We start from the raw sequence: 72089 nt of genomic DNA, 5'->3' as shown, positions 1-72089 counted from the left end.
AGTGCTTTACAAGCATTATACCACATAAATCACCGTGTGTAGATTAACCACCTTGCAACAAGCATCTTTTGAGACATGTAGCACATGGCTAATACAAAGGCTTTCACAGCCTGTCCTCTGTTTTCATTATATTTTGGGCAAACTGTCTCCAAAAGGAGCTTCAAGCATTGTTGTTTCGACTCACTTTTTTTTTTTTTTTTTTTTCTGTGAAAGGCAGAAATAATCTGTGTGAGATGGTCATGCCTAGATATTTCTGCTCTTTGAAGAGGGCAAATGCAGGAAGCCCCCAGGGTTGAGTCCTGACTCCTTCGACTAAGCCTCCTGCTGCAGCCAGAGAAGAGGGACCACAAACCCATCCTGAGCCACTGCTTCTCTGTCAGGTATGTCACAGAACTGTTGAATGGGTAGACTGATATTTTCCGGTCCTTACAGATGCCAAACACTGGAAGAAATTCAGCTCATAGAATATACTAGTGCTAGTTAGACTTTGTAAAAGGAGAAGTTCTATTACGGACTCCTGTATAATTCCGGGCAGCCCACTGCCATTTCTGGTGCCTCTCCTACCATTGTTATTTCCAACAAGTAAAAGCAGCAACACCTCCAAACCAGAGAACCCTGAAGGTCCCAAACCCAACATATTTTTGTGTCATTATTTCACTGAAATATGTAAAATTGTCGCATCTCAATGTGTCTCCAGATACTCTTCCTTTACTTCTCTTTAAATGGATGGGAAATTGCCCCTTCGATTCCCTTTAAATCCACAGCAGAGTGAATGCACCTATTGCATGCACTAGGAATTTTAACATCAGGTACCATCTTGCTTTTTTTTTAAGTAAGAAAATATTGATCTGTCTTGTGACCAGGCTTCATACTGGTCCCCAAACTTGCAAATACTGTCAAGATCCCTGAGTTAATGCAACAATGCCACATTTCTCATTTCTCTGTATCTTACATAGTTTAATGTCACCTGAGATGAAAAATACAATTATTTATTATTATCTGTATAAGGGTGCCATTTGGAGGTCATGAGCATCTCATCTTGTGTTATGCCATTCGACGGACGTGCTGCACTAGCAATGTATACAATACATGGTACCAGCTATCCTATATAGCTGGGCACTGCATATACTGTCACATTCAGCCCTGGCCACGACTTGGTTCCACTCTGAAGGTGCCTTCCTGGCCCTCACCAAAGCTGGAGTTGCTGCGCTCTCATTAGCACTGACAACCAAAGCTTCCATAGGGAGACACCTCTTATTCCTCCTTGCATCATATGGCATGGGCTGAGCAATCCCTGCTTTGTTTCTGGGGCGTGCTGGGAGCAACCAGCATTTTACAGGATCGGTAATGATAAAAGCAAAGCTACAAAACAGGTTATTTTACTCCAAGTCTCATGTGGCAACCACAAGATATTTTATTCCTGATATTAGCTTTTATTTATATGCCAATCTAGTCTTACTCACACAGGAATCTGCTCAGCTTGTACAAACACTTTTTTTTTTTTCTCTTTGAGTGACAAATACAGGCATTTTGTGAGTGTAATTTAAGGAATAATGTTGAAAACAGAGACATAAATATCTATGACAGTGGTTTTTTAAGTAAAATTTATTGAATCTTTGGGGTTTTTTTGTCATGTAGTTGACTTAAAGTCAGAGTAGCTCATCTGATTTGGGCTAACTTATTGGATACTACTATGACTAAGTGGATTCAAAGAACCTTTTTTTTCCCCTTTCTTACATTACAAGACCTTGATGATGAACTCCCATCACCTATAGCAAATCAATAAATATCTAAAATACGAAATCTAAATTTATAAACTTCATACAAGGCTCCTTGAAGTTTGTATCTAAGTAGCTGAATACTAGCACTACTCAGAGGAGAAATTACAGCTGCTTCACCTAGAAGCAGATAAATCAATTTCAGGATTTTCAGCAGCTTCAGAGAAAAACAGATGGATAGCAATAGCTTTCAAATAATTGTCTAGCTGGGAGGAGAACAAATACAGATCAGAGAGGAGCAATGTTAGAGGGGGACTATTTGGTTAGTAAAAGAGAACTGTAACAGTTTTTATAGCCCTTTTAATTTCAGACATAGCTTTGTTCTCCTGACTTGCCACCACAGTGGCAAGTTACCCTGTCCTGCTCCTCCCTGTACAAACTTTGGATCACTGGTCTTGTGGTTATACTTTTAATTGGCACAGCAAAGAGTTTATGAAGAGCCTGCTGTCTGTAAGGCTGGTATCAGAGCATTTCCCTCCTCCTGACTTTCATCTGGTAATTTAATTTTTCTACTTAGGTGTTCATGCTGTGCTTTTGTTCTCAGAAAAGCTAATGAAATTAAGTGTACTCTTAGAAATGCTTCAGTGTCTCCCAGAATAAGATTAAATGAAGGGAAGAATAGGGATAATGGCTCGGGAAGAGGGGCAGACCCTCCAGGTGTTGAGAGAGCATAGGCAGGAGAAGAGCCCTGATCACTCACTCATCAAGCTTGTGAGCTCATGAGCAGGGGCCTGTAAGAGCATCTAGCTATTTACCTGTCCATCTGTTAGTCACCCAGGTGAGCAATCCCTTGCTTAGGAAGATGCACAAACTCCAGACCCTGCAAATGGACCTTCCAGACACATAGAGCCAAGAGAAGATGTTCAGAGTACAGTTAAAGTGGCTTCTGCCAACATAAAAATAAATAAAAAGAAAAGAAAGAGAGAACTTGGGAGTGACCAGGATGTTTAGGATATTAGGGTATTTTGTTCTGGGACAGCAGCACAGATCCCTGCCTTATCACATGCAGGCACCCAAATATCACCCACCTGAGGCTCTAACAACTGCTGGCTGTGCAAGCGTTTCACATGCCTGGACAAGAGAAAATTTTTATACTTGTAACTCAGGGGAAGAAATAGAGGAAACTAAGCATGTTGCCCTAAGGCAGCATTTGAAGTTAGTTTGAAAAGTCTGCATTATCAGCATTGTTACTTTTTGTACTTGCATTCTGTATTGCTTGTTCCAGTTTTAGACTTCTGTCTTTCCAATGACCCCAGAACTGTTGTTTCAGATATATAACACAAAGAATAATTGAAAGCAAAATTTGTAAGTCCAAACATGCTTCCTCTAGTACCAGTTAATTACTTAGCTAACTTTGATGAATAGGAAGCTGGAGCTGTAATATCGCCACTTTCATTTAAAAATAAATAAATAAAAGAATAGTTTGATAAGGATTCATTTTGCAGAAAAGTGTGATGGCTTTGCTTTAATTCCAGCTATAACTTTGAATTTTGATTTTTTTTTTCTTCTAAGGCTGTCTCTCTGGCATTTGTACAAAGCATATATCAAGGCTGAAAATCAAACTCCTAGGGAACTGGCCTTCATTGGATTATTACTCTTCTCTACAAAAGTACAAAGGTACAATTTAGATCTTCTATGTGTATTTAATACCATTACCTTTGTGGCTGGTTTGACCTGAGAAATTCTGTGTTAATCTGTTTAACTTGGCATGGTTGATGGATTGAGGCAATCTTCTTTCTGATAGACTATCAAATAACCACAAAGTGGCAATACTGAAGACTTTGGTCACTACTGAAATTGATGCATAATAACTCTTCTGTCATTGTTAACCAATTTACACAGCTTAAAAGCAGTTACTTCAGTTTGAGAGTCAAAAGAATATTGGATCAAATCCTTCCTTGTGATATTATTTGTTGAGGAGTTTGCATCCATTACCCTCCAGTGTGTCCAAAAGCTTAAAGATTGACTAGATAGTACTCTCAGATGCTTTCTTCTTTCCAAATCTCAAGTACTTCACAGTTCATGTGACCATAACCAGGGCCATGAATTTCCACTTGTACTGATATTCAGGATCAGAAACCATGAAAGCTGGCATCTTCTGCATGTATGCAAGTATATATATAATTATGAGAATGCAACAGACAGAAAGAGCTACGTCACAGAAAATGGTGGACTACTGGATCCATGAAAAATCAGACCTGAAGTGGGGATGAGTTTGTTGTTGCAGAGGGTTAAAATCTGGCACCAACTGAACTCGTCAGTTATGAAAGAACTTGAAATGGAGATTATCAACCAAACCGCAAGCATATTTTCAGTAGCTCTTCTACTAGTAATGAGAAACAGCTTGCAAACAGAATCATTTTACACATTTCCAAATTGTAAACACAGCTTAAGAAAACTGTCTTCCAGACTGACCAGTAGGAATAAATCAGTCAGCTCACGATGACCTTTCCTTAAAGCGAGAGCTCTGGTTCTTCCCTTCTCTCCACTGGATGGATCCTTGGTGCCCGTGAAACCACGCAGGCATAAAATTATATGAGAAATGACTCATCCCAAGCAAGCAGATTTGGGCCTGGCATCCTGGAACTGCTAAAACAATTGTATCACCAGTCCCTTGAGAGATGTTATATATCCTGCAATGGTCATATGTTCATTGTTCAATCAATCAATCAATGTTGGATTGATTAACCACAAATTTTAAGGAAATAAAATATTTTTATAGCATCTTTCCTTCAAAGAGTCCTCAGTGGCCTGGCACATTGAGAAATGATGTTGTGGACTGCTGGGGAGAGATGCCATCAGAGACACCAACACAAATCCAGCCCTACAAGTGCTGCCCGTGCCTCTCTCACCGAGGCTAGCCCTCAGCACACTTTGGGTGATTTTTTAAATCACAGTAAGATTTTCCAAGTTATAAAAAAATGGCAAATGGGGAGGGGAAAAATCTAAGATTCAAACTATTCATACAGACAAAATAAGGGAGCTGTAATCAGAACATAACTTAAATATGCCTACTTTAAGTGATACATTACCCTTTCTGTGTTGCCAAACCCAACATAGGATGGGATGTTGGATAGGAGTCTTGCCTGTCATCAGCATGAACAGAGGCTGAGGTAAACCCGCAAAAGGTTTTGAGCTGTTATCTTCTTATCTTGCTGCTCTGGTTTATGCTTCAATAGACCTTTGAGGTTTCAAACCTCAAAGGTGCAACATATCAGAAACTTTTAAGTTTGACCAACTCTGACCTGAAAACTAGTCAAATAAGACAATAGCAAAGAAGCACTGGATTTAGACAAATACACATAAGATTGGCTGAGAAAGCATTTGGACAGATGCACAATAAAATAAGAAGACAAGCCTTAATTATCCCTGCTCTGGGCCCTCTGTTTGAAACCTGAGGAGACACCATCAAGAAGCACCTAAAGAATAAAAGAATTGTAATTTGTAAGTGGACTGAAACATGGTTACATAATATAGCATGGATTAATACCGCTTGCTTTAGGATAAGCATGTACAGAACTAAAAATCTCCAATTTCTACAGGGAGATAAGCATTTCTAGTGAAGAGTTATTTGCCTCTCTACTTGGCGAAATTATGCATTAATATTCCTGACTGGAGTAAGGGGATGACAAGGGATCTGATGTTAATGTCAGTGGAGAACTCTCCACACATATTTTAAAGTACTTGTTCAGCATTCTTCAGGATCAGATCCAAACTATTTAGTCTTTCAGCCAAAAAAAAAAAAAAGTGCAAATTGTACTTGCCATTAGCACACCTGAGTTTTTGGTGAAAGAAACCTCTTTGGCCAAAAACACTAAAGACATACAAAAGGGCCAAACTTGATACCTTTAGTATTGTCAGACTCAACTCCCTCAGGGTTGAGGGATTGGGAATCCACTTTTTATTTTATTTTTTTCAGAGCTTTGAATGTGAATGAATTGTGCAAAGAGGGATGAACAGTTGTTATTTCTTCACTCTTGGTTGGTGATAGGCATTGCATTCCATTGCAGGGTTGAGATGAAAAGCTAATCTTCCCAGAATATATGTTTCTAGGCTGGCTTGCGTGGAAGTATACTCAGGAGTTGATATGTTATCAGAATGATTCTATTTCAGGGCTGATGTCATGGCATTTTACGTTACCACTCTCTGAATCATTAGCTACGGTTCGGTTCTCTTCACACATTTCATAGATTTCCTTTAATTCTGAAGAAGCCATGGCACTGCTGTTAGTCCCTCGGGAACAAAAGAAGATTCAACCATTCTTTCAGATGCTAATATTACCAAAAAATAAAAAAAAAAATCTCTGAATTATAATGAACTTTCTTTCCTTAGACTGGTTTAAGTTTTCCTCAGCTCAGAATCTATTACTGACTATAAAGAGAGAGAGGAAAAAAAAAAAAAAAAGACTTCTAAAGAGATGTAAACACCCTTTGGGAATACTTCATCTGACACACATAACTAGATGTGCTGCAGTAGCTGCGCTGCGTTCCCTGGGTAAAAGGCAGCCCTGTGTGAGATATGCCTTGTGCTTTGGTTTTGCCTCCCCTTCTCACTGTCTCCTCTGCAACTCGCTTTACAGGCTTCAGAAATGAAGCCCCCTTGGAGATTTGGCTCTGCTATCGTCACTTCTATTATTTTGCAGGAGGAGACTGATCTTTTCACTTGATCACTTGGTGAGGGAGGTCCTGATTTTCATTTATGCTAAGGCCACTTTGGAGTGCTCTGGTAGTGTATTGTGGTGTTAAAATCAGCCTAGATAACATTTGTACTATCTTTAAAGTACTTCTCTGTCAGAACAGTGTAAAATAGCTGTCAAGTATGTGGAGATCAGGCTTAGCATGTTCTTGTTATGTATTGTGTTCTGATTAACTAACAACAATATATTGTGAAAAGGACATCAATATTATGTAGATAACATCAGTATTGGGAAGATATAACAGGGTAGTCCATAGATATGCATATGAGTATCTATCTATCTATACACACACCCATGCAACACTCAAAAGTGGATCATCTGATATAGGTCCAATAGCAGTCACAGTTATGTCAGAAATTATGTCAAGAGTTAGGCCTAAAGGGGCACTTAGAGTGTGAATTATAGGGAAATAAAAAGCTGTGATATAAGAATTTATCATCAATTATTATAGAGAATGTGTTGGCCTCTTAATTATGTGACTGTATCAATAAAAGGGAGGAAAGGTACTAAGCAGTTGAAGCCAGACTGTGCAATTTAGAGGCCAAATTCAGGTTGTCAGTTGCCCATGGAAAACAAAAGCAAATTCATGTAATCTGAGCAGATGATTATATCAGTAAATGGCATAGTATGCATAAATGTGTAATATCAATTCCCTATCAATAAAAAATAGGGTTTGTGAGCTGAGTATCGAAGATCTCACTATAGACAAGTAAAAGCTCAGTTCAGTTGTTTCTAGTGCCATTTGAGATGCCTTTACATATCCCTTTACTACTTGGAAAGTCTAAAGATTTCCCATAGACTCCTATCTATCATCCCTGAATGATGTCTCAGATACCCTATGACATCTACAATTCAGTGCATGCCTCTGTGGGCAACTGTCAAAGTTTATGGATTAATCTGGTTTTACCAATCCTTATACAAACCAGAGATTACTTTATTTGTAAAGAACCAGAACTCATTGATCTCTCTCTCTATATATATCTTTAAGAAAACAAGTTTTTGATGTATATATATCTATATCTATATGTCTATCCATCTATCTATATATCTTTAAGAAAACAAGTTTTTGATATCTATCTATCTATCTATATATATTATATATCTTTAAGAAAACAAGTTTTTGTAGTTTTGGTACTCATGGAGCTACTTTTTTTTTCTTTTTTTTTTTTTTTTTTTTTTTTACCATGACTGTTGTACAGATTTTACCAGCTTTAAAATCAAGAGCAACTTTCTCAGGTGGTTTTGTATTACAGGATTTGCTGTTGGCTGTTCATGCATCCTTATTCCCAGAAGCAGCAGCAGGGCCTGTACATGAGAAGATAGCCCTGTCAATCCTTAGAGATTATCCCTGTATATGGTACTTTATGCGCTCAACTCCAGATATGCCCTAAACAAAGAGCTGACTTCTTATAAACATTAAAAGGATTCTACAGTAAATGTTAACTAATAGCAGGCAGAGCCGATCCATCCCAGTGTTTAATATCATAGATAAGAATAGCATGGGGTCCAAGCGAATTTCTGAATACTATACAAATGACATTTAGAGAAATGAATTGCCTGCTATTCTGTAGGACTCGCATTAAAGAAGCTGCATCTCATGAGGTTACTCTGTGGCAAAGTTCCTAAAAGGATTGGTAGGAAGCATGGAGAGAGTGAATGAACTTTGCAGGAACTACTTTTAGTAATGACTGCAGGTAATTAAAAAGGCTAGAGGTATCTAGTATTCTCTAGGTCTAACAGTATTTTAAAAGCATGGAGTCAATTGAGCTTAAAAATAATTTAAGATACTAGCTGACCCTTGGATTATCAAATAGCTTTTATGTAATGGAGGAAGTAAAAGTTAACTGTCATCTCAATAAGTCCTTAAAGACCTTTCCTATTTGCAAAGTTAGCCTTATTAAATAGTAATGGTTATGATAAATATAACACAGAAGCCTCTACAGTATCTGAAAATGTACCCTTGCAAACTCATTAGGTTTCAGCCACTGTGTTCATGGAAACGTGCAAGACCAAATAGCTGCTGAACTCAGTACTGCAGGGAGAGCTCAAACACAGGCTCCAGCACTGCAGGTCCAGTGCAGGGAGCAGTCACTGCGCACGGCCGTCTGCTGTGAGCTCTGAAAAATGAGGAGAAACACAGCATCTGTGAGGAAAGGACAGACAGTCCGAACAGCAACGGGCTTATTTTTATCCAGGCTCTTACTAGAACTTTCTTTTTCTGCATATAAATGTTGAAAGTGCAGGTTTCAGCTTGGAAGTATCCGATTTTTGTAAAAATCTAGCACAGGACTTAGGTCACTTAACTGAAGTGAAGACTTAACTGTCTACATCTTAGGGGTTAATGAAACAGCCTTTTCTATGTAAGTCCCTAAATTCCCTGGCTATTCCAAGGAGAGAGATAAATGGTTTGAAGGCCATCAGAGGCGGCCCTGCACCCCAGACTGAAGTACTTAACCTTAGGTGAATAAGAACTCCCTCTGGAGGATTTCACAGTTGCTTACGTCTTTCCACCGAGGACAAAGTGAATTTAGGCACTTCATAAAGACTACTTAATTAGAGGCTTAAATTGTAGGTAGGGCTACTGCTGCATTGGGGCGCACTGCATCCAACAAGCACTTTGATATACAAATTGCAGTGCATTGGTGAGCACAAAAAGAACAGCTACAGTTACTCTGACAATAAAGAGAAAGGAAGAAGTACAGAGAAAATATACACATAGTATTTTAAAATCCTCTCTTTGGCAATAGTTTTATTCCATAACAAATTGAATAAGAACGTTTACCTTCTACATTGTGATTGGGAAATCCACAAATGGTGGGATTATTTCTATTTCTTCATAGACATGTTAAAGAAGAAAAGACATAGCCAAGGCAAACAGACAACCTCCCCTTCACAGATTTGAAGTGAGAATCACTGTTGGCAGACCTTCTAGTAAAGGAAAGATCAAGAAGGTGCTTGATTATTCCACTACCTGCAGACTCTGAGCTGGTACAATGGTTTGCAAGAGCCATTAAAATAATAACAATAATATGCACTTTCCCATACTTTTCTGTATTCTAAGATGAAAAAGCAAATAATGCCACTAAAGCCACATTGTCTTATGGAAAGCTCTTTATCAGCAAGGACAGAACTGGGCCATGGAGGCCTAAATGGACTAAACATCAGACTGTGTCTCCTCCAAGTGTTCTTTCCAGGCCAGAACCTTGAAGATAGGCATTTGCATCCAGACCACCCTCTAGACCTTCAAACTACTACTCTGGGTTCAAAAGCGAAGTGTGTATCCAGTTGAGTACAGCTGCATTCAACAAATATTTCAAATGACTTTATAAGGACTTTCTCATGCCTCTTGCCATTTGAAGGATCTGCAGGCTTTATCCACTCACTGTTCTTCCACCTTTTTTCAAATCTTCCCTGGAAAGACCTTGTTTCTCTTCCACCCTTTAATGCTCTCACTGTACCATTCAGCTTTATAAAATGTTTTGAGGTACCGTCTGCATAAAAGACTCTGTCCTGCTGTTTGCAGAGAAAACAAGGAGGAGGAAGAGCAATGGAAGAAGGAGTTAATTACTTGGGAGCTGTGGAGCTTCCCATGACCACGGCCTCTGCATGTGGTACTGACGCAGCAACTGAGGATGACGGGGACAGGCAGCATCTTGCTGACAGCTCCCCGAGTGCTGCTTTAACCAATGTCACAGAGAGGCTTACAGAGAGCAGCAGGACATCAGTGATGTAACCCAAGCTGAAAAATATCAACCAACGTCAGTGACCTCTGAGAAACACAAAAGACCTTCTACCCCATCCTCCTTTGCTGGGCAAACTCTTGCCCTCTTCCAGTCGCACTGCTCACCTCCCCTTGACAGGCAGTTTAGTCAGGGAAAGAGTGAAAAATCACAGCACAGCTGCAAAACGATGTATTCTCATTCATTGCTTCAGTGCTGATATCCTTCCTTAGCCACACGCACTAGGATGCTAATGCCTAACCTACGTTACTTGGGTTTATATTTTGGAACTTACTGAATTTTGGAGATATTTAACAAAACTTAGATCAGTATCTGAGGTTCTCCCAGAGTCCAGAGTCACTAGTGGTCATGACTTTGGGGTAAACATATTAGGCAGTAGGGAGCAGTCAGGATTTTCCTCCTTCCTCAGGGGATTAGGGCTTGAACTAAAACACATTAAAGTGAGAAAATTCCAAAGGATTACAATTTGTTTTCTTTAGGATGTGCTGATGTGATGCAGAAGGCACTGTGTTTTTGCCAGGGCTGGCTACTGCGTGCCAGGCTCAGCAGCCGCTTCGTTTCTGTTGCATTCACCTTCTTTCCTCTTCTTCCTTTCCAACCTCAGGGGAAAATTCTTCCTGCCTGTCCCAGCCAGCAATTACACGATTCGAATAACTGAGCTGCAGTCAGAAAAAAAAAAAAAAAAAGAAAAAGAAAAGAAAAAAGCCTTTCTCTTGCCTTCCAAATTTCTAGAGCTTTTGCTTTTGTTTTTCAAACATGAGGAAATTTCTCCCATCTCCATAGTTTTGTGTCTGGAACCCTGTTTATATGAGAAAATCAATAAACTTCAATCCATCATCTGTCTGGGTCTATATCCAGTGGTAACCTGATCACAATACTGGCACCAAAGAGCCCACTGGCCACGGTATCCAAATAGGCAGGAGTATAGCAAGCTCTCACTATTTTTGCTAAAATGGCTGCAGCAGGATTACTTTGCCCTCTGTCATCTAATCCTTGCTAGCAGTGCACTAGGCATGTAAGCTATTATTTTTCCTTATAGTTTCAACACGCTTTGTGAATTATTGCCACAGTAGCTCCCACATTCACTAATGTGCCCTTTCTGAAGTGGCTGCAAGTTAAACGGACCTAGTGGTCTGCTTTAAGATTAAGGATGTTACAACACTCAGAGATATTCTAGTCTTTCTGTGTTCGTAGACCACAGACATGACTTGGTCCCCTGAGCATCCAAAACCAAAAAAAAACCCAAAAAACAAACAAACAACCCCAAAAAACAACAACAACCCACAAATTACTTTTTTTCAGAGATGAAATGTGGAAAGGGCATTTTCACCTCTTGAAAGCCAAATCCATCTCTTTTATATGCCATTGAATTCATGGGTTAATATGAAGGAAAAATTTTGTTCATCCTTTCGGAATGATTTTCTCTACAAGATTTGTGTTTTATTTACTTATTTATACTGCTTGTTCCTCCAAACCCAGCTTTGTTTCATGGCATCCCAAGTTGCTCTTCGACTGAAATTGCGTGGACTATATCAAAGAAAGCACATCGTGTAGAAGTGCCTCCACAGCACATTACAAACTGTGCAGCTCCCAAAGAGCAATTTAAAATGAAGAACAACCTTTTCCAACATCCTTTTCAGAGCTGCACATGGACATTAGCCAGACACAAGATCGAGCTGCAGAGGGGGGCATTAAACTCCCCATCTGCTCTTCACACTGCTCATCACTGATTTATAACACACGTTAAAGTAAATTGGCCAAAAAATCATACTGCTTGAGACAAGGGCACCGGAGACCATCTAAGTCTTTTCTCTTGCAGTGTTCAGAGAAACAAATGTGTCCCATCCAGGCAGTGCTTTCCCAAGATTTGATTGCAGAGTACCTGCCGAGATGTCACTCACCAAACGACTGAACAGCGCCTGATTTTCCCCTCAGTTATTCTGCTGGAGAGACATTATCTCGGTTGGTCTGGGTACAGCTATTAATTTGCCCCTGCATGAAGGATGTCAAAGCATCATCCCTCAGGGACTCGACAGCTGTCCTGAAAACCTGGACCAGGAAAACCAGGAGGACGTTTCCAAAGGACACGTTTCCTCCAGCGCTTGCTGCGGCTGCCAGGCCCAGGGCCCAAGGGGTCCCGGGGGCAGCTGGAAAGCACAGGGCGCAGGAGAACCACCCGTTCCCCGCCGCAAGCTCTTTTGGGACAGGGGCACGAGTGACAGTACAAGCGAGGTGCCCACGCGGGGCCCCGCCGGCGCCGCTGCCCTTTGCCCCCCGCGCACCACGGTCAGAGCCGGGGGGGCTCGGACGCCCTTGGCGAGGCGGCCCGCGCGGGGCGCCCACGCGAGCGGCTCCCGCGCGCCCTCCGCGGGCCGCGGCGACCCCCGCCGACCGGAGCGGAGCGGGCGGGCGGGCCGGGGCGGGCCGGGGGCGGCGCTGCCTCCCTGGCAGCCCCGCACGGCGGCGGCGGCCGGTGCAGAGGCGGCGGCGGCGGCGGTAAGAGCGGGCGCGGGGCCGCCGCTGGGGAAGGGGCCGGCGGCGGGACGGGGATGGGGCAGGCCTTGTTCTTCCCTCGTTTGCGTTTCTTTTCTTCTTTTATTCTTATTCATATATATATTCTCCTTTTTTTTTTTCATTTTAGTTTATTTCATTTTTATGTTTGGAGGGAGCGCTTCGCGCTTCGGGCGCAGTTCCCCCGCGCCCTTCGGCAGCGCTTTCCCCGGGCGCCGGGGAGGTTCCCCCCGGCGCTCTCTCCGTGCCCTCCGGCCCTTGCTGCCTGCGGCCGATGCTCGGGCCGCCCCGAGCCGCTCGCTCTGCCCCCTGCTCTGCCCGGGGCTTGCGGGCTTGGAAGCCGCTGCTCCCGGCGCCCGCGCTGCGGAGGATGCACCTGGTGGTGCTGCCCAGCCAGAGTCTTCCGAGCGTTTCGCTTTTCGTGTATAATCAAGAGCACTTTGTTTTCACGTGCATTTAATATAGGTGTGTGTTAGTCCTGTGTTTGATTGTTCCCGAAGGTATTTTGGAAATAATCCGTTTTTGTCCGTGTTGACTTCTTGGATTGACAAAGTGCATGAATCGAACACTTCCTCGCTTTGGAGAAATTGCTTTTGCTGGCAGCAGAGCACGGAGTGCAGGGACAGTGTCGGTGACGGCGCAGTTGGCCGCAGGCAGGGATGCTGAGAAGTGAGATGCAGGTTGTTTTCTCTTCCCAAAAGAGATGCTGCAGAACGGGAGTGGGATAGTGCTGAGCCTATTGCCACCCGTGTGCCTTTTCACCTCGTTCATAGCAAGATGACAGGATAGGAATTGTTTCCACTGCAAATAATTTATAAAATGTCTATCCTGTGTACTGGGAATATGACTGAACTTGGACATGACAATATGGGAAAAATAAAACTGGGTGAATGTATAGGAATTTGCCCTTTCCAAACGCATTGTCTCTAGCTAAAAGCTCCAGTTTGTACAATATAATCTTTGTAGAGGTAATGAAGTTTGGTACAGAAAGCAAGGAAAGCAAACTCTCCCAACCCTTGCAAATGCACAACAGCAGTGGGAGGGAGATTATGAAAATAGTGGTAAAAGGCTGAGCATTTGCCAAATTGCTTGACATTTATATCAGCAAAGAAAATTAGAAATACATAGTAAACATTATTAAATATAATTTGGAAGTAATTGTAGCACAAGGAGAGAAAGATGCATAAAAGCAACACGTAAAATCTAGAGCATACAACATACAAGGTGCTGGCCGTTTTATTCTATTGAGGGATGACTTGACTTGAAGGTGGATTTTTTAGTTCCTTTGCTTTTACTTTTTGCATTTCAACCCTTAGTCCTCAGTGCCTGAGCAGACAGAAATGAAGGAGAGCTTGAAGTGCCACGGTCTCTTCTCTGCTGTCATAGAGCTCGTCCTCATTAGGGATGGTGGCTGTTGCTTGTGGCTGGGGACCTGCTGTCTGCATTCCCCAGCTCTTTCTTGGGATGGGTTGTGCCTATGACCAGGGTGAGGGAAGAGGCAGGATTATCACGCTCACCTCCCTCATGCTTCCCAGTCTTTCCTCTCTCTGCTCCATATGGGCAGGCTTGCCTGCCTGCCCGCTGCTGCTGGCTTTACCATACCCAGCGCGTGAGCATCACAGTCAACAGGAGAAATCCTGTAGGATCTTGAACTGGTGAGAGTGGAGTCCTGGACTGTTTCACCATCCCAGTCTGCCCTAGTACTGTATCACCAAGCAGGTGAGTATAAATGTAAGAATATACTTGGATAAGAAAGTTATTGCCACTTGCATATTGTTAACCTTTTCAGATGAAAATGGTTGTCTGAGATGATAGTTTGTACCTGAATGCCTTGGTTCATAATTAGGTTTTACTGGTGCAGTGCAAATAATAAATTATATTATGTGTGGATTTCCAGCAAAGGCAGAGAGGAATGCACTTTTTGTCCTGACACCTTGCAGGAGACAAAAGAGGAATTAGCTCGACTGCAGACTACATCTAGATGATCCTGGAAAATCTGACATTTCTGATGGGGTTGGGACTTGGAATTTAAATACTAAAGTCTCAGGAAATTTTCACCTTTACCTCTAATGCTGCCTTGCAAGCACTGCCTTTCTGTCTTCATGACTGCAGCCACCTTGTTTTCCTGGTTTGCACAAAGGAAATCCTGCTAAGGCATAGCTGATCCACAGTACTGCTGCTGCAAAAAACCCCTTTTTAGCAACTTTGTCAGTCCTCTACTGTCCCCTCTTCTCCACTGCATCAGGCACTTCGTATCTGCAGCATTCCCTGTAATGTTACATACCTCGTCCCCTTCTTCTTCAAGACCTGCTCTCCTCGCTTTGATCAGCCCATGCCCCCAGCACACTCTCCCTCAAGCTGTCCCTTACCTTTCCCTGAGCTTCTCTTGCACCCTCATGAGGCTCTGTATAGGTGCCCGAGCCACCATTTGTTTCCTTGGTGCATCCCAGCATGTTCCCTTTTCCTGTGATACCTTTTGTGGCCATTTCATCCTCGCCCGTGCTGCCACATGTTCCCTGTCACCGGAGCAAATGCGATTCCGAATCTGAGCACACTGGTGTCCTCTAAGGCCAGGATGCCATTAAGGTAATGCAGTACGGACAACTCTATCCACCACCAGCAGCTGTCCTTTTGTAGCCTGTGACTGGAGTGGATGATCCTTATTTGTTTCTTTTTTTTTTTTGGTATTTCAGGTGCAATCCTGCCCCCTTATGCTTACATGTGACAGCATGGTTCACCACAGCTGCCTTTGCCTTCATACTGTTAACTTTTTGTTTATTATTACACATAGTGGAAGTATGTAGTAATGTGCACATGTATATAGGTGTGGTAATGCAGTCTCCTTGTCAAAGGAGAGCAGGCAGCCTGCACTGGTGAAACAAGGAATGTTGTCAGGATGGAGATGCCTTTCTGATATTTCATTGAGGAGAAAAAAAGAGGATCTAAGGAAAAGGCCTTTTCTTTATGCCTCTTGGCAAAGCAGGCTGAGGCACCTGGACTGGGAAGCAGCATTACTGCGATGTTGCATCTGTGACTGAAATTCCCTTGATGTTTAAATTTGCAACCACAGTACGTAGTTGGTACTGAATCTGCTTTACCAGGGAGGATAATTTCTGAAACAAAATGATGAATTAACAGAGGTTTCTGTTAACTAAACTGTACAGATTTTATATGTGCCAGGATTTTAAGGAGATTAAAATGAAATCTGCTTGACATTTTAGGGTTTGTTATGGGCCATATATTCTTTTACTTATATTCTGATTCCTCTTAGCTCCAATTACTAGGTCACGACTTCATTAGTTGAGGACTAATGACTGAGCAGCAAAGTCAAGAGTCATTTCTTGTTCAGCAGAGCCCCTTATTTATGTCATGGCTCCCAAAGCCTACAGAGAAGATGAGGCCACAGCAGGGTGGTTGTGGCCCCATGTGACCACCTCATCTGGCGCTGGGGAGAATGCGCTGCCTCAGGCCCAGCTGGGGTCGTGGAGACCTTAAATCTCTTCACTTTTGGAAATACTGAGTCTATATTCTTGGTAAATGAAATTCTTGGTGCCTGATGCTTCTAATTCTTTTTTTTTTTTTTTTTTTTTTTTTTTTTTTTGTCCTTCAGGAATTTCACCTATAGGATTAACAAACCTCAGTGTCCAAGTGTCACTAGTGTAGTGTGATAAAAGACCCCCATGTCTATAGGACATCAAAGTGGCCAAGCAGTGGGCAGAGCTCCCAGGCTTATGGTGCACGTGGGGAGCCCATTGCAGGAGCCAGGCAGAAGCTACCAGACCTGATCCCACTTCTGCTTGTGCTGAGGTTAGCAACGTCACCCACGCACATGGTGGATGGTGGCTTCTCCCCAGAGCCCTACCAATGTCAGGGGGATCCTCCACAGAGCCAGCAGTGCCTCTGCAAGGAGGGCCAGCAGCAACAGGTCACAAAAGGAGATGGCAGGACGAAATCAACTGAATTATTTTCAGGTGCTCCTTCCACTGCTAAACTTGGGTTTTAACTGAAAGTTATTGCTTCATCCTTTTTTTTCGTTTCCTTTTGTGAAAATGCTCATTTTTTAGGTAAGCAGCTACATTTTATACTACACTAAATACTATACTAAATTTTCTATTGAAACAAAACTTTTCATTTTGGTGGCTGCGATAAAGCAAACAAAAAGTCATTCTACAGACAGTGAAAATATGGAAGCTAGATACTCTGCAGGGGCTGATTTTGAAGAAGAATTTCTTTTCAACTGCCATCTCTCTGGGCACCTGGAGTCTGCTCCTTCACGTTATTTTGGTGGTGACATCCTCTAGCTGCTGTGCTTGACTGCAGAGGCCAACTGTCATATCCAAAGCTGTTAGGGGGAACCAAATGAGTGGCTGAACTGTCCCTACTCTTTAATCATCTTCTCCTGTTAACCTTGAGGCATTTGATCGCCTGGGGTGGAATTTGGCTGAAAATGGGCAATAGATGTAAAAGTGATGGCGTAAAGCTAGGACTGGACACCAAATAATCAAACATGACTGTTTGCTATGGTAAAACAGACTTAAGAGTGACCTTTTGAGTTTCTTTTTAATTTTTTTTAAAGTAACCTTAAGTTTTTTTACATGAAATTTCCAACAACAGTGGGAAATAAATATTTGTAGCAAACATATAGGGAGGAGATTAATTTCCCCGACAAGTCTGTTTCCTCTGGATGGCATTCAGACATACAGGCCTGTGTGGCTCAGAAACCAGGGAGGCCCCATTTGCGGTCCCAGGTGTGCAGTGATGGGACTTTTTACCCCACTCACATCCTGAGGGATCATGGGGACAGACAGGGCCTTGCTCCTGCTCCTTGCTCCTCTTTGGTGATGAGGATAAATACAGCAGGTTTGTTCGGGCTGAGTTTTGTGGCATTAAAGCATGGTCAGCACAAGCCTTGCCTATGGGCTAATGTTGTAACTGAGACCATGAGACTAGCCATGAAGGTGTTAGACAGAGTAGGGACAAAGACGGATCCTGAGATAGAGCTGCCTGTGCAAAAGGATCTCCTATAGATAATGCGTCTCAATCTTTTAAGTATTTCTGTGTCTAAGGCTTTCTGTGTCCACAAAGGTAGTTAGGAGCTCAGACCTCTCCAGTTCCCCACATTCCATTGCCATTCGAATGTGAACGCACACATTTAAAGAGCCTTGAGGGTGTGTTATGTTTTGCACTGCAAATCTGGCATGTTTAATTAGCTCGAGATTTTGTGGGCTCTGTTCCCTTAACCTTGTCAGGGATCGCGGCGTCATATCTAGTGAAGGGCAAAATGGGCAGGAGCAGTGCTCGGAGTATGAGGGGGAGATGTGTTGAAGAAGACCCTGCAGAGATAGAGGAGATCTGGAAAAGAAGCACAGTCACTTACATTTGTTCTATCTGAAGCTGAAGTCCCTGTTGCAGAATTTCACACCTTTTCCCTTTAGAGAGCCTTTCTTAAAGAAATAACAGGCCACCTCGGGGGCTCAGCAGCGGCCACAAACCTGTCCTGCTACATGGCAAGGTCCTCAGAGCACCGTCTGACTCCTTCTGGGTGGAACATGAGAATTATCAGCGTAATCCAAACATTTGGGTTTCACCAGTTTATGACTTTAAAAGCGGTACCGGATAATTTTCTTTGTTGAACTTGTACGGGCTTGAACGTAAGTGATTCAGTGATAGAAGGGATGAAAGCATCATAACAGTGCATTTACATTCATCCCCAGAGAACAGTTTCTCTAATGCAGTTCAGACCAAATGTGCTGAAAGGGTAGAGCTTTGAGGGGGATAATGATTGTGTGTGAGCATCCTTTTATTTTCCTTTTTTTTTTTTTTTCTCCTGGAGTGGAGAATCTTTTTGAAAGTGGCCCTACTATTGTCTTATTCTGCATTGCCTGGGATTGTTCTTCCTACACAATCAATTAAATTTGCTTTATTAAAGACAGTGCAAGGCCTGGATTCTTATTTTAGGTATTTGATGAATTTAGCCCACAAAGATCTGCTCGCTGCCCTTGTGCGTAGACTGTATTCAATTTGGGGTTTTCAGGTAAGTGAATTTAAACTGCAGATTGTCTGAGATAAAGAGAATATATATAAAAGAGTGTGTAATCCTGAAAGAGCTGATTCCCAGCAGGAGTCTTTAGGTGATAACGTGAAGTGAACTAGAATACAGATATACATCTCTCATGCTGAAAGCAGTGCCAGAGGACAGCAGGCCGTCAAGACCCTGGAACACTTTGCACAAGAAGAGGAGATGGGTATTATAAATGCATAGTTGTAAAGCAGGAATCAAGAGAATTGCATGATTTTTTCATTAGAGATGCAATGCTGTAACTGGACTGTAGAAGGACACGGCTAGCAGAAATAAATAACACACTGGGCACTAGGATTCCATTGGATTTGTCTTTCACTGAAATTTCTGGTGCTGGAAAACATAGAAATTCAGCACTTTTCCTATGTTTCTTCCTTCCTTTTTTTTTTTTTTTTTTTTTTTAATCAAGTCATTACTAAACTCCTTGGCTTCGATCTGCTTTTTTTAGGGGCTTTTCTCAGCTTACTGTCCCTTCAGACCTGAATGTGATAAGAAACTATACAGCTTGTGCATTGGGTATTTATTTCCATCTCTACACCTTCCAGCTTGTAAGTATTTTATTCCTTTAATTTTGGAAAGTCTCTTTTTGTTGTTGTGAGGGTATTTTGCTTCCTTTTCTCTAACTTTTAAGAAACAATTCAACTGACAGTTTACAGATCTGATCCCAGGTCAATGTATATTTACTTTACACTGATGTAAATGACTGTATAGTGTGCAGATCGTTTTTGTGCAAATGATAGGTACATTTGAGCCTATCTGAGTTAAGCTACATATATGTACAGCTCTGGAAGTTTCCTTTTCTCAATCCCTACATAAAACCCCAAACAAAATATATCTCTATTTTAACCTGCAATAAAGCCATGTGAGCACTTGTCTTGTTGGATTTTAAAAGCCATAAATTGAAATCATTAGATCATAATAAAAAATGAAATTAGATCATAAATTAAAAGGCATTCTTTGCTTGTGGCAGGAAATAGTTTTTTCTTTTCCTTGTATGCACTTTTTTATTGAGTCGGTAGGTAACTGACCTTGGTCCCCAGGCGTAGTTGGTAAAGGGATTCTGTGTTCCTGGAGGATCCATCTATATGAAGATTAAAATAAGGTATCCTAATTACTCTGGTCATTCAATTGCCAGAGGCATTCATGCAAGAATAAGAAGTAATAAGCATCATATTCTTGTTAAATTCCAAGAGAGCGATCATTCTTTGCCTTTCCTACCTAATCATTTTACATTTTCTACTGGCATAAAATGTTACCAAATTATTTTCTGTTCAGAGCTATTGTCTCATTTAGTTGTATGATGTTAAACTGCTACATTTTTCCAGGTTAGTGAATTGCCTTTCAAGGTTGAAGGGTTCCTGGTGTGTAAAGTTCATTCAATCTTTCAGCATGAGCATGTAAAATGATTTTAATAGCATTAAATGCTTTTGTGTAAAGTTATCCAGAAAGATGATATGTGACAATATAGTCTGTATACTGCAGGAAACAAATGTAGAAAAAAAAAGATGGGGGTGAGGAAGATGGAAGAATTAAACTGGAAGCTTGCTAGCCTTGGAACATGCATAGAATTAGCAAAGCTCGTAAGAGACCTTAATCTTTTTAACACACGTAATGAAAACTTGATGCCAGCTTTTGGAAGTAATTGCTCTGATAAGAGTTCTGGTCAGGGGGAACCTTTGACAATCAAGAGATTTCCTCTTGGAATTGGCACTGCTCTTCGCTTGGGCTCTCTTCTGGGAATCTGCCCAATTATCCTCCTCTTCTTTCCGTCCTGATGCTGCATGAAGGAGCGGGGTTTTTCTCAGGTCACGACGGGGTGATAGCATTATCTGCTCACTCCTGACTGAAATTTCCAAAAGGGCAAAAGAGAGCGGAGAACACGCTTGTGAGTTCTTTAATAGAGGTGATCAGTGTCAGCTCTAATGAGTGTCCTCTGCCTCTCCTCTGCCTTTGGAAACAAAGATTTGCCTGCCTAGTGCTGAGGAAAGAGTTGCTGCACTGATCCAAGGTACTGGCTTGCAACCAACCTTCCTTTCCTAGCTCCTTCCTGTCCGGATTATTGGACAGCAACTTTGATTGCCATTTGCTATCCACCCAGACCCCTCACCATCAGGAGGACATTCCCAAGTCAGCCTTGGGGGTGTTCTGCATCAAGATTGGGAAGTCTGTCTTGCGAATGTCCTTAGCATGCTATTGATACCCTGACCTCTATGGAGTCAGCAATTTTCAAGTAGATTGAAGAAGCCTTATCTCTTTGAGACGTTCACCCCCTGCCTTTGTGTTTACACTTGGCTGAAATCAGCCGAGAGCAATTCAACTTACTAAGAAAGGAAGGCAGATGGGCACTACCAGCCCGCTGGTGTGTGAAGTGACAAGGGACTTCACTGTTGTAACTATTTTAAAAACAAATTAACCAATCTTTTAATGTTTACAATGTTACATGTTTACAAAAAAAAACAGGGGGGGGGGTACTTTTTGGAATACCTTTTACCAGTAAAGAAAGAGTTGCTGGGAGATTGTAACAAATTTATTAGCTTATCTAGAACAAAAACAATGATTTTCTTTGATGTCAGTCTGCTCTCTGCTGAAAGACTTTGAAGCCTTTGAAATAGCCAAAATATTTCTCAGCTTGTCATCACAAAAGTCAGCAAGAACTAAAAAAACAAAGTGCTTATCTGTGTCTGATAAATTCTAAAAAAAAAAAAAAAAGAATCTGCTAGACTCTTCGTTGTTCCTGCTCCTCAATTTTTAGAGCCTCGGTAAGAGTTGTTACATCAAGATATACAGGGAAATACAATACAGGCAACTGGATTGTAAGGGATTTATGACACCAAGACTCTCTGAAAAAGCTGTTTACTGCATGTCATCTTCGAGAGTGCTGCAGTCACATTTAAAATTCACATTAGACTGAACAGGGAGACAACTTCTGTCTCAGTGATGCTCAATATAAAATTACACATATTACATATATTTTTGTGCCCAGGGCATATACTAACGGATGAGGCCTCCACTCCTGAACATAATTCAATTTTCTGAAAAAATACGGTTTATGTCTTGTGCCATCAAGGGAAAGGTGCGAACAGTTGGTAAGTTTTGGCATAGCTACTCAGACATGATACTGCATGGCAAATGAGGGTTTGCGGGGGTTTAGTCCTTGTATAGAAGTGATTTACTTTATCCCTTACCTCCCCAGTTTGCCCTGCTTTCAGTGGAGGCCGGTTTTCCTACCTCCCACTTATCAGGGGATAAAAGAAAAGATGACAGACTCCAGCTGAGCCTGCCTATGGTGCCTGTCATTAGTCCTGGAATAAGAGCAGTTATCCTCACCTGTGAGAAATGAGTTACAGTGTGGAAATGAATGGACGAACCATGCTCATTTGGAGAATAATACTTCAGTAGTGGTTCTGTTGAAAAAGGGCAGCATGCAAAAAACCACCATGTGTGCTGGCTGTCTTGTCTGGATCTGAAGTGACGGGATAAGGTCTTGCTCCCTTTTATGTCTAAAAGACAGCAGAGTGTGAAGGTAGAGTCTGTCTTTTCTTGATTCTCTGAGCAGTTTTGTTGAGCTGACTTCTGAAATTAGTAAATTTATACAAGCCGATTGCCCATTAGAGCAGCAGGGTTGTGCAACAACCTTTCAGCCTGTGTAACAGAGTGAAAATTCGCAGGGAGTGTATGAAAGGGAGCAGATGATTCCATGCTTTGCAGAGCAATGGGGATGGACTCCACTCAAGAAGTCTCTTCAAGTTGCATGTTCCTTCACTGGGATTACGTAGTTGCCTCTGGGAAGGTAATGCAGATCTAGCCGCATCACAAAAATATGAGGTCTCCAAGGTAGAGTTCTCCTGTGTAAGGAATTTTCCAAACTGGTTATTCAGAAGCTGAACAAAGGAAAAGAGAGGTAAGGCGTTCTTCTGTCAGAGTAGGAGATCCTCTTCATCTCTAGTTATTCAGGAAGAGCCTTTCATCAATCTCTTCTTATGAATTATGCACTTTAAGTTCACACTTTAAAACAAAAAAAAAATTTCCAACCAGAAAAGAGAGACCATTACAGAATTTGAAAACTTGGACTCCTTAGCTCTGATTTCTTTGATGAGTTTAAGGTTCTTTCTCAAAAAGACTGGGTGTTTTTTAAACACCTAGTTTAGGGTTCTTTCTCAAAAAGACTAGATGTTTTTAAACCCAGTCAATTTCAATTTTGTCATAATATTTTGAAATCAGTGACAAAATCCCCAATGATTTTACAGGGACAAAGTTTGAATTCGATGTTTTGGTGTTTCTGATGTTCCATTCATTTTTTTTTAGTAATGCACAAACTTATTCCCAAAAAATGAAGAAGAAGACATGTGGATTTACTGGGGGGTATTTGTTTGGGAGGGATAGACCCCATAAGAGCAGTCAGGTGGCTACCATTGCCACCACATGCCGTTAATCACCTCTTGCGTCAGAAGCTGCAGAGACTTGATCTAAACCAGTGGCTGTACTGTACTCACTAGGTCTGCTCCCTTAGCAAGGGCTGGGAGGTGTCTTCTGCCTCCAGGTAGAGGTTCGTGCCCCACTAGGGCTGCCTGGCTACTTTTCCCCATCCCAGATTGCTTTTCCATCCTTCACACTACAATACCACACCTCACTAGCTGAGCATATTTGGCTGTTTTCCATTTATTTTTGCAAATGCTGGGATAGCACCCGGGAACAGGGATGTGGGTAGGATTCATCTGATTTCTATACCTGTTTTATACTCTTCCTATCAATACTACTTAAATGTTATGACTGAACATGTTCATCCCATATGACTTTACTGTTAACTTCAACAGGATACAGATGATTTGTAAAGATCCTTTAGGCAGAGTATGACATTACATTTTAGGCCCATATTTTAAAAATTTGTGATACAAAAGAGAATTTTTATTTAAAAAAATCCTACGCAAAGAGTTATTTTAGCTGGATACATTTTATGGTAATACTTGGGGTGAGTGAGGCAAGTGGGATTTGGCCATAGTCACTTGGAATCAGAGTTTATGATGTCTCTGATCTCACTGCAACATATGCGATTTAAAAATAACCCAGTTAACATAGGAAGACCTATAAAGGCTATGATCTAACACAGCACTTATATCTCTGCTTAACTTTAAGCTCATGATTAGTCCTATTTACAACCATAAATTTTCCACTAGCTTCAAAGAAAGTCCTATGACAAAGTTCTTCCTTGTACTGAGGCCAAAATTCTTAGTAGTAAAAGTAGTATGTAGCAGATTACAAGTTCATGAAAATTTTTGAAGTGTTTTAACTTCTGCCATGTTAAAGAATCTATGTGAATTAATTTCTTAAGTTATTGTAGAGAAAATCAATTAATAATGGATCTGCTTTTCATTATGATGAGTAATCAAGGATAAACATCTTTGATATCAAAGCCTATCTTTTAAAAAGGATAAATTAGCTATATGACGCTTAACTACTTCCAGAACATGAAATGAACACATATTGTTCCATTAGTTAATGCTGGATCACTAAATTAAAGATAGTTCAAAAGGAGTATAATCTCATAAGGATCTGTCTTCGTTCAGTCTGTTGTGACTCATTTAACAATGTACCATACATGCAGTTTCTTGGGGGATAAATAATATTAAGGGTATAAAATGGTTTTGATTGAGCATATTTTATGCAACACTAAGAAGATTTTTATCTGATATTTGCATATGCAGTTTTATAGTCCTGAATATTTTTGTTCTCCTTGGATGTTTAATTAAGACTACCAAAAGCTCTGCAATAAAACAATATCCAGAGTATAACTTTTTGTCCTTCAAAACATTATGGACATGTGTATACTAGTATACTAATACAAGTCAGGTCATCGGCCTTCCATCATCTCTCCAGCTGAATTATTACCATGCTTCTTGGCATGATTCTGGCCGGCTAGCCAAGCAATGTCTAGACATTAGGTTTGGATTAGAGCTAGTCTAGGATTAGGTTAGGGTTTAGACTGGCCATCATTCATTCCCAAAGACAGTTGTTATGTGGCCATCCTATCCTTGAGGATAAAAGGGAATTTAGCCATTCTAATGGAAAATGTGCCTTATGTGTTGTTCCTGAGACTGAAGAATAATAGCCTTGTCCTGTCATACAGTAGTGCAAATATAGCTCTGCACTGTAGAAAACAAATTAGGGTTTAAAACATAGGATTATGCCTGCTGCTTAAAGTAGTTCTTGTTATTCAGGCACTTAGGGCTTTTTGGCATATAGCATAACATACTAAAATTATTTTTAAATGCAAAAAAGTGGGTAACTCAATGCAAATAATTTCAATGATTTCTTAGCATTTTCAGTGGGTGTCTCCCTAGGCTTTCATGTTCTGACAGAGAAGAAACAACACGAGCTGAACAGTGTCTTATCCTTCCTAAGGATCATTAGTTGACAGTGGGGACTTTTTGGTCACAGCTAGCATCAAAAAGTGTCAACTTCTTGCAGAAAAAGATCCTTTGCCAAGTTAGTAGTAGTAATATGTTTAAAGGAAAAATTATGAGGCAGAGCATTGCAGGGAAGAGTGTTGAAAGGCTCCTGGGAACTGAGGGAGGTGCGTCATCAGTTGTGTGATGTACAAGGGACTTGCAAATGATCGTGTTGTTATTTGAAGGGTCTGATTCTGTCTTTTTGACTTATATTGACAGTGTTTGTTCTCTCTTCCACAATGAAAATCAGTGGGGTTTTCAGAAGAGCAAGATATTGCTTATTGTGAGTTAGATGAGAAGAATTTAATTAACCATAAGAATATCAGCAAAGAAATAGAGGAGACTGCACTGAAGAGTGCAGTGTCATCTACAATGGCACCTGGAATTGGTGATAAGATCTAGCTAGTCCAGGAACAACTTATTTCAAATGGATAACATTATTTCTTCCTGCACTGGATACTGGATAGTTTTCCCCTCCCTCCCTCCCTCCCTCCCTCCCTCCCTCCCTCCCTCCCTCCCTCCCTTCCTTCCTTCCTTCCTTCCTTCCTTCCTTCCTTCCTTCCTTCCTTCCTTCCTTCCTTCCTTCCTTCCTTCCTTCCTTCCTTCCTTCCTTCCTTCCTTCCTTCCTTCCTTCCTTCCTTCCTTCCTTCCTTCCTTCCTTCCTTCCTTCCTTCCTTCCTTCCTTCCTTCCTTCCTTCCTTCCTTCCTTCCTTCCTTCCTTCCTCTCTCTCTCTCTCTCTCTCTCTCTCTTTCTCTCTTTCTCTCTTTCTCTCTTTCTCTCTTTCTCTAAGACTGTGGAGACAAAGTTTGTTAAGGACAAAAATCCATATTTCTTTTCTTAGGCCTGATGGATGGATTGTGAACTGGATGTGTATGAGGAGGCTTAAGATTGAATTAGGCACGGTGGCCCCAGGGAAGTAGAGGAGTGGAAGTTCTGTAGCACCTTTGGGGTCTATGTCTTCTGGGTCATTTAGGTCAATCAAGGGCTCCCAGGTTTCATGGTTCTCTAGGAAACCTCACACTGGTGACAACATTAGACTTGAGCATCTTTCAACTCTTACAGTTTTACTAAAATTCTTCTGAAGAACATATACTGGTTGATAGACCAAATTGTGTTCTCCTTCCTTCTTTCTTATGTGCTTTTGCAGAACATCCACATAAAGATAGTAGTTAGCTAATGCTTTATGAACTGCAGCTTAATGCTAACAAATAATAATTTGTAACTGTTAAGAATGGAATTGTCCCAGACAATTGACACAATTAAATCACATTTTCTGTTAGTAAGTTAATCTTACTTTTTTTTTTTTTTTCAGTTCGGAAGGATACAATTTTACCCTACCCTGAGTTTGAGCAGTAAGGGATAAATCTGATCACCAGCTGACTCATCTATCTTCACTATGATGGAAAAGTGGTTGTCCAAAATAACCCCTTTGTTATGCTGCTAAAACTGCCTTTAAATCCAAGATCTGTGTTGATTTTAAAAAAACAAAACCAAAAATGTCAGAACCTGACCCTTCATCTGGATTTTTAGGAAACATGGAAAATGGGACTTTTCTGGAGCTGTATCCCACATCCCTTTCAACTTCGGTGGATTCATCTTCAGAACGTTTATCCAATGTCTACGTATATGTTTCTATATTCCTTAGTCTCTTAGCTTTTCTGCTTTTGCTATTGATCATTGCACTTCAGAGGCTTAAAAACATAATTTCTTCCAGTTCCTCCTACCCAGAATATAATAGTGATGCTGGAAGTTCTTTCACTAATTTAGAAGTCTGTAGCATTTCTTCCCAAAGATCTGCTTTCTCAAACCTTTCTTCCTGAAAAATCCATGAGAGGGAGGACACAGAGAATGGAACGGCTTTGTCAAGCTTCATGGGGAGGTTCTGCATGCAACACTTGCCTTAGAAGACTATCACAAAGAGATGGCTTTTAAAGTTTCCTTATCTTTTTCTTTCCATTTTTAACCTTCATTTTCCCTTTTACTAAAGTTAATGCTTCATTCTGCAAAAAGGGAAATGGTACTCAGTCATTGTTTCATGCCTGTAATGGTGGTGTTGTCTTTTTCCTATAGATTTATGTGCGCTCTTGACAAATTGTAATATGGTTTTAACTGGATGTGTCATTTTTCTGCTGTAGTTGTGACTCCTTTTCTGGTGTACTGCTGCCTTCTTTCCTTTTTTTTTTTTTTTTTTTTTCTTTTATTTAAAGAAGGTAAGGAGTTGATGAAACTCATACTGAAAAATTTAGCTTAAATTATAAATGGAGTGCAAGGACAACTTAAAGTTTTTGGTGTTGTTTCTTTTAAAATTTTTATTATTATTTTCAGTATTTATTGATTTTTATAAAACAAAATGGAAACCTATTTCTTGAATAATATTACCTTTGTTTATTTGTACTACCACATCTCTCTGTATAAAGTCTCTATATTTCAGTTTTTGACTCTCTGAAATTTTTGGTTAGCTTAGTAAAGCAATTACACTAAATATGTTCACTGGGAAATGTATAGAGATATTTTTGGACCACATTACATATAATTCACCCGATGGCTTGCTTCTCTGAGGGGGCAAGGATTTTTGCTGCTGAATCATAAATATCACACAACTCCTTTTCATCCTTCACTGATGCTGCAGCTTGTTCTTAATGGATGCCAGTACAAAAAGATGATTTTTCAGATCTGCCTACTATCACCATGGCTGGTAACTATGTACTGTATAGCTCCTATAACTGTCCTTCCTTCTAGGCACAAGATGTTTATACATGTATAAGTAGGTCCAGTAGGGAATGAAATTACTTCCACTGGGAGGAACTTCCTGGGCCAAATCCTGCTCTGTAATTTCACAGGTGCACCCCGGTGTGGAGCGGGGACATGAGCATACCTGCAAAGTGCGCCTGCAGAGAGCAGAAAAGATGGGAAGGAAAAAGGCCAGTGGCTCTGCCCTTCTCCCACATCAGCCTCAGGAGAGGCTGGAGATGCTGGAATGAGGAACGGATGATCTTGCACATCCCACTGCCTCTTGCTATGCCATAGCCTGGCTTATGACTCCACCTGCCCCAGATGTAACCCAGCATTCAATTTCTGCTGTAAAATACCTAGCAGTATTGCGTACAAGATCCTGTGGTTAGCTGTGAATTAATTAAAATCAAATATGTGGATTAATTAAAATTGAATGGTCACAGACATGATTCAGAATGCAAAGTGTGACCTACCAGGCTGACAGACTGCAGCCCCGTACTGTGCTGTGCTATTCTGCGCTATCGCAGAACGTGAGCAGAGCCCAGTCCTGCTTCCACTTGAGTCCCTACAAATTTTGCTATATTGGCAGTATCCAAGTCACTTGGGAGACCAGGGGAAGGGTGTATGGAAATGTCACTGCTGTTTCTGTTGCTGGCATAGCAGCACTCGTAACTGTGAGTGATGGGGAGGTCTCAGAAGAAGAAAAGTGCATGGTCTCCTTGCCAACTGCTGCGGCCCTTGCAAAACTCTTCCAGGGACAGACCAGCTCCTCTCATTGCCCAGCAGCCTTAAGGGTTATAGATAGTCACTACAGGAAAGTCAAAAAGTGTTAAGGCCATAGTCAATGCAGCCAAGCTGTGTGCTGCTTCACAGTTAGATTTTTACAAATATCGTCCCTCCAAGATATCAACTGTTTATTAGAAGGATGTGTTCTGCCATTAACTATACAGTTTTCAACAGAAAAGTTTGAAAAGTCCAGAAACACAGCTCTTCAGAGCCAAACAACATGCAGATTATGCTGGAGTTGGTGTTTTCAATTTTTAAAAGTGAACCTATGGCGTGATAAGCACTACTGGATTTTGATGTTGGCTAACTACTTGTGAAGGCCAAAGTGCTTGTTGACTAAAGAAGAACTTAAGCTTATAGGATCTCTGAGCCAAATTGTCTTTATGAATATATTTCTTCTCTTGAATACTTTATTCATTTAGAGAAAATTTTCCGATACTATGTTCAGTCATTTTTTCACTGGTAATTGATGATAGGCCTTGAAAAGAACAGCAAACTGTTTAAAAGGCATCAAGAAATATTATCTCCTTTTTGAAAGCTGTTTAAGATCACAGATCTGTAACATAATGTGTTTGTGTGTTGACTTGTAAATAAAAATAAATAAACTTGGAATCAAGATAGAGTGACTTTTCTGCTATCTTCTCTTATCTATAAAGTTATAAATTCCTTGTTTTCATTGCTGCAAATATGAGAAACTAATCCAAAACAGAGATAAGACCACAGTTTGAGATGGGTATTTATTCCCAGGCGTGTGAGATTTCCTATTACTCCTTTAAGCATGTAGATTGACCTTTAGTATTAAATACAGAATGCTGAAAAACCATTGATGTTCAGTTTTTGTCAGCCTTCACAAGGGCAAAAAATATTTTTTACCATGTAAAAGTAGCAAAGGTGATTGGAACCAGGTAGTTTATGTTGTCTTTTTAGCTTTCTAGATGCTATTACAACACTGCTTCCACTCAGCAGGGACATATGGGACTATATACACTTGCACCTGTTCTTCCTGAGACAGATCTGAGTTGTAATAAGTTGATTCCAACACCAGAGTCTCTGGAGAAACCACAACAAAAGGCATCCTGGCATTTGCCAGGATTAATAAGCATGAGCAATCCTAGTTTGAGTTAACTTGAGTTAGTGCTTCAGGAATTTTCCACTATGGCAAAATGAAAAACAAATTCTTCATATGCATCAGATTTCTCTGTTTTCCACCTCTCTCTCTCTCTTCCTGTCACACATATGCATGCATGCACAGGTTTGTGGTATCCTGAATGTAAGGAAAAATAAAGTTTCAATGCAAACTTATCAATGAGTTCCTCAAATAACATGTATTTTCTTAGCAGAATAGGAATTAAATAAATTTTTATCAATATGCTGTGTCCAATATGCACCTGCACAAAATCAGCACAAAATCTGCTTCTGAACCATGGGTGGGATGGCCCCAGTTACCCAACAAGAGGTAACCCGTACACACACCTACATACCACAGAATCACAGAATCACAGAAGGGTCGAGGTTGGCCGGGACCTCTAGAGATCATCTAGTCCAAACCCCTGCTCCAGCAGGGACACCCGGAGCACATGGGCAGGGACACTGTGTCTCAGGGACTGTGTGAGCCCAGGTCAGCTCTGCTCCCCACATAGGCTTCTCAGGTATCCCAAGCGAGGCCCCGTGTCTGGCAGCTCCTTCCAAAGCTGCCTCTCGTGAGCACGCAATGATTTAGGACAAGGGGTTAAGGCTGTTCTTTGGAAACCTCTACGGTCAGCAACAGCATATCCCAAACAGCAGGAAATACAGTCATGGTGAAAGTCAGTGCATGGCTTTATTATTGACCAGCATGTCCAAGGGTGATATCCATTTCTGTCTTTTTAGGGAGACTGTAATACTCTACGAAAAGCAGTGGATTTCCTCCAGTTGTGCTGCCAGAAATACAGTACTTAGAGGGCCAAGCTGTGATTTTGATAAACTTCTGAGAAAATGAGAGCATGGCTTTGTAACTCTGAAAGATAAATTACTATTGGATCAGTTCTTCAAATTCTCTTCAGCTACCCCACCAGCAACTTTAAAATATGATTCATTACCTTTAGCTGGCTGTATAGACCTCTCAGCAAACTGTCACCGTCATACTGTGACACATACATACTGTAAGGAGTCCATTTTTCAGGTGACTTGATGAGCATCAGTGATATGAGTTTGATGTTTAAATTCATTTATATGCTTCCAACAGGCAAATGTGAATTCATGGCCTTGTCTCCATCTGACAAACCCAACCACCAGCAGCCCAAACAAGCAGACACAGTGAGGGAAATGTCTTAAATGGCATCTTTGCAGATCAGGCCTTACTAAATTTTACTGAGGCATATTTCACAGAATGGTTGAGGTTGGCAGGGACCTCTAGAGATCATCTAGTCCAACTCCCCTGCTCCAATAGGGGCACCTAGAGCATGTGGCACAGGGTGGCATCCAGGCGGGTTTGGAAGATCTCCAGAGAAGGAGACTCCACAACTTCTCTGGGCAGCCTGTTCCAGGGCTCTGTCACCCTCACAGGAAAGTTGTTCTTCCTCACATGGAGATGGAACTTCCTGTGTTTTAATTTATATCCATTACCCCTTGTCCTGTCATTGGCCACCACCAAGAAGAGTTTGGCCCCATCCTGCCTACATTCACCCCTCAGGTACTTATACATATTGATCAGATCTCTTCTCTGTCTTCTCTTTTCTGGGATAAACAGGCCCAGCTCACTTCATCTTTCCTCATAAGATAGATGCTCCAGTCCCTTAATCATTTTCATTGCTCTACACTAGACCCTCTCTAGAAGCTCCATGTCCCTGGAGCCCAGAACTGCACCCAATACTCCAGGTGTGGCCTCACCTACCAAATTTATCACTTATGTGCAACAAAAAGTTAGAGATGGATCAGCTGATTTTTCTTTTTGAAACTCTTTTTAATTAATGACAAATTTTCATAGCAATTAGCTGCTACTCTCAACAAATACCATCTTTTAGCTGATGTATTTTATCTGAAAGTCTTCTGTGAGCTAGAAGATTTTGATTGCTTGGAGTCATTTATACACATACATGACAGGTTTACAAAGAAAAAGTTAGGCCACCCGACCCAATGGCAGTGCAGCGCCTTGGTAGCCTCTGACTTGCTGTCTTTTCAAATGTAACTTCTCTTCTCCGCAGCTAAGAAAACTGCATCTCCATTGGGAGGTTATTTGTTCAATAACATGTTACTGGAGAGCTGCCAGGTTGCTTCAAAGTCTGCCCCTCCTGCCCACAGCCTCCCACTGTCTACATCAGCTTTCAACATCCCTTCTGTGGAGTGGGCTTCACATCTCACAGCAAGCTTTTGCTCTGACCCTCTCTCTTTTTTTTTCTTTCTTTTTTTTTCCTTATTTTCTAAACTAAGTTACTGTTGTAGCAAAGACCCATCTGATTGCACCAGAGCTGCCATTAGCTTCACTAGTACATGACTTCTTGACTTTAGATATTTCAAAGTATATCTTGAAAGCTCTATAAAGAAAAAATCCAATACAACAGGGATGGGAAAACAACAGAAGTAGCTTCTGGATCACACAGAAAAGATATTTTGCTTTAGGTTAGCAAAGATGTTCCATTTACAAGTATTTCATCAAATACTACCCGCTGAAGGTTGTGTAGAAGCTTCTGTGTCTCAGATGAGACCCTTCTGTGCTGCTGGCTCCACTGGCCCCAGTGCAAGCTTAACCCATGACAGTCACTTGATTTTGCTGAATTCTTCATATGTCTTTTGTAAAACAAAGTCATATACTTTACTTAGCAACTCCTCACCTATGTAGAGAGTTTATTTTGCTGAATAAATCTCTCCTTTTAGCCCTTCTGTGTCTGCCAGCTCACCTGAACATTTTTAATCTGTGAGCTTGAACTCTTGGCTGTTTTCCACACACATGCCCTTGAACTTGGGAACGGTTCTTATTCTTCTACCACACAGGCAGCCTGTCCTGTCCTCCCTACTCATTCACTGTCTAGTCCACAGGTACTCTTGTGGAGACCAAATCCCATGGAGCATTGTACTCTGCTGTAAGTGACCTTTTTCTTTCAGATTTTTTTTTATTATTATTTCCAATGAGATTACTGGGAAAGGCATCTGCGTGGGAAGGTTATTTACGAGGCCTGTATACCTCCCATTTTTCTTGACAGCAGATTTTTGCTGCATCTGTTGTGGTTGTCTAAGGAAACATTGAGAGTTATAGCCCAGCTGCTTCCTGGACTGAATGGCCTTTTCAAGTCTGCAGCCCCTCTGATGCTCTCAGAGACAACGGCCCCACTCTGTGGCTACTGCAGAGGATCACATGGCCCAAATTCAGGTTGCGAAAGTGGTCAGAAGATAGTCTTTCACCCAAGAAACAGGCCTTCTCTGATCTCAGTCAACGTCTTCAGCAAAGTTAGAACACCTTTCAAATACTTTACAATAAATGAACTACGGGATCCCAGACATGCAAGTGGAACTCACCTACAATCACAACACTACTGCCAGGTCATAGCTCTGTAAAACTCATGGATTTGTAAAACTCTTTGGGAAGGCAAGCATGTAAGGAAACCTTGCACCAGGAATCACACAGAGCATAGGAATAGTTAAAGCTGCTTTAAAATCTCCATCCCTGGGCAATCTTCTTGCAGCCACAGTGTCTTTAAAGCCAGTTCTCACAAATGGCGTGGCCCAGTCTCACACATGGGGTAGCCATCCCAGATCAGGGCCACACCAAAGACATTTTTTCCTGATGCAACAGGAAGACCTGCTTACTGCAGAGGTTCCCTGCCCTATGCACTGAGGTCAAGGCTTTGCATGGCATGAGCTGCCTGTCACTTCTTTGGGAGCTTTCAGCATTTTAGAGCACCCACTGTAAATCTGGAAGTCCCAACAGGTGGCTATTGACATATCTGATTGCTGTGAACTTTCACTGATGTGAACCAGGCTCCTTTGCTTGACTTAAATTCACTCCCCGTTCCTTAAGGAAGCAAAATAGGTGAATTTCCACAGATAATGCACCAACAGATGAAGTTTGGTACAATTAACTTTGTGAACAGCTTCGGCTGCATACATAAAAATAGGCTTTTTTTAAATATCATCTCATGCATATTTTATTTGACGAAGCGAAATTTCAAAAATTTTCATTGGAAAATTCTATTTTTCTCATTAAATATTTTTAAAGACTAACATTAAAATTATTTGGTTGAATTACTAACAATGAAGCATTTTATTTCAATTGATCTGAAAAAATATTATTGGCCACAGGTTTCTCTAGGTAAAACTTCACACTGACATAAGACACATATAATTACTCTATATTTTTATTTCTCTACATTATTCTCATAAAAGAGGTGTAGGTGTTAATATCAGAACAATTTTGCCTCAAATAGATACACACTTACGAAGCTGTTCTTATGATGCCAAATATTGACTTGAATTCCAAGTATGGAGCTCAGGTCATAGCATATGTCTGCATTTCTTTTTTATTATAAAGTATTATTAATTAGATACAAGATAGAAACTAAGCTATCAGCCAGTGGATTATGCCTGTAGCTTAAACACACTGATCATCTTGCCTGTTTCCCTTGGAATATTAGTTACAATCAATTAATCATTTGCCAGGCTTTATTTTCTGACCAGACTCAGCAGTTGCTGATGAGGGAAAAATGAATGCAAAATGCCATTGCTACTATTTTGGAGGAACTTGAACACTTCCCCTTCTCAGAAATGTTTTCTCAGTGCTAAACTGATGAAATACATAAAATCCTCCCACTGGATTCACTGTAAGCTGGTGCCCTGGAGCTCCTGAGGACAAGGAGCTGGAGGAATCAGTGCAAATACATGTCTTGGCGACCTCTCTACGCTCAATGAATTGGGAATGAAAGCACCTTCATTAAGTGAGAGGCTGTCTCCAGCCCAGCATGGCTGTGATTGATGCACGAGGTTCCCTGTGTCACCTCTTGCTGAGCAGACCCTGGCCTGCAGCACCAGTGGGACCTGTCCCGCTTTCACAGACGCCTTCATCACGATGCAGAAGTAAACAACAAGGCTTGCAGACAGCTTTAAGCGAGGACAAGTTGCAGACACCTGCCAGGACAAAGCAACATGCTCTGCTCCCATCCCCCCCAAAAATTCAGAAAAATATATCTGTCAATTCACCATTACATTAGAAAATGTTGTAGCTCACGTTCAGGAAAAGCAGATTGTATTGGCGGGTTTATAATTGCTTGGATCTACTGAGAATTCAGAACAACGCAAGCTTTTGGACCAAAGATGCTTTCTAGTGTCTTCCTCATCAGTATTCATTAAGTAGAAATTGAGCCTGCTGCAATGAAAAAGCATATCAGATGCAGAAACTTGTATTTTGGCAACATCAGGAGCAATTAGTTACATACTACAGTCAGACTGCTTCATTTGGGGTGCAAGAGAAGTCAGCAATAAAACAGCTTTGTATGCTTTTGAGCACTATAAAAATGATTGTAATTTTGTAATACAAAGGTGGTTATGGAGATAGGGAAAGTGATAAAAATAACAACTAAGGCGAGCAGACAGACAGGACATATGGATAATAAATGCAAATGCAACTTAGGTCCTCCTAGCTTGGGCCATCCAGGTCTATTCAAAATGGCTATCAAGAGGGCAGAACTCTGCCCTTGCTTCCTCTCATGTCCTAGTCTATCTGAACAGAAGTCCTCCTAAAATAATCCTAACGGGACAGACTCCTAGCCCTGCACTCTCTTCCTTTAGGTTTGTCACCCCAAGGACAGTAGAGGAAAAACAAAAAACCCACAAATTAAACAAAAACAAAAACAAACAAACAAACAAAACCATAAGTAGATAGCTATATACCTAAAGAATAAAAGCAAAAAGTTGGAAAAGTTGAGCAGATTAGGAGACTGAGGAAACGAAAATGCCTGTTTAAATTCAATTTCATCTTTCCATTATAAAACAATTGAAAAAGAAAGAAAGAAAGAAAGAAAATGAATCCAGAAAGTGAAGAGGAAGAAAAAAAATATCCAGAAAAAAAGAAGTAGTTTCTGGCATTCTCTTTAAGGAAGGCAAGGCATTTCTCTCCTGGATAGAAACAAAGTTGCTGAAACAGGAATGCAGATTAGCCCTGACTGCACAGGGCTGTGCAGCCTCAGGGCTGCTTGAGATTGGCTTCTCATGCCAGTAGCAGAAGGCACTGTCCTTTTCCCGGCCTCTCTTTCCCTTCACGCCAGATTTGACTTATCGCTAAGATGTCAGAGGAACTTGATCCCACCTTGCAGAGCAGGTAACGCTGGGCTCTAAACCTCTTTAAACCCACTAAGCACCTCCTATTTACAACCAAATACACAACTGCAACACTGTGCTAAGCATAGAGTAAGATCCTCATGTTTCTGTATGTTCTTAGTGGGGGAGTAGGGCGATCAGTCCTTCCTCATTCAGCCCAGCATCATTCATGCTTGGGAGCTGCAGGATCCGATGCAGAGATACCCCTGGAAAATGTCTTTTGGAGTGAGTCTTCATATACATTTATATACATTTATACGCATTATATACATTAAGTGTATGATTACTGGGACTCCAGTATGTGATCTCTCTTGAACTGCAGCATTTCACATCCACTCCTTGACTTCATCCACTCATCAGAGGGCTTTGTTATCACAGAGAACTTCCCTATTACTGAAAATAGATAGGTACAAGGGTATTTAGCAAAATGGACATGGCTAAGCATCTGGTGAGCATGATGTCTGCTCTGCCGGTGTGCTCAGTTGCTCCAAGGAGATGGGCCCGAGGATGGAGAAAAAGAGTAATCTCTCAAGCCAAGAAGTAAGGGGCAGATTGGCTCTGCCTACTGGATCTACTGGATCTATTGCATTAGCACATACATCAGGCACCAAATTATAGGCACATATTATAAAGACTGTGGAAACACCATTCTTGTAAACACTCAAACTCAGCTGGGCAAAGCCCTGAGCAACTCTAGCTTTGAAGTTGGGCCCACTGAGAGCAAGGGTTAGACTAAATAACTTCTAGAGAGAGATCCCTTCCGATTTAATTTTTCTATGATGTCATGATATAAGTTAGCCTGACAACAACACAGATTAAGGAGATAAGAAATTCATTTAGGAAAATGAACCTAGTCCATTTTTGTTGGCTGTAACATCAGCATTTACATATGGTAAATTCTGCAAAGTAAAGCACATATGGATGTTGTTATGGCTTGAGAGGGTTCTGTGGATATCTTTGATATTCTCATTTTCTAATATTTTAAAAGTCTCATTGAAAGCAGAATCTGTGTTTGTTCATATACACTCTTCTAGCATAAAATGAAGAAAACTATGGTTCTATGTCTACAAACAACAAGAACACTGTCATTTCTGAAGCTCTGAAGTCCATCAACCTATAACTTTGGTGGAAAACTAAATTTTTGTTATGCCAGCACTCTAGGGTTTCTTAGGCAGGACACCAAAACAGTTTGCTGTACTAATTCACCCCATTGATTTTCTAAAGTACGCTTTTTGCATGAATGTAGATGCATTGATTTGTGCCTCTGCACATTGCAACTGGGAGAAGTGGGACAAGAATAACACTACATGCAGGACCTAGAATGTCATTTTTTTTCTAGTTAAATAGCTAGCTTTCACTGACTTGGATTTTATATTATTCCTTATAACCTGCGTTATAATAGTATTTAAGATGATCAATGTCTTGCTATGATGGACATTCAGAACACAAAGATGGGGCCCTGTCCATTTCCATGTCATTGGTCAAAATGATTTCCTCTTAAATCATGTTCACATCTCAAATCTGCTTAAAATACATAAATGGCCACTATGCCTTCGTGTCATTATTTCCACTGGAAAATCCTATTACAATTCAATACTGTTCACCTTATTATATGCCCTAGGAGCTGAAAGCAGCCCAGAATTGCTATGGGTAAAACAATGCACAGGCTTGGGATGCTTGATAGAAAGCACTGGTTTTAGCAGAAAACAAAATTTGCTGGGTTTTTAAAACCAGTGATGCGCAGGAAAGAACTAGTACCCATTGGAGCCAGCCTTCAAGCAGTCAAGCTTATGGAAGAGTCCTCTCTCTAGCAATTTTTTCTTTGCCGAAAAACACAGATTATATTTTACTGTAGTGAGCTTCTCAAACTTCCATCAAGTTGTTTGAGATGAATAAAATACTGATGTTACTTGTGAGCTGAAATGTTTTATTATGTTTTTGAAATAACAACTCTTCAGAAAGAAAGGCCATTCTGAAATATATTTAAATGTGATTTAAATATTTCTTATTTAAAAAGAAGCAAAATCTCTCTGTTCAGCTCAAATAATTTTTTCATATTTAATGTAAAAGAACATTTCTTTCAAAAACAGAGCCATGTTTTTGTGAAGAAAATTTACTTCAAATTGACTGTGATTAATTTTTCCAATTATTTAATTCATCCGGAGAAACAAAAAGTCAGTTATTTATACAACTTTAATCTAATATTCCCTCATGACTCGATCTTAATGCAAATTTGCACATAGACCTCCTGTTGACCTTAGTGGAATGTATGCATATAAAGGGAATGCAGAACCAGATTCAGCAGACAAAATTAGTGTTTTTATAATTGCTTTAATTGGTGTTTAATTTTTTCTGCTGTTTAGAGACACAGTTGCTGTCTTTTAATGGGAAAAAGAAATGTATGCTGAAATGAGAATGTAATCAGAAAAATAGTTAACATTATATTAGAGCTCCAGAAAGATAGCAATTGGTAAATGTGAACTTTTTCATTTTTCCATTTCTGTTGCCACCTTAACTAATTTATATTCAGAAAAGCACATCCCTGAAAATGTGTGAAACACCTGCCATGTGAAAAGAAGCAGTCAATAGCTAAAATGTACACACCATCACACAGACACAGCTATAAAGTGGAGGACTGAATCGTCTGCATGATGGACAGTGATTTGTGAATTGTCTACAGGATGAGTCTATCCACATTGTTCATTAATTCTACCCACAGGAAGAAAAAAGACAACTCAGATAGTAAGCAACGGTACAATGAAACTAGGTTATTTTTTGTGATGAATCATAGAATCATTATGATTGGAAAAGACCTTCAAGATCATCTAGTCCAACTGTAAAGACATCACCACCAAGCTTCCTAAAAAATCCCACATGACTATGACTTTGGCTCTTTTTGCATGCAAGTATTTCAGGAATCCTCCCTTTTCCTGTTTTCTTTAATTTCAGAAATCCAAGTTTGCTGCATGCACGTGGCACGGTACGCTAAGCAATCTGAAACCCTATGGGGCAATACCTAAGCACAACTCAACCTTCTGCTGATTTACCAAGCCTAGAGAACCTGCATGACAAAAACTGCAATGAAACATAAGGGTAAATAATAAAAGACTATAACCTCTTGGGTGTACATTTACCCTTTACTGAATAATGCCAATGTTGTTTATTATGCAACACAGGCCTTCTGCTGATAATAGGTAACATCTGCTTTAGATCAAAGGGGCAGGAACAAGGACTTCTTGCAGTCAGACTCTGCTCATCCTGATTCTCTGTAGGAAATTTTAAGTAGAGCCAGTGAACAACAGAAATGATAACAGACAACACTTATTTTTAGCCTTGTACCTCTCACCTTGCTGTCAATGCACAGCACCTCACCTGACTTTTGGACTTGCAGCAGTAATGAAATCCCCAATTCCCCAAGCATCTGAGTCTTAGTAAATACAGTGGGCCTATCTGATGTTCTTGTCATGTGGAAAGCCTCTATTATTAAATAGGACATGTTATAAATACAATTCAGGGCAATAAGCTTCCTAGGTATGATAAAAATAAAAAAGCTTAAAAGTGGTGTTTCAGCAGTACTTTACAAAACCCACTGATGAAAATGTTCTTTAGTGACATATTCTTTCACCATATGCATCATTATTAAAGACAAAAAAAAGACAAGGGCTTTTTCCTATAGGCAGCAAAAATGACTCCAGCCTTTCTGTGGAAGGAGGAAATGCTGCCCAATGCACTGTCTGGGCTGGTGCACAAAACCAAAACTGACAGCTCATTGCCAGGCAAATACGGCCCAGCCCTGTGAGCCCCGGAGCCAAGGGTGCTGACCTGCTCTGTGAGACTCATATGCCTCAAAGTCAGCACGCAGGAGCTTGCACAGCACAGAAGGACTTCAGCGAGTGAATTTGCCCAGGTCCAGCAAATCCACAGTAGTTTATATGTGAACTGATTTTTTTTTTTAGGCATTATAACTTGCCCAAACCTGGATGGATTTTCATGGGAAAGTCACCCAAAATTCAGGACCCAATGCATGAAACCAAAAAATTCTTACTGAAATGATTAGAAGTTACTTGTTGGCTTGGAAAAAAAAAAAAGTAACACGCTTTTTTTCCTCTTCCCCTTTCTGGGAATCCTTTTTCTTTTTTCTTTTTTTTTTTTTTCCTGAAACCACTGAAAAAAAATAATCTCAGCAGGACAACTATCAAGGAACTCTCAGCCTGCCCAAATACAATCTGGAAATACACAAAAAAGCATAAACGGGATTTTGTGAAGGGAAAGCATTGTTACCTACTGTAGTAATAATAGATATAGTTAATAATCTGTTCTATCAGATTCATATTCATCAAGGTTTTACAACATAATACTAATAAAGTACATGATAATAAAAAGATTAACTGCTAATAGCTAAATTATTAACATATGCTTACCATAAATTAACACTTGAAAAAGCAATAGGCTTAGTTTCTTGAGGGCATTTGATTTTTTGGGCACTTTTTTCTACTGTGTGGAGCTACAATATAAGACCCAAAGAAAAGTGTCTGTGATTTCTGTGAGACATTTGTGTCCACGATCTGATAGTAAAATTCTGCATAATTTTTATCTCTGGGCTGAAGTCCAGTAAAGGAATTGTTAAGCAATCACTTCAAAACCAATTTTCTTTAGTACAGACCAATGTCTATGAATTTTAATAGACCTTAAGTATACAGTAGGAAGGATTTTCTCTCTTAGTATGGTTTTTCTTCTGTGAAATGAAATCATCTCAGTGTATATAATTGCCAAATGCTTTTGAATATACATGAATACACTTCATGGTTTAAACAAATTCCTAGAGACCAGGCTTTATGTGGCTAGATAACCTCAGAGATTATTCTTTCCTTCTCTTAGAACAATACTGGTATTATTCTGTAATATGCATCCTGAAAGCATTGTTTTCTTTTTTAATTGGCTTCAGTTGCTGTCTAATTTGTTTCCATAACACCTCCATCTAAATAGCTCTGTACCACTGTGCCTTGGTGTTGTGGAAGTCTCCCAATATTTTGGATATTGCAGGGTTGAGTCATGGCAATATTTTAATTAACAAATCAACCTTATTATTTAGGGACTGGGCTATGCAGATGAATATGTGCATTCCTGCAGAACTCTAGTAAAGTCATGGCATTAGAGAAGTGTTAAAGCAACACTTTCAGTAAAACATTTTGGTCTTATAAAGGCTACTGTTTTACACGGTGCCTGTCACCATCAGTGGTGACTGAAAACCTTGAGTGGTGCCAGCACTCTGATTCTTCTAGAGAAACCAAAAGAGACACAAGAAGAGAGCAAACATAGAAAGATTTCCAGGAGCTTCTCTGACTTGTTGGTGTGTAGGTGCTCATCCCCAGGGCTGGGATTTCGGGAGGCTCCCAGAGCTAGCAGAGTGCCAGGATGGCTTTTGACAAAGCTTCCTCACCCACAGAGGAATCAGAAGACAAAATTCCACAAGCAAAGGTGTACTCAAGCACAGCTTTCTGCCAAAAGCCCTTGTAGAAACCATACCACCCCAAAAATTTGCTCAGGAGGCTGCTCGCTGGTGTTGGTCCTCCCTTGATATTTGCATGGTCCAGACAGGAAAAAAAAAAAAAAAGAAGGGGATCTGGTACAGCCCCAGGGCAGGTCTGCAGCAACACCTTGCAAGGGAAACAGGGTCCTGGAGGAGAGCTGGGGCCGTGTGTGCTGGTCTACACCAAGGCACAGCCTGCACTGTGAAGCTTTGCAAAGAGATGCCTTTGCACAAACAGCCCCAAATCAGCCCTATCATTTGGTAGCCTTTCACTGAATCATTTTTTGCTCCTTATTCCTCTGAACCTTGTTCCATTGGTTTCTTGTTCCTGCTGGGAATATCTATCCCCTGTTTTCCTGTTAGAAATGCAGTTTGATTCACTCTTTCCGTGCTTTATAACTATTATTATTATTTCTTTTTCAGTGGTACTGTAATGCTGCAAAAGACACTGGCTAGAGCTCTTTGTTCAATACAATGTAAACACGCACAGAGAGAAAAGTCCTTGCTCTGAGGTTTCAAATATATAGAAGTGAAGTAAGTGCAGTTATCACTCTTTTTACCAATAGATATGTAAAGTATAGAGAAATTGTTACCCATATCCTCCAATGTGGATGGTGGGATTCTTAATTTGGGAGTCTGAAATCCACCAAAACCTTTGAAAATCTCATGTGGAGAAGTATAGTATAGTTAAAAAATTGAACCTGCATCCATTCCACTAACCATAAAGCCATCTGCCTCCAGCTTTTTTAACATCTTTTCATTAGTTCTTTGCCATCACTGTGTTCAGTTTGTCCCAGTTTAACTTCCCCTTGGGTTTTCTTTTAATGCTCTGTTTACTCCTTCTTCCAGATCATTAAATAAAATGTTAAATAAGCCTGGGTGTAATACCAGTCTCAGCAGTAAGTCACCAAGCACCAATGTGATACATTAAAGTTTATCATTACCCTTTGTTTACAATTCAGGGAGTTTTCACCCAAATCAAAGTACTTTTGAGACAACTGGGAGTGATATTTCATAAGTGACTATGTCAAGTGAATTGCTAAAATCTAATTAGATTGGCATAAACTGACAGAGCTATCAACAAACTAGGGTATTTTATATCTGTAGAAGATCTGGTGCTGTTACATTGTCTATTTTTCTTTTTCCCTAATTTTGCCCATTTAAGTAGTTCTGAGAAGAGCCAAGGCTCAAGAGCAATAGAGGAGTCTGGGCGGTACCTGGAGCCATGGGATACTATGGAGGAAACACACCTGGGAGAGTTAGACTCTTGCCTTGCTTGAGTAAAGCTGCTGTCCTCCAAGGCTTTCATTTTACAGATGTTTGGGATTTGATCAGTGGAAGTTTGTCCTCACCCAAGGGTAATTGCCAGGGTTATTCCTCCACTTCAGAGAAACCAAACGACATTTGATTTTCTTTTGTTTACACATGCCTTAGAGCAAGGACTACCTCATGAGAGAGCTTCCTGATCTTTGGGGTGAACTCTGCTGATCAACTGACAGTCCCTTTAGTAGAGATCTCCTCTTCAGGCAGGATATAAGGAATTACAGAGCTTACTTAATCATTCTTCGTCCTCTTCTTCCTGGGTTAAACTGTTAATAACTGTTGGAAACCTCTTGTAAACCGTGCCTTTTCTGCATGGACCAAGAAATGTCCTTGTCTGAGCAGAAGCCCAGTCGTTGGCCTTCCTCTAGCTCAGAAAGTGTCACTGAAACTTCTTGCTATCCATGACCTCACCTGCAGGGTGGCTGCTCCCAATTAAAATTCACTTTTGCTGCATAAACAACACAGTCCCAACATAACCTGAACCCGCTGATGTTTTTATATGTCCATATTTTCCAAAAGTTCTTGTCTCATTTGAAGTTAACTGTGCTTTTGTCAGGTTTGACTTCTCAGAAGCTATTCTTCTTTCTCTTTATAGACAAAACCTTTTAGACAGAACTGTGTGTGTGTGAACTCCCCTCACTGATTTCTGGATGCTTTCCTTCCTGGTAGCCTTTTTTCACAGTTGAAATATTTTTTGTTAAAATTTGCTCTTCCTCTCCTCTCCTCTCCTCTCCTCTCCTCTCCTCTCCTCTCCTCTCCTCTCCTCTCCTCTCCTCTCCTCTCCTCTCCTCTCCTTCTATTTTTTTAATCCTCAATTTTTTGCATGGCTCATTGGTGTAGGCTGAAAGATGAGGATGGTAGAGGAAAACAGAAGGCATTCCTGAGATCTCACCAGTAAGCATGAAATGAAACATTTTTTGTAAAAAGCAGCTGTGCCTTCTGGTATGGATTGTTTAGCTGTGTAACACTAGTTCCTGCTTGTCATGAAAACACATAACCTTCCAGCTAGTGACTCAAGAAACCTTGGAGAATTACATCAGCAAAATATGCAGCTACAGCTTTTGTTCTGAAGAAATATTTTCTGAAATTGCTATTAAGTGACTGAATAAAAAAGCGTGAAAACAGAAGAAGGGGTCCATTTTCTGCAGAAGTACAAACTTAGCTCCTCTGTTACTTTAGCTGCTATTAGACTTATTTGCTATGGTAAATTCTGGTGTCGACTGAGTCAATAGGGAAGGTTTGAATGGAACAATGTCATTAATAAAGCCGCAGTGCCTGACTAACCACTACTCTAAGGGTGAGTATTTTGTTAGCTCAAATGCATTTGCCTTACCACAAGATGCCATGCTCTGTGAAAGAGTGGAATATAGGAGCCATTCTTTAATTGTTGAGTGCCTGAGTCTTCCTAAATAAAAGGTCATTAAGGCATTAGATGCTACATTTCAAGCCTGATTAAAAAATTTTGGGGGAGAGAGAAATATTTCAGTTTTATTTTAGAACACTCAAAATTGCGTTTTCAGATATGGGACTGGTCCTTCTTTAATCTCAGTACCCCACTACAGTAACTTCTGAAATGATTTGCAAAGTTTCTTCTTAAAAGATATGGGTAATTTTTAATTCAAGCAAATTATATCTAACTAATAAAAGAAAAATCTCGTTGAAAGGATTTTGCAATCCATTTTGTGTCTCAGTGCAGATCTGAGCCATGAACGTGTTTACATAAATTGAAAGGAAATATGGAAAGATCCCAAAATTAAGAGTAAGTGCTGGCTACCCTGCTATGAATTGAAAGTCTATGTCAAAAGACTGAATTTGCAGTCTTTCTGTTTCCCTGTTCACCTATTTCAAAATGTAACATTTTTGTATAGTGTTTAAGATCCCTCCTTCTTCATTCACACTGTGAAGACATCATTTATGATCTGCTTAACTACCTTGTTAGGCAGTGGAAAACACTGGACACAAAGTTATACCTGCCATGAGATGTACCAGACCAGGACAGCTCTGCTTTATGTTCCAAAGAAGACCTGTCCCAACATGCAGGAATACCAGTCTCTCTCTTGCTTCTGAATCCAGTTCCTAAAACAGCCTTTTGCTTCTATTATTTAGCTGTGTGGTTTTTTGTTTTCGTTTTTTTTTTTTTTTTTTTTTTTTTTTTTTGTACTTGCAATCCCAAAATAAACTGAAGTTCTAATATGCTAGACAATGTAGAGACGCATAGAAAAAGACAAAAAAATCCTTTTGTTGGGATTTGGGCTATCAAAATGACTGTGAAAAAATTTTCTTTCTAGTATTTCGGGATGGGTGACCATGGGGAACTGGAGTCATTTTTTCTTTTCTAACTCTGCTAGTCAGTGCAGAGAAAGCAAAAGCCTCTTGTTGAATAAGAGACAGACACAATCAATGCCTGCAGTGGAACTGATCATCTAGACACAAAATCCACTCATGCTGAGTCACTCTCCAGGCTTCATGAGTTGTATCGACTGATTTCCATCAGCTAGAATGGGTGCTTAAGCCTCAGTAAATACCTCTATGTAGATCCCTTATGCGCAGGCTGAGTCCCACTTTAGTTGTCTAAAATGTAGATAGCAACATCTCCAGTAGCTACTCTAAGCTCTTGGCAATTAACTGTTCCACTAAGCCTGAGGGAAACAGGCCTAGTGGAATAAAATCATCTAAGGTTTGAATACTAGGTGTACATTTTCTGATGGGATAGCTCATTATTTAGAACTGATTTTTTTCTTCTTCAAAGAAGCCTAGAGGGGCTAGTTCAGGTGCCGACACAGTAAAGGTCAGAAGTCCTAGCTATCATGGACAAGCTATTACAGAGTCTTTCATCTCCCTTTGCTGGCTATACCCCAAAATGGGGATCAAATCTTTATCTTTCTGCATAAAGGCTGAGAACATTAGTGAAGACAATGTTTAAGGTTTGTAGCAAAACCCATTCACTCTACAGCTCTTTTATCAATGACTGTTTGCTGCAGCAGGATGTAAACTGGAAATTAGACAACAGTTAATTAAAAATAATAAGCCATGTGAGAAAAACTGTGATGTCCAATAGAAATATCCCTCTTGTGTTCCCAAATAACTATGCATGTAGCAGGGAAAAAACTGTTTAGTTCTCACAGTATAAACCAAATCAGGGTTGAAGGACTTTATTGATTTATTAGTGACACATATTTAATTAGCAACATATTCAGGATCAATAATACATGCGATCAATAATGCATCTCCTGGGCGCTCAGGCCTCATGTGCATCCATGCTGCTTCCTGCAACCCAGAAGAACCCACAGGGGTGAGGAAGCCCCCATGAGCTCATGAACGCATCTGGCACAGGCAGAGATTGCAGCGCTGGCAGAGAGGCTTCTGCCAGTGTCAAATCACCTTCCACTGCTACCGTTTACGCTCCAAGGTGCATCCCCCTGCTACAAATGTTCATGCTTTTTCATAGTTCTTTCCAGGTTGAGTCCTCTCTGTTTCAACAGTGTCTTTGAAGTTTCCCAGCTACAGTTTAATCCACTGATGGTCCCTTGTCCTTTTTAACACCCTCAGCTGGGGGTTGATGGTGGTCTTATCTTTAACTTTACCTTTACAGGTTTCAGGCAAATGTCCTTCAGACAGTTTCGTGTATTCAATCCACACTATTTACACTCACACTCCTACTTTACCAGGTGTTGTTTTTCAGGCCATTTGCCAAGGGTGGGCTTTGCAAGCACCCACACATCGGTATTTTAAAGCGATGCAAACATTCATCTTTTCCCCAGTTCATTTTTTTACAGTTTAATTTGGTTTGTGGTTCAGTTTGATTTCTCTGTGGAAACTGTGCGCTCACCTGCACACTTGTTATTCATTGAATGCAGTCAGAAGCATTGCCACTGAATTAAATGCCGCATATTGTAGCATCTGATAATTATACAAGAGGGAGCAGCCCTGGCCATACCCCGTGCACAGAGTGATTAAACCTGCTGTTAAGGTAGAGAGGTCATATGGCCATCAGCTTTGCCACACATGTGCCGAGCAGAGAGTGGAAAGCTGAGGAGTCGCTTACCTGTAGACTTGTGCTCGCTTTTGAGGCACTGTGTTACATTAAACAAGTAAGTTAGGAGCTTGGGAGAGCCTGAGCTTGTACCAACTGACAACATCCTCTGCAGCTTCTTCAGCAAAGACAACAGGAGTCTGGCGGTAGTGGAGGGATCTGCTACAACTCCCAGGGAAACCACTGCTGCAGCAGAACTGGATACACCCTCTGTGTCTCATGCTTCCTTTTAAGACCTTGAGCTTCCAGAACATACCCTTACCATGAGAATGTTGTACTGTGCAAGCTTTTGACCCTCCGCCATCCAAAGCCTGTTTTAGGGTTCTTTTGTGCTGCTAAATGAACTGACAGAGTCTCATGGATGCTCTAATTTACATCGTTTGGCTTTCAACCCATGCCACATGCTCAGATTGCTTCTCTCATTCATACCCTGTTGTGAGGCTTTCTCCTCCTGGCCATGCTGCGGAAGCCTCTCTGACTCCTCAGGCCACGTGAAGCTCCTTTTGCAGAGCCTTGTTTTAGGACAGGATAGAACTCATGTAAAATGCACAGATGTGAATATGTTGCCTGATTATTTACAGACTCAAAGTACAGCTATACCACAGTGCATCAATGTATCCTCTTGGCTTCATAAAGGGCTGTTGCAGGCAGGAAAAACACCAGCCTAGATGAGGAACAGGCCAAGTCAAGGAGGGGGATGGCTGAGAGAGAACAGCTGTTTGTTATCTGCAAAATGGGAATATAAGGACCTTAACCCAAATAATACAACTGTATTACCAAGACTGAAAGCTTATCAACTGAGGCCACTAAAGGGTTAAACAGACTTTCCTGAAGAAAATGAAAGAAGTTGCCAGCAAGCACTTAAGGGAAGACCAACAGAGGTGATGACAAAAGAAGAAGCTATAGGATGCTTTGTTTGGGAAAGTCTTGGAGGAACCTGGGTTCGGAAAAACAGAACTGAATTGGCATGGAAAGGCTGGGATAAAGGCTCTGCTTGTTTTAATCTTGTTCTCTCTGCTTGTTACATTTCTATGAATAAATAAATCATACTCGTCTAGGAAGCAGCTGTGCTGGGTTGTCTTGAGACCAGAAGACTCAAGGGTGGCAAATGTTGTGATTCCAATTTACAAAAGACTCCAGGGGAACTCCGAGGAACCCCAGATCTGTAATCCTGATGTCTGTACCAGGCAGATTAATTGAAAGTATAACAAAGAACAGAATCAGTGGACATCTGGATAAATCTAGTCTATTTGAGAAGAATCAGCAAGGCGTTTGTAAAGAGAAATACTGCCTTAGGAACATGTTGTTTAAGTATGTGAAAGTATGGGGACAGAAGTGATCACAATTATGTTGTCTGTTTGGGTTCAGATAAGCAAATGGTAAAGAGATAGGAAATAAAAAAGGAGCACTTTTCACTGTTCACTTTTCATACTGGAGGGTGTTGTGTGGGAGTCTTTTTGCTCTTTGACATAATTTGTGATTGACCAGGAAGAGGGAGTGAGTGTTGAGTGTTCATTTACTGATGAAACAAAACTATCTGGGGATGTAAGAACAGAAACAATCATGAAGATGGACAAGCAGGCTACAAAAGTGAGCGAATGGGCAATAAAATGGCAGATGAAATTCTTTGTTGGCAAATATAAAGAGATGTCCTCCAAAGTGCCATCCTAGTCTTATATTTGAATTGATGGTTCTGAGGGGATCATCCCCACTCAGGAGAGAACTATTGGGGTTAAGACAGACATCCATAAAAATGATAGTTTAGTGCTCAGCTGTGGTGAAACAAGCAAATGAACTGCTAAGAATGATTAAGAAAACCTGGTCATGCCACTACATAAACCTATAGTACAGCTGTATCTTGAAAACAGTGTAGTACTGGTCCTCTCATCTACTGCATTTACTCCCCCCATTTAAGGGGACTCCGCTGCCATTTAAGGAATGGATTTTGTACAAAGCAGTCAAGACTCTTCAGTCTGAAAAACATAGACCTAGAAGATAAGATAAAGGATAGGGAGAAGGGACAGGAATCAAATGTTTGGCCTTTCTTGCAATGCAAGGATGAAGGGACTGCAAGAGAAGCTAGTAGGAGCCAGATATAAGACAAATGGAAAAAGGTACCCATTTCACGTAATGGGTTGACAAAGAATGTGGGTGCTAAAATTTACATGTTAAACTGACCCAAGCAACATCTGGCTAAAGATCTTTGTGAGTTGGAAAGGCTTGCAGGTTGGGAGAATATTAGAGGGAACCATATCCACTTATCCTAATTCTATTTCCTTCCCTAAGCACTTCTTTACTGCCACTGCTTGAGAATAGATGCTGGACTCAATGGATCTTTGGTGTGATCCAGTTCTTATATTGCTTTCTTTCACGTAGGACTTAGAGAAAATCCAAACTCCTTTGAGTGGAAGGAGGTAAAAAGTATTGTGGAATAGTGGATGTTTCAACATGATAACTCAGCTAGAAATGGGGTGCTGGAAGGCATGCAGCTGTATGCCTATTATTTAAAAGCAAGGTCTATAATGAGCCTGAGTGTGTCTTCCCAATTTCTTCCCCAAGGCATAGCACAGCACAGATCTCTTTCCTGGAAGCATATAATGAAAGCAGGTTAATCTCTCTAAAACTAACCAGAAATAAGAGTGTAATTACAGTTTTGGCACCACTTAGGGTCTGGGAATGAAACTTGACTAAAAAAAAAAAAAGAGGGGACTGCCTTTCTGGATGTATTTTGCTGCAATAAACATACAGCTGTTAAAGAACAGCTGGCAATAATAATTAAACAGGTAATAATAATTTTAAAAACTTACACCATGCAGTGTTGCAATTATTTTATGAGAATGTAATAAAAATGGCAGCATGGGGCTCCAGGTGCATTAATCTAGGGGCTTCTTTCTGCAAGTTATTTCACACATAGTTGAAATATGCTTTGCACTGCATATTAGATAGTTTTGTCTATGTAGTCAGCTACTTCCTTCTGCAATTAAAACACTGTTTCTCTACAGCAGGATTTTTTTTTCCCAAATAAGTTCCCAACATTCAGAGAAGACAAACCAGGGGCCTATGCCCTGCAGTTGGACCTCTACACCCTACAGAATAGTCCTTGGGGCCTATAATGCGATATATAACAAAATAAATAAATAAAAGGTAGGTAAGTTTAGCTGCAAAATTCAAGAGCATACAGAATGTTTTGCAGTTCTGACAACTGTCATTATAAACCACAGGCAGAGCATGCCCACTCTAACTGCTGTTCCTGACAGGAAGACTTCCTCAGGGGCTGTCAAACAGGACAGGCCTGAGGGCTGTGCTACAGAAGGGCTCTTTCTTCAACATGACTTGAAAGGAAGCGTGGTCCATAACCCACCTTCAGATCTCCAGTTCCTGCCCCAGAAAGAGGTTCCAGTTCTTCAGGGGTCTCTGATGATGGTATGGGAACCTGCATTTACTATATCCTTCCTGGAAATCCAGATTCATCCCAGCCGGCCTCAAGCACCTAGTCAGAGCATTTAGGCTCCTGCTCCTATATAGCAACAGCAGCTCATCAGCAGAGAGTTCCTATATAGCAACAGCAGCTCATCAGCAGAGAGTTCCTGCATCCAAGATAGAGAGTCTTAGCCACCAGTCTTGCCTGAGGAGTGGAACTGTAGCTAAGCATGCTATTTCCTGGGTAAGTGTGAAGAGTGGCAGGGTGGCATTTAAAATGAGAACCTGCTTTCACCCCTAATGTTTGAAAGGAAACCATTTGTTGGTACTCCATTTTGTGTAAGGTTCTACCTGGTAAGCATATGTAAAATTATTTCATAAATGGTTCCTAGCAGAACATTGGGGTCACCTAACAGATTAAACACCTCAAAATGAAAAGTACTCCTGGGCTTGCACAGAAACATTTACTTCAGGGGTATGGATAAAAGTATAAGGAAAACTGAGTTGCCTACAGAGCACAGGTACTTCTTGCTAAGACAGCTGCTGAACAGAAACTGGATTCAAACTGGACTTAAGCAGCAGCCATGTGTGAGCTTAGGGTGCAAACAAGAAGTGGTGGGAGACCTACACACTCGTGCCTGAACCCTTGCTAGACCATTGCATCTTTCAGAAAGAAAAAACTGCCATGACATTGCAATTCAGTGAAGCACTCGGCTGCTAAAACAAAGTGAGAAGAGATTGTGGTTTTGTCTCCTGTACGTACTTCCTTCAGCTAACAGAAATACAAAAGTTTAGCAATGTTTTTTTGTGACATGTCTGAAGAGCATATGCTATATAAAAATATATGAAGCCAAGATGTCTATTGGTTCATAAGAAATTGATCCCATGAGGGGAAAATTGATTTATAAATCACCTAATCACTTTTCATTATAAAACTGAACTTTCACATCTTTTCATTTGTTTAAGTTGAAAATGGCCTCTAAACCTAATAGAAATAACTGAATTATATCTATATTGAGAAATGACACACTGAAAATTATAAGCTTATGTGAATTAATAAAAAGAAATGAAACAACATGATTAACAGAGTAGCCTTGCCAAAACAAGACTTTTGCACAATAAAACATATCACTGCACAGCTAAAGTTTAGTGTTACCGTATTTTTCAAAATGAAAAGTGATGTAAAATGGTATTATGGGCTTCTTTGCTTGTTGTATCTTGGTTACTTTTTGATAAAATATTCTTCTGTTATCAATAAAAGATATTGTCTGCCAGCCCTGAAAATTCCACCTGACTTCTGAAACCCAGACAACTTCCTCCTCTCTCTCTGCTTGTTTTGATACCCATAAAAACTTGTGAATTTATTCAAGATTCCTCAGCCCTCATATCTTCCAACTGTGCATTTTTTCATTTGTATACAACTCCACATCCCCTGAGTTTTGCGATCACTGTGATGAGAACGCCCTTGGATGATCCAACTCATTCAATTTTAACCATATTATGTATATGAGGTGCATGCAGAAATGAAGGAAAGAGTATTTCTGTCACTAAAGAGGCAGATCTGACTGCAGTGCACACACGGAAATGATCTGTTGAGTAAGAAAACGACATTTTTACATGTCTGCTTTCCAGAGTATGACTGCACTCTAATTATTTTTGACAATACATCAGAGTAATGTACTCGGATATATTTTGTAAAATTAATGAAACCGTAGTAATGTCGGGCATAACTGCAGCACTTTGCTATTAAATCGTCACTGAGTGATTAATTATAGAATCCAGGACTTCATAGGAAAAATCTGACCGCTCTCCTGCTAGTGCAAGTTTGAAGGGTAGAGTTTGAAGGGCTTTGAAAAAAAATGATTTGCAGGTTAATGAATCATATATTAACAGAATACATAAAATAAACTAATAAGGTTTCTCTGTAGTAAAAAATGGCAGAACTTTTATAGAAAGAGGCCTAATTATTCTGTTCAAAGTGTGAGTAAGCGTATACTTGCAAAAATTATTTTTTTGCTGTGATCTGTCTTTAAATGCCACTTTGTTCCATATGACTATGCTCACATGGAAAGGATGTACTTGCATTTCACTTCCTTCTTGGAGTCTTAGGGACAGTTATTCTGCCCTTTTTTTTAACTCAAAATTGACTTATCTGCCAGGAAAGCACACCTTCCTCTCTTGGAATGCAGCTTTTACTCATTTTACATGTGGAAATAAACCAAAATACATATTTCTCTTCTGTTGGATGCCTTCTCTCCAGGAACCAATGTTGATTTCATCTTCCTGAATCAAAAGATTCTTTTCTAAATGGAGAATTAGCTAATTTTGACTTCTAAGTCACCAACACTTTTGTAAAGGGCCAATTACTTCTGAGACCGCATCAACGGTAAAAGCAGATCTTTAACTGGCAGACTGAGAACCAAAATTGAGATCTATTCAGAGCACTGGGTAGCTGAAACATGAACCAGATGGCTTGTCAGTTGGTAAACCACAGTGTAGACTGCAGATTCGTACTCAGACAGTCTACATTCATAATTTTTGAAACCTTTTGCCAATCAGTATCAAAAGAAATCAGATAGATGGAAAATGTTGTCATCGGTTTGCTTTAGTAGAGGATAAATCAAAATCACTTTCAATTTGATATTTGAAACTAACTGAAGATAACTGAAGATGTCACACTAGCATCATCAGGGTATGCCTGGGAGGTGGAAGTTCCTCATTTCGCTTGCAAAGTGCTATTGGCTACTTCCCCACATAACTTGGCAGCTTTGTGCAAATAAGCCAAGTCAGCCCCACATACATGCTTGGCTTTAATTCCCCAACACTGAATGTGATTTCAGTTTGCCCCAAACATCATTATTCATTGACCTTGCCAGGAGAACTGGTGCTGGTAAGCTTATATAGAAGGGAATGCAAGAAATTGGTGGCTGTATTGCTCTCTACTATGTAAATAAATAAATAAACACATACATCCTTGTATTAAAGTTGGTAAGCCATGGTAGGCAAACCAGACTAAGTGAAAACCAGAACCTTAAGACATTTAGAGACGTTTAGTCAAGGAAACGCTTTTCGGCCCTTTGGCAAGTAAAGCTGTATTCCTGAAGAGCCTTTATCAGTAGGTAATGAGAAACAGTTGGTGAGACAGAAAAGATCAGTTAATCATATTCAAACAATATAAGAATAAATCAGTAAGTATCCTTTAACCTTACCATTAAACAAGTCTTCCAACTGAACAGATTAAAAACAAAAAGAGCTTTGGCAGGATTGCAGAAGTAAAACAAAGCAATCTAGAGATAAGAAGTTTAGAATATATCGACAGATCTTTTTTCTACATTCCTTTTTGACTCTAATATTGGGTGGAGGGAAATTATGATTCTTCTACTATATAGAAATGAAAAGCATTTTAATCTCCACTATAACCAGTCTCATCAATTATATTTCTAGCAGAGATAAGAAAGCTGGCACTGAAGTCGTTAGTTATAGGTCAGTGAGGAAGAAACAGGCCCACTGCTGATGAAGATTGTCAACACTTCCCTTAGGGGGTGGGAAGTTGCCAGTTTCTGTTAAGGAAATCACAGCAACACTGCTACTCAAAATGCAATTGCAGACACATTCTCACTAACTCTTTGTTGCCCAGATTTTAACATTCAGTTTCTGCTAAGATTATTGGAGAGGCATTGTGAGAAAATTTTCACATTCACTAGTTGTCTCAGGTATCCTCTGATCCTGTTAGTCTGTGCATGAGTAAGACCCAGACACACACCTAAGAAACACAGCAGAGCAGAGCTTTGAAGCTGCTTCACAGATATTCGTGATGATTTTTTAAAACCCATTTTCAATCTTCAGCTCACGAAACACAATCTCTTTTTGCTAAGATACATATGATGAAAGGCATATGTTAAAGACTGGCAGGATATTTTTTCAATAGAATATTAAGTGTGGCATAAAAGGGTCCTAAACAGATTTGCACCCAGAAAAACTTTATGAATCAGCATTGATACTCTTTGAGGGTAAAGTGGTGATATATAATTTAACAAAATGACAGATCAATATACTGTACTAGGTCATTAACTCATGGTGGGATTGCCATTTGTTGGGCAGGCATATGAATTCCTGTTCCTGACAATGTTTATTCTAATTTCTCTTTGCACAACAAAGCTACGTTAGATAAAAAAGTCACTATGTATGCCTTAAAATTCTTGGCCTAAGTCATATGTCCCTCATAGATTCCATTTCAATTTGTCCCAGGGAAAATAACAAAAACAAAACAAAAGAAAACAAAACACAAACAAACAAACAAAAAATAAGAACCTGACAAAAAATATTATATCCTTTAGTAATAGAACAAGTAGCAGAAGAGCTGTTAGTCTTGTTTTGTAAAATGATTTCAGAAAAAAAAAAGTTGAGTAATTGAAGTTTCAGTGCAGGTGATCACAAATACTCATCATAGCCTCATATTTTCATTTGAAAGGACCACAGAAAATAAGCACTTACTATGCACACATCATTCAAATTACACAGCAGGATGCCCAAGTTCTTTGTTTGTCATCCAAATATCCTCAGGATATCTCCAACCAAAATGAAGTCCAAAATCATTCTACTTGCATCTTGCATCCTAATAAATTAGTGCTGAAACGATCAATAATTTACAAAGGAGACTGCATGGACAAAATGATCAAAGCAACACAACATAGTCATGGGAATTCATTCCCTGAAAACATGTCTGCTTGTATTGATTTTTAATGTCTTTTTCAGAGTTTTTTTTTAGTTAAATCCTGATGCCCATACTCAGTATTTCTTCGGACAATAAGACAATAATGGTTTTGCCTCAGAAGAATGTAAAATACATTCATTAAACGAAGGCTTTCATAAGTCAAACATTGTTCTGTTTTTTCTTTTCAACAAATAAACATTAAAACTGTCTTGAGAAATAGATACAACTGGGTGACAAAAGGCTTTCCAGGGACATGGTTGGACTGTACCTTGACATTAATGGTTGCACTAGTACAAGGTACTCCCTTCTCTGCAGCCTGGAGGTCTCGCCCTGTCAGCTGGTCTCATGCTAGTGGACTGGATGAAGTAACGGAGTCTACTTTTTTTAAAAAATTGTATCTTTTTGAATCTTTTTAAAACTATTTTTTTCATTTTCCTCAAAATGATCCATGTCCTTATCATATTCATAACTTATCTTCACAAACACTGGAAACAAACATCCTCACTGGAACACATGTAAGCGATGGAGAAGATGGCAGTATGGAAGTACCTTAACTGCAGCCTCAGAAATATGCCCTTTAACTGGGCCCTTCAAACAAAGCACATAGAAAGGTCTCTCATTTAACTCATAGTTTGTAGCACTAGTTCTAGGTTTTATGTTGATTTATGCAAACACATCAACAAATTAATTGCCAGGTCTTGTAGCACTAAGCTGGCTGATGTTTAGAAATCACTGCAAGCAGTTTACAGTCTGTCGAGCTCAGTCAAAAGGAGTTAGTGAGGTTGATACCGTTCAGTATCAAAGATAGGCTCTGTCACATGAATACTTTTGAAGTCAAATAAAGTATCTTACTATATCTAATAATTAAGACTTAGTGATTAAGTTTAATTCTGGTAAATAGTACCAACCGGAGTTGGTACTATTCCAAACCAACCGGAGTTGGTACAGTTCCAAAAACTGGAGTTTTTGAAAAACAGCTCTGATATTAGGATCACACTTCTTTCAGCACCACAGTCTGAAAGCAAAGTTAAGTATCACCGCTGAGACTGTTTGCTGCTGAAAGGCAGAATTTTCGTTTCCTTATGCAGCACCCACGTCAGGGCCCTAAGTCCTGGTGTGGCCTGCAAGGTTGACTTGACTCTCCACCCATGGTGGATGTAGATGCCTTCCCTCTGGCATGGCTGGTTCACGGTGTTGCGTGGGCAGCTCCTGTTAAGACAGCTTGCAAACCTGAGCTGCTTTTGGGGTAACCTATATCAGGATCCCTCCAGAAGAATCCTGCAGTGCACACAACAGCCCAGTGTAACAAACAGGGTATTTGCTTGGAAAAGAAGGGACAGATAAGTTAAATGGAGTCTGCTAACATTCATAGACCAATAAAATGTGGTACAGCTGTGCCCCAATGTACTAAAATACACACCTCTACTTCTCATCTTGCTAACTGCTTGTGTTCATATTGAGATAGTGATTAACTCTTATCACATGTCACCCTGATGACCATGTTAAGCTCTACTTTTAGGAACTGCTCTATACAAGGGCAAAAACAGGAGGTCTTGATTATGTGTTCCTCCATAGAAGTATCTCATCTTCATGTCATTTTAAAAATGTTTTCATTCTGCCTAATGAAAAAGTCATATTACCCTAGGAAATCTGTTCATTAGGTGTCTCCGCAGAGCACCCAGGACTGCCTTTACCCCTGCAGTGAAGAACAGGCACTCTGAGGCCACAATGCTCAGCTGTTTTTAGGTATCTGCTTTACAGTGATCACACCTATTCTCTCCACAGATCGAAAGGGAAGCCTGAAGTGGCAAAGATAAACATGCCAACCATATCTGTTGCGATTTCACACATATCCTTCAGACACCTCCAGCCTGAACACAGGATAATTCTTGCTATAAAAAAATGTTAAGAAAACCAAAAAAAGAGCTAGGTCCACTGAACCCAGTAAGTGCCTTTTCAGACAACTGAACCCTAATCACAAGGTCTCTCTGGCCTATATAGAAATGTAGCTTGAATTCAACCACTTTGCCATGTTGAAATGAAGTTTGGTGGCTCATTGCAGATATTACAGCCAGATAAGGTGCATCCAGTTCAGGTTTTGAAAGAATCTTCTCCCTGACTTATAAATGTGAAATGGTCTGTGGAGCCTGCACTGTGCTCAGAATGAAAATAAGGTTTGATTTTTTTTTTTTCAGAAAAGCTACATATCCATTTAGAAGATGCAAGTTCATTATTTTATTCACGGACATCTGAAGTGAGTATCATGGACAGTGTGCTGCTTTACTGAATGCTGACCAAATGTGATAAATAATCCTCTTGGATCAAACACCTGGATAAACATGGGAACACAATAATCAGTAGCTGGTATTTTTTACCAGTTTAAAATGACCAGGTTTCATTTCTAAATGACAGCCAGCAGAAGGGTAAAATATCCTGTGTCTCTCAAAATATCAAAGCATGCTCTTGTAACATGAAGATTTTATTTTGGAAAAAGAAAAAAAGAAAAAAAATAATAGAAAGGAAAAGAGGATTTTCCTATTTTAAAGCTAGGTAAATCTGCACTGCATTGCAGTTATAAGAGTGATGATAGTTTATACCCAAAGAGACTACAAGCTATTAAAAAAAAAAAAGTAAAAGGACCTATTATTGCCTCCTGCCTTTGTTCCTCAATTGAGGAAATGACCGATTACTCCTGGATCCTCAAAGATGATTAATCATGAATTCAGTGGAAGTGTGGGACTAATTATCCCCGAGGATCTGAGCCAAAGTGATTTGCTAAAGGTCACCAGGAAGTCTGTGACCACTTTAGAAAAGGAACTCAAATCTGAGAATATTAGTCCAAAACTGCAACCAAACACAGCTGGGGACTCCCATTTACAGTTTTTATGAATCACATAAAAGGAAGGAGACCACATTGATGATAACATCTCACACTCAGAATATGGCAACACAAACAACATACATACCTAATAGGTGAGAGGAGCAGTGGCTTTGCAAACTATTAGTCACCCTGAAGAGATGGTTCTTCATATTGCGGTTAAGTGGTTTGTGCTTCAGTGAAAACAGGCTAAGCCAGCTCACATTTACCATGGGGTGAAAACATTCTCACAGGTTCTGCAAGTGAATTAGATACTGTGCTATAAACTTGCTTTATGCTAGCTTGTTCATGTCCATGCCTGTTCAACTCCTTCTGCTAGCTTCAAGGATTAGTAGAAGACATACCCTGTGGGTGAGAAGTGGCCACCTCTTTTATTTTTTTCTCCCTCTCTCCCCATTTTTAATGATAAATTATATTAAATTACTTTGGGTGGAGGGGTTGCTCATTGAGATTTGAATATGAAACAGGCTTAGTGTAATTCTCTGACAGGAGTTCTATCATTACTAAGCTGATTAGAAATCCAGGAGCAGCATAGCTGAGCTCTATTATATGCTGTCAGTAACAATCACCACTGGGAATTGCTGCGTATTCCTGAAGGAACAAAATCCATTTTAAATCAGAGAGAGGGAGAGTCAAGGAAGCCTGGGAGGTGACTGGCTAGTGTTATCAGTTAAATAGATTTTTAAAAACATCAATTTTTCAATGCTATACTTACTAACATGGTATTAGACCAGGCCCTCAGGGATTCTGCATCTCATCAGGGGCAAAACTTGGCAGCAAGGAAAGAGCTGGGCTGTAAATCAGTTCCTGATGGCTTGGTTCCTTGAAAGCCCACAGCGCTGAAAAGCACTGAACTTTTCAAAGTACTTGATCACATAGCTGGCATGTGCTGAAAGAGGGTTCCAATAAAATTCCTTGGACATGCATTATCAAGCAGCATAAAAAAAGCTGCTGCACATGCAGAACCCCTGGCATAAATCAAAGTGTTGAAGGTTGCATTCAGCTGACACAGAAGTTTCTGAAGTTGAAGGACATTTTGCTCTCTCTTCCCACAGACGCCTGACATCATCACGGTTCACGTCTGATGCAGGCCAACTCTGCATCACTATATTAATACGCAAACTAGCAACCAATATGCCAGCAACTCTGCTACAGGAGCAGTCCTGGTGGTGCTATTCTTTTAACAAGACAGGGTGATACTGGATGGCAGTGGCATGGCAATGGCAGGCTAGCACGCGATTGAGTGAAAACCATCAGCATTTGTCGTGGAACAACGAATTTAATTACTGCTGCTTCCTCCTCACCTTCCTCTTAACTTCTGAACTTCAACCTGTCGTTATCTTGCTGCCAGTTGATCCCTACTATGATTTTGGTCATCTCCCTGAGTAAGTCTTATAAATTCTTTATTTCTTTATCTCTGTTGAAATAGCTTTCAAACATAGTGGGACAAAGGTGCTAGGAGTAAGACAATTCTGTCTCCACACAGACCACCAAAAACCCTTCAAATTCTTCATTACTACTAAACTGGGCCAGACACTGCTGGATGATCATTTTTAAGAATATCTCAGGACATGGGCTTACTTACCTTTGAATCTAAAGCATAATGTGCCTGAAGTGATGTATGTCAAGAGCTGATCTCAAAGCCCTAACTCCTAGGGCAAACCCATCCAGGAGGTGCCTATAGTTTGCTATCCAGACATTTGCCCAGATACCCAAACTCTCAGGACCCAGATGCCTAGTTTCTATGTAGGGATAGGGAGAGCTATCATGCCAGAATTTGGCAGTGACTTGAAAGGATTCATTTTCTGCAAAAACATGGGGGTAGACACAACATACTTCTGGGTGAGGGGAGCTGGGATGTTGTGGTTTCTGTTCACATGGTTACTTCTTGTTTTATTCAAAGGTTCTGTAACCTGTGTGAGGGGAAGGATTTCTGCTTTATAAACTACTCAACTGTGAGACATAGGGTCTCTTTGCGGATGTATCTTTTGACACACTGTATGTCTGCCCTCCTACCTTCCTAGAGATTTCACATAGAGCGAAGTGTTGTGGGTACCCTGTCCCTCTCACCTCTATAGCCTGGCTTTTCTAGAAGGAGTAGACAGTTTGATGAGGTTTGATGTGTTTGTGTTTGATGAGGTTTTCATGAGATTGAGGAGAATGCTGAATCCAATTTGCATGCTTCCTACATGGGTACTCTGATAAGGAGACTGTAAAAGGTGTGATTGTTGCTCAATGAAGCACCTGTGTCTGGAAAACAATTTAACACTCAAACTGAAGGAAGCAATTGATACAGTTCCCATCTCTAACAGTAGAGAAGGACTGGAGTTCAACCACCTGCTTTCCTGTGTGTTTAATCCTTTATTCTAGTACCTTATCTTTCTGGTTTGCTCTTTGGAGATGCCTTGGCACATGTCTGTGCTCTGTGTAGAAAACAGAGTGAAGCCCAGGAAGCCCTTCTGCTTTCAGGAGCCACCACTGCACCCTAGTGCTAGGGTTAGCCTAGACTCCTGCACTTGTCTCACACCTCAGCATGTGCCCCATGTCTTAAGGCCACACTGTCTGCCTTGGTTCTTAACTCATATGCTCTGGCTCACTGGCCAAGGCTAGACAGTTATTTTTTGTAATACTTCTTAATTATTATCTGTAATGCCTATGTAGGAGGCATACCAATAAGTATTGTGAACCTTTTTGAAAATACCTTAAGAATACAAGTCTCATTGGCTTTGGTAAGGACAGTTATCAATTTTGGCCCAAACTTCCAGTAGTACTCCTTCTCATTTTCAGAAATGTCAATATAAAAGAAATATTTAAGTACTGTTGGGACCTGTACTAAGGCTCTTCAAAAACCCGGTTGTCCATGTTTTTAATCCATTACTAATCCTATGAGTTGATGTCAGAATTAATTTCTTGCCTCATAATTTCTTACCTCCATCACCTCTTCTGGTACTAACTGAACCTGCAGGAGAATTACAAAGCCTTGAGGAGCCAAGTGCTGTACAGAATTAGCTGCCTATTTAAAGTTTTAAAGATATACTGATCCTGCTGGGGTTGTGGTGATTTTTGAGTAACTAAGATTCCTAGGATAGGTTTCTTTTTCTTTTTTTTTTTCCAGAATGAGTTCCACTGGCACAGTCAGATGCCACTGTTTTCCCAGTAAAGGCCATTTTAAAGGCCATCCAGGAGGATCTGGTCCTTGAAGCGAAGAGGAAATCTGTAGTTTTTAACTCACACTTGTTGGGCTATGATTTATATGAGCTGTATTACATGCATAATTACTCTTCAGTGTACATGTAGATCATGAGAATTCATTAGCAGGGTTTTGTCTTGGACTTTTGGAGGCAGCTGCTTTGATGTGCAGAACAACTGAACGTCACGACTGTCGAGGGTCACTCTCGCACCAAGTGCCAGGGCCCTCCCCACAAGCCAGAGCAAACAACACCTCCACACAAAGTGAGGCCAACTCCACCCTGCTGTTGTCTGTAGCAGGGCTTTATACCGGTGCAGGTGGGCATGCGCTGAGGAGCAGCACTCATTGGCTACAGGCTCCCAGCTGATTGGTTCTCCTCCAGGTGCTTGGTTGCTAGGCGTCGGTCCAGTTCCCCACAAACTCCACTTTCCTATATACTCTTACTAAGGCCCCAACACACGACTGAGGAGGACTGTGCACAAACGTACACCCCTGTAATGAATCACTCCCAACTACACCCTGCTGGACATGTTAATAAAGGTAATCTAAGTCACGCTATCAGAGGCTAGCTGCCTCAGCTCCATCATCCTTTTTCCAGCCATATTTCCGCATCACACACAGAAGCCTCAGAAGTCACCGCATCACCTACATCCATACCTTTCACTGCTTCCTCTACATCACACTAAGGCTGGTTCTCGCTCTCACCCATCCCTGGTGCAGAGACAGAAACCCTTGTCATTCCTTTTTCTCCCACCCACTGACAAAGCACAACCAAGTGGAGCAGAGCTAAGCTTTTGCTAGTCCTGTGCCCTTGGGGGCAGCAAGACCTCGAACTTGGCAGGAATGTGTGGTGAATCTGTCTACTCATACGCACGCGACTTTTGGTGAAATATTCCAGAGAGCTGTTTCTGGTGTCCAACTGAATAAGGCAAATTTCTTTTGAAGTAAAAACAACAATTCCCAAGAAAACAGAAGTCAGTATGTTTGGAAAAGAGGCAACAGGACAGTCACAGTAATGCTTCTACCAAGTACTTCCACCCACTATAAGTATTGATCTGTGGGCTTCCTGGGTCAGAGGGATTGTCACTGTGTAAAATACAACTGTGTTATACATAAGGGATATTTAAAAGGTATGTTGTACACAGTTATATATAATACGACTGCATTTAGCACAATATATATAATTTTTCCCTTGTATGTGTTTTCTTTCATGAGTTTTTCCAGTCCCTTTTGAAGTAAATTTGTAGACTCGGTAATTTTCTGTACTGAGAAGTTCAAGAGCTCACCTGAATGGAGTACGAAAATCCACCTCTTTTTTTTTAATCTAATCATCTGCTAGTTTTATTTGATGTCCTTTTCCTCTTGTGTTGTATGAGCTAATAATAACAATCGCTAATTGTCTTTTCTAGACACTCCTTTTTTTAGACCTTCATACCCTCAGTTATCTCTCTGACAGTCTATTTGTCTATTTGTTATTTCGTGGTTCCATAACATCGATCAACCTTACCAGTCATCTCTGTAGCCTTCCCTGCTTTGCTGTCTCCTTTGAGAACTGCAGTGAGCACTTCCTAGAGTGCCTAATATTTCCCATTTAATTCACTATTGCTTTCTTATAATTCTTAACACAAATCTCTGCTTTTTGACCTCTGTCAATATTGAGCTAGCATTCTCACAGATCATATTTTGGGACCTTGTTTCTGGATAGTGCTGGTCAAGAAAGCAAAATCTTTTAAAAGTTATATATTTTTTTTTCCAAAGCTGTACCACTTGGATTTCACCTGTTTCCTCATGGGAAATGAAGAAGAAAGTAAGTTATTGCAAGATTTAAGACATGACACTAAAAGTATTTTATAGTAGACAGTAAATCATGGATGCAGACCGCCTACAGAGAGTCCACACCTGCCTCTTGAGAGTTATCATAGAGCAGGTTAGTCCATGTTCATGCCTAACATATTCTAGTAAATTATTTGGTTGAAATAGCTGATTCCTTTTCCGGTTGTTTTCTTTCTGATGATGTTGGATGTTTATGAAGCAAGGGCAACAAATTTAATGTATTCTAAAAGGTAAGTTAAAAACAACACAATGAATAATATTTCAGATACATAATGATGAAATATCTGATTATCTATCCCCTATTGGCTATGAACCGAGCTTGAAAAACAGCACAGAAGTAACAAAGGGGTGAAGAAGTCAGACACGTCCTCGTGGCTCAGATGCCAGGAAACTTAAAAAGATCACTGCCTTCTAGTGAACTCTGAGGACCTGCCTTGTAAAGGACAGTGATAATGCTTTTATTAACCTCATGTTTTTCTTGCTAGTATTTATTGCTGTAAGGAAGGGTTATGACATTTCAAAGGGGCCAAAATTTGAGTAGTATTTTGTAATTTACAGAGCAGAAAGAGAATTAGTTTCAGACATTATGGTTTGCAGCCGGGGATAGCTCCTGGGGAGCTATAATTACCTGGCAGGGAAGCTAGGACCAGTTCCTGTCAGTGTTAACTACTGGTCCAGAAGAATGCTCCTCCAGTAAATACAGATTGTTTTGCATTTGGGAGAAAATACTCTTATGTAGTATAATTACAAAGACCAAGCATGATTTCATTTTGATTCAGCAAAAGATCTTTGATTACTAAAATAATTTTGTTAGCTCAGGGGTTTCCATACAGATTTGGTTGGAGTTGATACAAACACATGGCACCATCTGAAGGACGGGCATCATGAGGAGACTTCTGAGAGATTCCATGGCTTTGACAAGTAATTAGGGTTTGAATCTTGAGTCATGACAGACAGAATTTTAATCAGGAAAATGAGAGAATGAATATGTAAAGAAAAGAACAGATACAGATTAACATCAAATGAATGAGACAGGAAAACCGAATGACAGTGCTAGTGTCATCAGAGGTCTGGAGAAAAATGCTGAGCATTTCTACAGTATCCATGAGTAAAATGGGAAGAGAGACTTTTCAGAGAAAATTTGGGTTTGAGAGTGACCAAGGAAAAAAAACTCTATCCCCTTTGTCGCCTTTTTTTCTTTTCCTAGGTATTGGTGATCCATATCATCACTATCAGTTTCAACTCGATTCACTAAAGCTATTCAGAAATATTGATGCTGCAACAAACTCTTCAGACTCTTGGGACTTGTCTAGGAGGAGATAATTCTCCTCTTTGGAGAATAAATCTGTCTCAAGCCTCCCAGTATGAAAGCCGAAGAAGGTAGCTTGTGCTTGTCTGAGCTAAGAAGGCAGAACACGACTCAGCTAATGGGGCTGACCTAAAACTTCACAGTTGTCTCAAATGGTCTTTGCAATAAACAGCCCTTAGAGATGACCTGATGTTTGTGCAGTTTCCTATACAACCTCCCTTAGCTAGAACCTTGAACTAAGGGCACAGAGGGCAACAGACAAGAAGGAATCAAGACAAAATGTGTTCTTGTGGGGACATGGAGAAGCAATATGGAAGAAGTAAAGGAGTATGAGGCCAAACTATTTAATCTCTAAACCATTTTACAGTAGCAGTTTTATTAAGCACTCCTGTTGTTACTGGGGAAAGTCCATAACGTTGCACACTGCATTTTGCCTTAATCACTACCTATGCACATCAGCTGAAATTAAATTTACTTTGTGAGATAGCCAGGCTCCGAGTTTAAACTAATTTGAGAAATGTATTTTATAAAATCATTTTTAAAAAGATTGAAAAAAGAGTTTTACTGCTATATCAAGCTAGGGAATTCAATGTCAACTTTTCTCTCCTTCAATAGCTAGGTGCTACAAACAAAAGGTCTTTGAAAATTCCTCTTATAGGATCATACAGTAATATTTGCTAAATACTGTTGCCTGCAGTAACTGCACATCTTGTGCAAAAAGGCACATAGTACTCCCTTTTCAGTGGATGGGAGCATTTGCAGGATCTACTTCCTGAGGTGAATATACTGTGCTGACAGCACAAGCTTACACAGACATAGATGTACAGTTCCACCAGAACAGAAGTCTCAGAGGTTCATGGACTAATTGGAGAACCCCAGAAATAAAGCTCTAAGTGGTATGTCCGATCACGGAAATGTTAAAATAATATTAGTTGTTCAGTGATAGCCCAGTGACAGTGCAGTAGGCAGTGCCACATAGGTCAGAGGGACATTAGATCAGAATAACTCCTGCCATATCAAGCCAAAAAAGGCAAACTGTACAAACTGAAGTATTGTCACTTTTTTATGGAAATGTATGTTTTATGGAAAATGAAACAGTGACTGCATCTTAAGAATTAACGAAAGATATGATGGTTTTAACTACAGTTAAAGCCGAATCAGCCATTAAAATGCTTTGTTTTGATCAACAGCTGCTTGATAGAAAACTAAGGACTGCAGGTAAGAAAGTAGAGCAAAATGAATGACTTCATGTTAGAGGAGTTGGCTGGGCAGCAAAAGGAGCAGTGAAAGCGAAGAACAGGGTATTCTTGGTTACAGAAAGTCAGGGAATTGCAGCTTATTTTCCCTTTTATAGGGACCTGTGTCTTTTCCACAAATACCTCAAATATTCATAACCAGAGCTTTAGAAAAAGCTTTCATCATACTGAAAACTTTCAGTCTTTCATTTCAGAGCATACTCATTTCTTCTGTACAGAATCCTAATCAGACAGATAAAAAAATAACTAGTTTTAATAATTAGTTCAATAATTTTCTGTCCATTTGCTTTCCTCTAGCCCAGAGGTGAGTGGATTTCTTCCAAAGCTGGTAATGGCAGATTGCTAGTGGGAAAGAAGCATCCGCAGGACACGATTCCACTACATTACATTTAAACAATAGTTTTGTAAGCAAATGCAATTAGTAGGACTGAACACTATAGTCTTGCTATTAATATCATGGGTAGCATTAGAAGTAAAATTAATGGTACCTTATGGATGATCAAATGTGTTTTACAGAATTTAATCTGGTTTGGATCTCTAGTATTTCACAGACCATTACATTTTACCCCGTTCTCCTTTATTCTGGTAGCTTCTGTTTATCTCAAACACATTTTCCAGCAATTTAGCTAGCCAAAAAACAGAAATATGGAAAATCCACCACTGCTTTATTAGCTCAATCCAGTGGTTAATCAGCTTCACTGTTAAAAATTTGATCCTACTGTCCCACTTGAATCCACTGGCTTCAGTTTCCAGACACCACTTCTTACTATGACTTTCTACGTTTAATTTGTATCCCTCACTATTATTTTCCCTCCACAAAGGTACTTAAAATGATGCCATGTCTCAAGTTTCGTGCCATCCCTGCACATTCCTGTAGCCTCTAAATCAGTTTTGTGAGGCATTTTTGGACTCTTATTCTGATTTTTCTAAATTTGTTTGAAAACAAAGAAGTTAGAAGTGCTAGCAGTATTTCACAACCAGGTTTCACCAGCATAGGGATGTAAACTCATATACTGTTTCCCTACTTGTAAGTATTGAATGAAACCTTTTTCCCAGAGCATCACAGCGGGAATTTTTATTGAGGTTCTTGCACATTGTGACTTGTAGATCGTTTTCAGAACCATGTCTTCACAGTAGATGGTCACCAATGATGGTGAAGTTCCCCGCTACTGAATTTCATGTTCTTAGCTTTGTACTTGGCTGTTGTAGAGACTAAACTGTTTGAAGGTGCCACGGACACAGCCATGGCCTTGTATCTTGCCATGTTCTGCAAAGTGCATCAGCTGCGAGTTTATACTTATTCCAGATCACTGAAAACTACCCTAATTAGTACAACTGTGTAAAACCCCACTACAATTATTCATATTGTTACAATTCCATGTGTATAATTAATCACTGACAAATGTTGAAAAATTAATTTCCAGTCTGTTTTCTGTATTACCCCTTTACTGTCCATATATGATCCTGATCTTCACCAGAATGCACTGGAATATTTCCAAATTTTACCATAGCCTAAGAATATTACATGTGTTTATCAAACTAACATGGAGTATCTGAAAAATACACTTTAAAAATCAGATTTACTTTAATAGGCCTATTTCCTGTTAGAAAGAATTTATTGCTATTTATTCTCTGTTTGATATCCAGTTCTTTAACTCCTGTGAATCACGTGCAGTATTCACTATTTTTTCTCTAATTCCTACTGAGATTGCATGCACTTTTTTGCACCATTGCTCCTGCTCTTTGGGATGTTGCTATAGCATTAACAGTCTTCCCATGCCTTGCAATAGCAGTTCGTGTTCTAAGATTTATTGAAACTTAATTTCAACATACATGAGTTCTACCCAGCCAGCTTCTAAAGTCTCTGAGCACTAATGGTACCAACCTACAGATTTAAGAATACTTTTCTTTAGCAGAGGTTTAACATCTTCCTTAGTCATTACTGAGCTGGAAAGTACTTTGCATTTCCTCTTGCAATGGAGTAAAAGCATGATCCATTTTCCATACATTAATGAATTACTAAAAATACTTATTAAACTTCTATTTTCTTCAGTATTCTTAACTTTATCATTTCCATTTAGTAACAGGCCAATGCATTTCCATTTAGTAATGGGACAATGAAGAATTCATCTATTTTTAATGTTTTCCAGCCTCTTGGTTTTTTCTATGTGAAAAATGTTTTTTCTAACATTTTTCAGTAATTATTCTACACTTCATGTTTTTACATTTATTGCTAGCTGTATCTCCTTAAATACTTTTAATTATGTATCTTTTTTTTTCCTTAATCTTGCCGTGGCTTCATCAATGTGCCAAGATTGGTTGTATGCCAAAGTTGTCCCTTTTGATAGATTGATACTGTGTCTTTTCTAACTAGCTAATAAAATCTTCTTAAAATATATTCTTATATATATAAACACGCTGTGCATGTAGCGTGTATTTTATAATTACTGCTTAGGGGAATCTTTTCCACACTAGTTGCTATTAGTCATGGTTACTGGTGCTCAACTAATCACTAATTTCCCACTTAGTAATTAATTCTTCTTTATCCCATTGTGGCGCAAACCATTTCTTCTGTGTTCAGTACAGTATCTCTTGTGTTAAAGAATTTTTATAAAGTTTAGCAATGTCTTAGCACCGGCTTCCATAAGACTTCCCTCCTCGATGTTCTGCACTTTTAAGATAATGAGATGATGCATTTGTTATCATACAAACAGCTAAAAGATCTAAAATATTGTTGATTTGCCTGTCTGGGAGATATTTGAAAGGCCTTTAAGTACAGTTTATCATATGGGAGCAAAAAAAGGCAGATAAGACTAGTAAGGTTAGACACAGTTTAAAGAGCACCTCTCGTATTACATTGATACACTAATTACTGCTGGCAGTCCTGCCTGTCAGCAAGCTACCAAGAAATTCAGGGTATTATACACAGCCTCACTTCTGATTCCAGTGGAAATAGGCTAAACACAGCTGTAATTGGTCATGTCATTGCAGCATCTGACACTCTTACCCCTGTAACAAGAGATGCAGGTCACGGGTAGACTAGGAGGACCAAACACATTAAAATAAATTATTAGCCTTCAGGGATATGATTGCTGCCGAGAGTGGTGACTGATTTTCTGTTAATGTTCCTTTTTTTCTTTTTCTAAAAGCAAGATGGATATTCCAGACACTGCCTGAATAAGCAAGTCTTTGATGTTAAGGTTTGATTCATTGAACAGACTGTCAATAAATAAATGGCTTGCAGGTCCAAAATCTGCACTGAGCAGTATTTGCATAAATGTGTGGAAATTGGCAGGTGGAGTTTGTTCTTATTAATTTCAGTGTGGCTGCTCAGGCTTTAAAACAGATTTGAATTTGGCAATTAACAGTCCTTCAACCCAGATAGTAAAAAGGCATATTTAGACATAGGCTTGCTTTATTAATATTGTTCTAACAACTAACACAACAATAGTGCCTGTTGAAAATGAATGAGAGAGCAGATTGCTTTTTTTTTTCATCTAAAAATCTTTTGTAATACAGCTGATTTCAGAGGAGCACAACGATCTAAACTCCCAGCTTGCGCTCACCATCCAAAGCTCAGCATTTGCATTTTTCATCACCACCAATGAGGCCCAAAATCTGCATCTGTGCTTTTCTTATCCTGCAGACTGCCAGCTAGCTCTATCCTCCCAGCACTGACCTGAAGTTACCGACCCCCCTCAGCTCAGGATAAGGCAGCGTAGAGGGACCTCTCAGTGAAGGGCCAATGCTGCAGAAAAGCAGAGGGACAGATTTAAAGTTTCAAGACTTTCACATGTTATGAATAATTACATCAGGCTCCTTTTCCTAAGAAATGGCTCTTGACGAAGTGCTACAAAGTCTGTGATAATTTCCCAGAGAATCTTGTAGCAGATGGATGTAGCTGCAATGCCAATATGTATAGAGAGTGTGAATCAAGACAAATGACTGAGGTGATGTTGTGTGAGGGTCAGTGTTTGAGATGGAAATATTTCACATGAACCAGCAATCCCAGGACCGTGTCGTAACCAACTAATCTGCTGATTCTAGATCTCTGGAAGAGAAGAAATATAAAGGCAGTAAGAATTAGAGATGTAAAGTGGTGACTATGAACTCTGAAGGTTCATTAATGGCTGGGTCTCTGTTAGATTCTTGTATTTGAAGCCAGTCTGGTCTAAATGAAAGTCTGGGATGCGACTCCTCCACAACTAAATTATTTAAACATCTGGCTTTAATAGAATGGCTTTGAAAACAGGTGGGGCGCAGAGCACTTTCCAGCAGGCTGTGTTAATCCTGGATGTTTGCAGCAAGCAGACAGGTCCAAATTAGACATATCCCTGGTTGTCAAGATGAAACAGCTGTTTGCCCTCAGTGCAAAGAAAGTGTATTTGCGCTAGGAAATGTTACTCCTCTAAATATTGCTAAAAATACAAGACTTCTAACATCAGTCTGAGAAGAGAGGGGAGAAGAAACAGTAGCATATGAGTCATTTTAAGGATGAAGCCATGCTTCGGCCCTACAGATACATGAATCCCTTCTTTCTCCCCTGCAAAGTGAGTTATTTTCCATTTCTGGTACTCTGAATCTGATCACACTGAAGTCCTCATACAAAAAAATCCCTCTGTATATTTATTTGCAAGAATTTCAAGGACACCAGGAATATGTCCTTGAGCAGAATGTGGCAAGTTAATATGACGAGAGTTAAAAGCTAGGAACTTGACTATTTTCCCAAGGAGAAGTGTGGGATTTCAAAGCATGTAAATGAGGAAATTAAAATTCTTACTGAGTGACAGTTCTCAACATGTAATTTCATAAACCAGAGAGTTTTGTCTTTCCTCCCTCCAAGCATTTTAAGCCTCCATCCCTCCCTTCTCCAGAAATGAGGGTCATTCCCTTCTCCCCTCTCCTTTGCTGCAGCACAATAAAGGCAAAACGATAACAATTCTCTTACTCATTTAAGAACGGTTGCCTAAAAAGAACAAATCAACACAAATCCCTAATTTCCATTTGAAAAACAAAACAGAAAACCTCTGTATGAAAGATTTTGTAAAGTTGCTATTTCAGAGTTTCAACAAAGCGATGAAAAAGTGTGCAAAAATAACCCTAGTTGGAGAAAAGAACTTCCGGCAAATTGCTTGGAGCCATCCTCATTCATGAAGGGGACTCACGAGTGTGAAAAAAAAATCTTTCAGAAAAACTGGACACTTAAAAAAAAGTCTATGTGAAAAATCTGTTATTAAGTCAAAAATCAAAAATCGAAAATATATATTTTGTTACCCAGGTAAAAATGTCAACAGAAGTGTTCTTAGTGCTTGGAATAAAACCTGTGTGAGTAATTCCAAGAGTGACCCAAAGGTGACAGTCTCTTAGATGCACAAAAGAGTATTTGCACCAGGGTGCAAAGGTGAGAATCCTGCCCAGTCATCACGAGAAAGGGAGGAGAAGATACCGACATTCAGACACCGTATGTGTTGCTGTCATTTGGTAGTTACAGACACTAGCAATGGACAGTGCAGCTAATCTGACGTATTTTCCTGCCAAAAGACAATTGCTTCCCTTATCTTGAGCTTTGCTTCCATCTAGTTTTAACTTTTTTAATCATCGAGACTCTAATTCTACAGGAAGAGAACACTTCATAGTTAAAACTGAGCTCATTATATTTTCTCCCCTTTTATTTTGTAAATGTATCCCGTTATTTAGGTTTACTGCTTCATTAAGCAAAAGCAACTAAGCCACTTTTACTACCCTAAGGAATACTCTTCTCTGTTATCCACACTTTCTTGGCAAGAGAGAGATCTTTTGACGTGTTATTTTGAAGAATGCATGAATCGAATGATTTAGGTTGAGAGGAAATCAATCTGTGAAACAGCAAGCACTAGAATTAGCAGACGCTGACCCCTGCCAAGGTGGAAACTGTTCCTATCTCAGAGGAGCACATCCTGACTCACCCAGACCCCTCAGGACATGTTCAAGGACAGTGGCTCTGCATGTGGAGAGAACACCTGGAAAGACACGGTGACTCCTCACGTGCTACAAGCAACAAACACCCATCCGTTCCCTGCAAACGCAACCCCTGAGACTAACAAAATGGGCTCCAGATCAGGTCTGTTCAGCAACTGAAACAAACACTGTTTTGGGTTTTAGATGTGTTCTGGTAATTAAAGTTGTTGAGGTCATTCGAGGAATGTTCTCTAACCCCCATCCTGGGCATATTCATCTTACTTTTTTATTACATTGTGGATAAAGCTGTTTTATTTAAATACAATGGCAAATAAGTGCAAAAGATTTACTTTTAGAAGTCTTATTTAATGCATCTGCTCTCATAGGTCAAATGTAACAACGAGATATGAGAAAGGCTTGGGGAAAGGAACCCATTTCTGATGGCCGTTTTACCTGTCATATTAAAAAATATATGTAATGCAAGCCAAACTTGACTATTTAGGCTTTCTATCTCTTTGGTTTGGAAAAAAAATGTTAATCCTTAAGGCTGATATGCTTCTGACTTCCTAGTATTTAGAAGGTACTTGGAGTACTTGGGAATTAGAATACTTG

The 72089-nt window shown here is 40.1% G+C and overlaps 1 protein-coding gene across 1 annotated transcript; it reads left to right on the top strand.

Annotated features, from left to right (window-relative positions):
- Nucleotides 1-26551: 26551 nt before the first annotated feature.
- SERTM1 (serine rich and transmembrane domain containing 1) lies at nt 26552-27220 on the top strand. Its single transcript, XM_010223601.2, has one exon. It carries the CDS (start codon nt 26748-26750, stop codon nt 27069-27071), a length of 324 nt encoding a protein of 107 aa, XP_010221903.1. The 5' UTR covers nt 26552-26747; the 3' UTR covers nt 27072-27220.
- Nucleotides 27221-72089: the final 44869 nt, after the last annotated feature.

The sequence above is a fragment of the Tinamus guttatus genome, unplaced genomic scaffold, assembly GCF_059628265.1.
Source record: "Tinamus guttatus ecotype Peru unplaced genomic scaffold, ASM5962826v1 Tinamus_guttatus_pri_ptg000150l, whole genome shotgun sequence".
NCBI lineage: Eukaryota > Metazoa > Chordata > Aves > Tinamiformes > Tinamidae > Tinamus > Tinamus guttatus.
Note: the sequence above shows the minus strand (reverse complement) of the source record. Positions and strands in the feature narration are given on the sequence as shown.

Coding starts and splice junctions, on each gene's coding strand:
- SERTM1 (XM_010223601.2), top strand. CDS start 26,748: ATGTCAGAACCTGACCCTTCATCTGGATTTTTAGGAAACATGGAAAAT.